The sequence below is a fragment of the Balaenoptera ricei genome, chromosome 8 (assembly GCF_028023285.1).
Source record: "Balaenoptera ricei isolate mBalRic1 chromosome 8, mBalRic1.hap2, whole genome shotgun sequence".
Taxonomy (NCBI): domain Eukaryota; kingdom Metazoa; phylum Chordata; class Mammalia; order Artiodactyla; family Balaenopteridae; genus Balaenoptera; species Balaenoptera ricei.
In genome coordinates, this window is record NC_082646.1 from 11,009,308 (window position 1) to 11,081,396 (window position 72,089).

The following is a 72,089-nucleotide window of genomic DNA, read 5'->3' on the forward strand; positions in this document are numbered from 1 at the left end:
ATCACTTTGTAAAGTCTGAGCGTGTTGGTAAAATAAGACAGGTATTTAATAAATCCATTGCTGGACATCTGCTTCACCAAAAAGATGTCTTTTGGGGTCCTGGATGTAGTAGAAACAAGAACTATGGAGAGATGTCAAGGCGGGAGACTACCAGTGATGAGTGGGGACAGGATTGACATCCTTTGTTCTCAGTTTGGAAGAGATTCACAAAATAATCCTACATGCCTGAAGGCCATAGGGATTTGAAGAAATTAAGTGCTACAATCTCTCTGCAACTGACACAGCAGGTTGAGGACAGCAGAACATCAGAGAAGTGAAGCATGGTACCACCTCCTGGGAGTCAGCAGGAAGATATGGCCAAGTCTTACAAGACATCACCAATGACTAGGAAGGAGTTCCTCAACAGTAAGGCAAGTGAGAGCAACCAACCATGTACTTAGAGTTCACAGGCAAAGAGCTACAGCAGCCATCAGACCACCCAAGGGCAAGACTGCAACATTGCCCAGTCAAAAAGGAAAGTTGTCTTCTTTTTCTCTTTCTCCTATCCCAACACCTGAGAAACTATTGCCAGGAGGAGGGAGAGGGTAGAGCTACCTGAGAGCCAGGCCACACAACCCTCACCCTCACTCCAAGACAGTGAAGTCCCAGCACTGGGCGGAGGGGAAAAGACCACTTTGGAGAGAATATGAGATGGAAGTTTTAAGATGAAAGTACTGGGTCTCAGAAACAGATATCAAACCATTTAAACAGTCAAAAGCAGAAAAGGTTATAGAAGGGCCAAGATAATATTAAGTGGGTTACTACCCAGGATGAAAAGAAAATTCAACATTATACAGAGGCCATTTATAGAAAAATCAAACCCTTTTAAATGTACATCTCCAACAAAATGCAATCCATCAATAAATTATATACATTAATGTATTATATATGAATGTAACCCTAAAATATTGTTAGTTTTAACCTTCCCTAGCCTCTCTCCATCTACCTGGTTCTTAAGTAAAAATTGACCAGGGGGGGGAAAAAAAATCTGGTCTCTCAAATACTTTCATTGATCCCAGCCTCAGCTATGACTAGTCTCACTTTTCATCTGGCTTCAAATCGTGCAAGTTTTATGCCTTTGACTCACCTTTCCATTTACAACTTCATTTAGCCCTTAGACCCAACATTTGGCACCACTTCCCTGGATATGACCTTTTGGTTTTTTTCTTCAACTATGATTCATATTTTCCCTCCAGTTGCAGAGCCATCAGTTACCCTGGGTCAGCACCTCACCTGACTTGGCTTGACATCTGGCCTTTCAGGCTACAGTGCAACTTGTTTGCCAAAGCTCCCATTAGTTTTATCTAGTCCAGATCTAAGGAGTCACACCATGCCAGAACATAAAGAGGGCTCCTTCACCAGAGAGACATGTTTCTTGTTGTTTTTATTTTTAGATATTTACTGTTTCATACTCTCTCCAGCGTTCAGATATTCCTGTACCTAAGGGGTCATTAGTCAGAAGGTATCACACAGGTTTAGCCTCATTAGGACCAAGCTCTGTCCAACATTGGTAGCTAACAGAAACACACTCCAATAGAAACCCTTAGTTTCATAGTTAATCAGAAAAGTCATTCAAGTTGAGGATTTATAGAGACTTATCAAAAAGTACCATAAACATTAAGTCTAACTAAAAGCAAATAGAAATGTAAATTTATTTACCCATCTTATAATATAGGAGCACAACTTTTTCTTTGAGTATAGATCTGCTGATGAATGTTCTGCCTAGTTTTTACTGCATAAATAACACACCATGCATGTGGTGGGGGAGGGCGTATATAAGAACCTTCCCCTCAATTTTGCTGTGACCTTTAAACTGCTCTTTAAAAATAAAGTCTTAATTTTTAAAGTGTATTATTTATGCAATAAATAGTTGGAATCATACAGTATTTAACCTTTTCGATTGGCTTCTTTCACTTTGTAATATGCAGTTAGAGTTCCTCCATGTCTTTTCATGGCTTGAGAGCTCATTTTCTTTTTAGTGCTGAATAATATTCCATTGTTAGGGAGTAACACATTTATTTACCTTCTCACCTACTGAAGAACATCTTAGTTACTTCCAAGTTTTGGCAATTACAAATCAAGTTGCAATAAACATCCATGTGCAGGTTTTTGTGTGGACACAAAGTTCTCAATTCCTTTGGGTAAGTACCAAGGAGCTCAGTTATTAGATTGTATGGTAGGAGTATGTTTAGTTTTATAAAACAAACAAAAAACTGCTATACCATTTGGTATTCCCACCAGCAACGTATGAGAGTTCCTTTTGCTCCACATTTTGACTACCATTTAGTGTTGTCAGTGTTCTGGATTTTGGCCATCCAAACAGGTGTGTAGTGGTGTCTTGTTATTATTTTAATTTGCATTTCCATGATGATATATGATGTGGAGCATCTTTTCATATGGTTATCTGCATCTGCCATCTGTATATCTTCTTTGGTGAGGTGTCTAGTAAGGTCTTTGATCCAGTTTTTAATCAGGTTTTTGGTTTTCTTTTTGTTGAGTTTTTGTATATTTTGGGTAATAGGCCTTTATCATACATGTCTTTTGAAAAAACTTTCTTTCAGTCTGTGCCTTGTCTTCTCATTCTCTTGACATTGTCTTTCACAGAGCAGATGTTTTTAATTTTAATAAAGCCCAGATTATTGATTTTTTCTTTCACGGATTGTGCCTTTGGTGTTGTATCTAAAAAATCATTTACATACCCAAGGTCAGGTAGGTTTTCACCTGTGTTATCTTCCATGAGTTTTATAGTTTTCATTTTACATTTAGGTCTGTGATCCATTTTAATTTTTGTGAATGGTATCAGGTCTGTGTCTAGATTTGTTTTTTCCATGTGAATGCCCGTTTGTTCCAGATCCCTTTTGTTGAAAAGACTATCTTTGCTCCTTTGTATCACCTTTGCTTCTTTGTCAAAATTCAGTTGACTATATTTACATGGGTCTGTTTGGAGGCTCTCAGTTCTATTTCACTGATCTATTTATCTATTCTTTCCTCAATACCACACTGTCTTGATTACTGTAGCTTTCTAGTATGTCTTGAAGTCTGGTAGTGTCAGTCCTCCAACTTTGTTCTTCTCCTTCGGTATTGTGTTTGCTTTTCTGGGTTTTGTGTCTCTCTAAATGTACATTGTTGATATTCACAGCATAACTTGCTGGGATTTTGATTGGGATTGCATTGAATCTATAGATCAAGTTGGGAAAAACTGACATCTTGAGAATTAGTTGATTTCAAATGTTGAGCCAGTCTTGAATACCTGGGATAAATTCCACTTGTTCATGATATATATATCTTTCAATACATTGTTAGATTTGATTTGCTAATGTTTTGCTGAGAATTTTTGCACCTATGTTCATGAAAGCTATTAGTCTATAGTTTTTTGTTTTCTTGTTATGTCTTTGGTTTTGTTGCTAAGGTAATGCTGGCCTCATAGAGTGAGTTAGGAAATATTTCCTCTACTTTGATCCTCTGAAAGAGGTTTTAGAGAAGTTGTATCATTTCTTCTTTAAATGTTTGGTAGAATTCACCAGTGAACCCATCTGGGCCTGGGCTTTCTGTTTTGGAAGGTTGCTAAGCATTAATTTAATTTTTTTTGATATAAGCTTATGCAGATTTTCTATTTCTTCTTATATGAGTTCTGGCAAATTGTGTTTTTCAAGAACTTGGTCCATTTCATCTAGGTTAGCAAATTTGTGAGATTTATGAGCATAGAGTTGTTCATAGTATTTTTTTATTATTCATTTAATTTCCATAGGATCTTTAGTAATGTTCCTCTTTCATTTCTGATATTATTAAGTTGTGTCCTGTTTTTTCTTAGTTAGCCTGGCTAGAGGCTTACTAATTTTATTGATCTTTCCAAAAAAGCAGCTTTTGGTTTTGTTGAATTTATCTATTGATTTCTTGTTTTCAATTTGATTGCTGCTCTAATTCTTATTATTTCCTTTCTTTTCCTTACTTTGGATTTAATTTGCTCTTCTTTTTCTAGTCTTAAGGTGGAAACTTAGATTATTGATTTTAGATTTTACTTCTTTTCTAAATATATACGTTCACATATTAGAATGCTATCACTTTCCCTCTAAATACTGCTGTCACTGCATCCTTATCAAAACACATTTGATAAGTAGTATTTTTATTTTCACTTAGTTCAAAATATGTTAAAATTTCTCTTGAGATTTCTTCTTTGATCCATGTGTTGTTTAATCTCCACATATTTGGGTATTTTCCAGTTATCTTTCTGTTTCTAGTTTAATTCCATTGTGGTCTGAGAGCAGACATTGTACTGGGTTGGCCAAAAAGTTTGTTCCGGTTTTTCTGTAATATGAAAAACCCGAACGCACTTTTTGGCCAATCCAATATGATTTCTATTCTTTTAAATTTATTAAGGTGCATTTTATGGCTCAGGATGTAGTCTATCTTGGCAAATGTTCCATGTGAATGTGAGAAGGATGTGTAATCTGCTGTTGCTGGTTGAAAAACAATAGACTTTTAAAGCATCATCCACAATCTCATTTTTATATCTTTAAAGTGAAAGCTAACTTAAAGTTGTTTGTAAAGAAAGCTAAGTGCAGAATTCTAGATTTTTTATCAAAATTGTTATAGTTGTCTCACCCATATGTAATCAATAGAAATCATTTAAAATAATCTGTCTTTATTGAGTCTTTTGAAAATATTTCAATTCTGCTTTCAGATAAACAATACTTTTTCACATTCATAGTCCATTGCTTTGTATAATATCAAATTAAATTTTATAATTATAACTCCAAGTACAACTGGAATAAATAGGTTTGGGAATAAATTCAACTGTCTCTTACAAACAATAAATGCTGGAGAGGGTGTGGAGAAAAGGGAATCCTCCTTCACTGTTGGTGGGTATGTAAATTGGTACAACCACTATGGAGAATAGCATGGAGGCTCCTTAAAAAACTAAAAATACTTTAGAGAAATGCAAATCAAAACTACAATGAGGTATCACCTCACACCAGTCAGAATGGCCATCATCAAAAAATCTACAAACAATAAATGCTGGAGAGGGTGTGGAGAAAAGGGAACCCTCTTGCACTGTTGGTGGGAATGTAAATTGATACAGCCACTATGGAGAACGGTATGGAGGTTCCTTAAAAAACTAAAAATAGAACTACCATATGACCCAGCAATCCCACTCCTGGGCATATACCCTGAGAAAACCATAATTCAAAAAGAGTCATGTACCACAATGTTCATTGCAGCTCTATTTACAATAGCCAGGACATGGAAGCAACCTAAGCATCCATTGACAGAGGAATGGATAAAGAAGATGTGGCACATATATACAATGGAATATTACTCAGCCATAAAAAGAAACTAAAGTGAGTTATTTGTAGTGAGGTGGATGGACCTAGAGTCTGTCATACAGAGTGAAGTAAGTCAGAAAGAGAAAAACAAATACCGTATGCTAACACATACATATGGAGTCTAAAAAAAAAAAAAAAGGTTCTGAAGAACCTAGAGGCAGGACAGGAATAAACATGCAGATGTAGAGAATGAACCTGAGGACACAGGGAGGGGGAAGGGTAAGCTGGCATGAAGTAAGAGAGTGGCATGGACTTATATATACTACCAAACGTAAAATAGATAGCTAGTGGGAAGCAGCCGCATAGCACAGGGAGATCAGCTCGGTGCTTTGTGACCACCTAGAGGGGTGGGATAGGGAGGGTGGGAGGGAGATGCAAGAGGGAGGAGATACAGGGATATATGTTTATGCATAGCTGATTCACTTTGTTATAAAGCAGAAACTAACACACAATTGTAAAGCAATTATACTCCAATAAAGATGTTAAAAAAAAAAACAACTAAAAATAGAACTACTATAGGATACAGCAATCCCACTCCTGGGCATATATCTGGAGAAAACCATAATGTGAAAAGATACATGCACCGCAATGTTCACTGCAGCACTATTTATAATAGTCAAGACATAGAAACAACCTAAATGTCCATCGACAGAGGAATGGATAAAAAAGATGTGGGACATATACACAGTAGAATATTACTCAGCCATAAAAAAGAAGGAAATATTGCCATTTGCAGCAACATGGATGGACCTAGAGATTATCATACTAAGTGAAGTCAGACACAGAAAGACAAATATCATATGATATCACTCATATGTGGAATCCAGTTTTTTAAAAAAGATGCAAATGAACTTATTTACAAAACAGAAACAGACTTACAGATATTGAAAACAAACATATGGTTACCAAAGGGGAAACGTTGTGGAGGGAGGGATAAATCAGGAGCTTGGGATGAACATACACACACTACTATATATAAGATTGATAACCACCAAGGACCTACTGTATAGCGCAAGGAAATCTACTCAATATTCTGTGATAACCCATATGAGAAAAGAATCTAAAACAGAATGAATATATGTATATGTATAACTGAATTACTTTGCTGTACACCTGAAACTAACAAATGTAAATCAACTATATTCCAATAAAATTAAAATATTTTTAAAAATAAATAAATTCAACTAACTCTTAGTGAACACATGATTTTTCTGAGCAAAACTGCATAGGCTTACTAGAAAGTAGACTACCAGTTACAAGTATTCACTGTGCTTTGGGCATCAGTTAGAATGTCTTACAGAGAGAATGAAGAACGTTCATTAACCCAACAAGTCAATTAAGTAAAAGAGCTCTTACTATACACAGTAACATTAATAGTGATACTTTATAAAATTCTTTATGCTAAATGATATGCTATCATATGCATTACCAGACACACACATATAACACTCTTGGCATATCCTTTTTTCTCAAATGTTTACTCAGTGTAACAAACAACACTCAAACCAGATCGTGAATGGTTGTTTTTAGAGTTATTTCTATTCTTTTTACTTCACTTTAAATTTATTAGGATTAGGGTGTCTTTATAGTTTTGATCTTTCTCAAAACAATTTCCTGGAACTATGCCTCACTTCAAAAAGTGAGACAATTTAAGGTTTCTACTAATTATAAGGAAATAAGAACTGATATGGCAAAAAAAAAAGATAGTGTATTAAGAATAAAGATATGTTTAAGGAATTGTACATTTAACTTCTTAAAATCAGGGACGTCTTCATGGAAGATGAGTGAGCCCTCTATATTAAACTTTGAGTAAAATAATAGTCATTTATGATTTCAATAACAAGGGGGAAGGTGAGAAGAAAAGGCAGTTCCTCCAAAATGAATGGTCTAAATAGAATATAGGAAAGTATTAGAATGTTTTAAAATAGAGGGTTTGTGGAAAGGCAAAGAGGTTAGGAAACTCAGGAGATGGTTTAGAATCGTGCTGTAGAGCAAAACTCCAACAGTCCAGGAGGAAAATAGGGAGAACCCAAAGGCCCATTCCTGAGAGACAGATAAGTAACTCTCTCCAGAAGCCACCAACGTGGATTTTATTGGGTTTAGATTTTCTGAAGCAAACTGAGAAAGATTTATCTTTTCTGAGTCTAGTGGTTTTACGTTTTTGAAACCAAAGCCTCAAAGACAGAAAAACAGAATCGTCAGGCAGTTGGGGCCACCCAAGCAAAGGCGTGATGCCTCCAGGCCATTTATTCTGGTCATGTTTTGGGGTGTAAGACAATTGTTTGGAATGAAAACTTGGGATTCCACACCAAATGTAATGTAATATAGATATTATTGTTAAGGAAATTTTGTTTTTATAGTGATCAAGGTCTCCAATCATTAAAAGGGTGATCAGGTGATATTATTTAGGGATTCTTTTGGCGTAATTTCTCAGTGGACTATGCGGATGAACTATCCTTCTCTTCACAGGATATTTTAGAATTTAGTTTACTATAAAATATGAACTCTAAAGTTAATAAACAGGGTGGCATGTGGTGCCATGGATTAAATATTTACCGGTAAAATATACAGTGATGATAAGGATTTTCAAACAGGCCATAAATCAAACGGTCTGAGCTCTGTATTAAATATTATTTTTACCAGGGAAAAAAATAAAACTTAGCCCAGGGAAAAATGTTAACCCATTGTTGTAGCTTCCTGGGGCTGAACTTGTGAGGATCACCAGATATTCGTTTTCAAAACAAGGCAAATGGCAGAGAGATTTTATGAAATGATTCACTTATTTGGTGAAATGAAGAATGCCAACCTCCCATCCTTCACTCAACCATAGTTGGTTCTTTCACAGGCCTCTTCCGTCTAGCCTCTCCTATTCCACCCACCTTGTTTACCATCAGGAGTTCTGTTGCACAGTGGTTAAGAGCACGTGCCCTGCAGCTGATCTGTCTAGGTTCAAATTCTGACTCTGAGAGTTCCTAGCTGTGTTACTTAAACTCTCTGTTCTTCAATGTACTCATCCACAAAATGAATATATTAATAGTACAACATCATAGGTTTCCACATAGATTAAATGAATTAATACACATGTATATATACAGCACTTAAAATACGGTCTAGAAAATAGTGGATTCTCCATATTGTCCTTCATACTCTTTAATTAACCAAATATTACCCATCTTTCAAAATCCAGCTTAATTCTTTAATGAGCTTTTTTAAAAAAAATCAATGCAAACCTTCCCTAAGTGTGTATAGCCTCTTAGGCTTTTACCTCTTTTAATATCTAATTGCTTATTATGCACTATTTCAAACTGGTTCAATCTCCTAGAGAGAGAGAGACTAACTTTTTTTCAAACTGCTTTCAGCTAGATATGCCTCCGGAAAACGCAATATATCCATAGTACGTGCCCACAAATTTTGCATTTATGGGGAGCCTTGTATGTGCATTCCACTGAAAACGGAACACAGCTTCCATTCTCTGGCTTCCGTGGGGAGGGAGGGAGGTGCAAAGTGTAGAGCATGTTCCCTGTGTGTTGGCTAACCCTTGGGTCTGAATAGATCTGCTCTTGATAAACTTTTATGTGAGATGGATGGATGAATAAATGGACGGATCAACATGAGAGCTGAGTGGGGGGAAAAGTCCTGCAGAACAAAAGAGAAGAGTTTGCCTCTGGAAATGATTTATTACACAAAGCAGAAGTAACTTTGGGAAGATATCTGCTTCACATTATGTGTAGGGCATAGGAAAAGACTATAAAACAAGGAGTGGAGATGAAAATCTAACGGGCAAGATGCTGGTTAAGAATATTAAGTCAAGGGAATCATTGTGGTAAGGAAGTGAGGAGAGGGAGGGAGAGAGAGAGAGAGAGAGAGGAGAGAGAAGGAGATGGAGAAACGGATACTGTGATACCACTCTGCATTTTAATTCTATTTCCTTTAAGCTGAGTGCTCATGGAGAGCGGCTAAGCGATTTTCTGCAGCCTGAGACTTATGTTCCTAATTAGACTCATTTACGCAACAGCATTAAGAACATGCAACCAGTGGAGGCAAGAGAAAGAAATGGGGAGCAGTCGAAGGTCAATGCTTTGCCTGGGTAAATAAAGATAATAAGAATGGCTGCATGTGACGCTCTCCTGTTTCCTTTATCATTGTGGAGACAAGAAACCCTACACAACGGAATCTCAGGATCATAGATCTTGATCAAGAATGTTTTAGACATGCTCCTGCTTCAGGATAGGGAAGACTTCTTTTAAGTCGTATCCAAAAGATAATTTTCCTTCTAGGTCTCCAGAGAGGGAGATTCTGGTTTTATAAACAGGTTCTGCAAATGGAACTATTCTGCCAATCATATTTCTACCTGAAATCCTATATTCCGCAAAGAGGTTTTCCCAAGAAGTGAAAACAGGGTACAGACTGGTGGCAAGATCTCTTATAAAAATCACTGGATAGAAAGTCATAAGACCTGAATTGTACTTCCATTCTTTTCTGTTAATTTTTTCAGGGATTCTGTCCATATCACCAAACTTCTGAGGCTTGGTTTCCAGAGCCTGAAAAGGACAAGTATAAACCTTCTCACCCAAAACAAAAGTGGGAACCACGAACCAGTCACCAGGACTTTATAAGGCACAAAGCACTTTAGGTGTATATATAATTTCTTCTAAAGATGATAGATTTGAATGGTAAATACTAAAAAGATAAGTTTCAGTATTAACAGTGGAAGTTCAAGTGAGGATAGAAATTATGCAAATATGCTAGTTTGTTTCCCTCTTCAGTGCCACTTCCCACATTCTCATCCAGTGCCTCTTGCAAATTAAACTCCTATAAATGTTCAACCTTCTAACTTAATTTCAGAGTTTCCTGGATTCTTTTATGCATTCTGCATATATATCTACATGTTTCTGTTTAAACATATTAATACACATTCCAAAGAGTTTTCCCCAGGGGGTGTAGCCCATGGTCCTGTAATGACAACAGAAGTCCACAGAACCATAGCTGAAAATGATGACCTCGATGATGAAAATGGTAACACTTTACTGAAGATGGTAACACAGAGAGATGGAATCCTGTCATTTATTTCCAAAGGGAGGTAGCTCTCCAGCAGCCTTCGTGACCTGATTTTCCAAATCTGCCATGAGGTTCCACTTAAACACACAACAGACACACACAAAGCCTCGGCGATTGCCAAATTATATTATTTTAACTGGCAAACGAAATCTGAAAGCCTTAGGCAAGAGTTTTCACAAAGCGCATTGGGGGAAACGCCAGCTTCGATGATGGTAGAAGTTTTGATTAAGGGTTTGCCCACATCTTAAATAGTCACCCTCCTTACCACCCAGAATGTTTTTTCCTTGGATGGAATTCTTACTCAATGGAAAGACAAACACTGAAATTCGGAGAAGTTTTCTATGCATTGATATTAAACCGTAAGAAATAAACCAAGAAAATGAAGAGGGAGGGGAAGCGGCTCCTTGCCTGCGGCTTCTCCTCGGTTCTACTTGGTGCCATTTTATGCGCTCTCCCCTCGGCTTGGGGGAAGACTCCCTACCATCACTCTGACTCCTGGTAAGTTCCTCATCCATTTTCACATATCTCTTCTCCATGAAGTCTGTTCCAGCTTCCTCACCACGGTCCTTTCACCGTAGCCTGCATGTCTAACCCTATAGCGTATCACTGTTCATCTCACGAGGCAAGAGCACGAGCCCTGCAGTTAAGATCCCAGGCTTCAAATCCAGGCTTACCTGGGAAGGTTACTTAACCTCGTGCCTCATCTGTAAATTGGGAAATTAACAACTGCCTCCTTGGGGTGTGTTGAACAATAAAAAGACAATCTATGTCCAGGGCTTTGTGCAGTGTGTGGGACAAAATAACCAGGCAATACAGCGCTTACTTTCACCACACTTGTTTTTTATCTGGGTATATTTTGTTTGCCTTTGTATCCCCAGCACCTAACACGGTACCTAGCAGAGCATGGGCACTTAAAATATTTTTTTCTTTCTTTTAACAAATGAATGAATATGTACAGCGCTTCACACTTTAAAAAGAATTTTCGCATATGTGGTCTCACTGGGACCTCCCACTAACCCTCAGAGAGAAGCAAGACAGGCACAGGACCTCTCCTTGGGAGAAACACTTTTCTCTGTCTCCATGTACAACTGCCAATCATGGGGCACCTTGTGAGCTCAAGGATGATCACAGGACCAGACTGGACCAAATAAATCATTGCTGGTGATGTTGCCGTTTGAAGAAAACACAGGGAGCGGAAAACAGGTGGAATGATTCCAGTCAATGTAATTACTGTGGGAAAATTTACCCACACCTGGAATTGACATTCCAGAAGCTGCCCTTATCCAGTCTTTCCTTCTCTTGAGTTTCAGTTCTTTCTAACCAATGTTATTGAGTCAAAGGATATAGGAGATAGAGCACTGAACTGGGTATCACTAGCCCTGAGTTCTAGGTCTGTCTCTGCCATTAGTAATGGTGGGCAAATCGCTTCATCTCTTTTAGTCTGGGTTTCAAAATCAATTAAATGGGAACAACACTCCCTGTTCTGCTTATGTCATTGGGTTGTTGAAGGCACCAATGAGAGGATTTGGGCTATGAGATTTTGAAAACTGCAAAGCAAATACAAAGCATTAGTATTCTCCATTTCCAGAGCAGTAGACCATTTCCTTGGTATAGAAGATAAAAAAATTAGGTTGGACCCAGCACACTTTTTCAGGAAGGGGGACCCCTTCCAGGGACCGAGAGTGGGCTCTTGTCTAACACTTGGAAATGAATTGTCCAAGGAGACACACATGCTGACAAGACAAAAGGCTTTATTGGGAAGGGGTGCCCGGATGGAAAATAGCAGAGTAAGGGAACCCAGGAGACCTGCTCTGCCACGTGGCTCACAGTCTCAGGTTTTATGGTAATGGGGTTCGTTTTCGGGTTGTCTCTGGCCAGTCCTCTTGTTTGGCTCATATTTGGTCTGACTCAGGGTCCTTCCTGATGTTGCGTGCGTCTCTCAGCCAAGATGGATTCCAATGCGAAGGATTCTGGGAGGTTGGCGAGACATATTATGGGCTGGCATCTCCTCCCTCCCCTTTTGGCCCCTCCCAAATTATTCCGGCTGGCAGTAGCTTGTTAGTTCCATGTTCCTTATCAGGACCTCCTGTTGTGAGATAACTCATGCAAGCGGTCATTATCATGCCTGGCCCGGACGGGTGATTTTGGTCATTGGGTCCCTAACTCTTCCATATGCCCAATACCTAATAAGTACAGATTCTCTCTCACTCTTTCCATATTCTCACCTTGTTTCCTGAACCTTTTTGCCTTTGACCCACCTCACAGTCTCCTTCCTGACCTATTGCTGATCTCCTTGGCCCCTAACCCCTAAGCACACTTCCTGTCTGTAGCCTGAAATGCTCCCCGCACCTTGGCTGACATTTGATACTGCTCCTCCATCACTGCTGGCTTTGAGCCATGAGAGTGTCAGGATCTTTGGCTTTTCTGGGTACTTTGTATGTGGCAAGTGTGGGTATACAGACCCAAGGCTCAAGCCAGGTCATAAGGTCAATGCGGAGCTGCTTCTTTGGTCATTTTGTGACCTCTTCATCTTCCTTGCTCAGAACATATTTTTTAAAAGCATTTTCTGTTACCCAATGATAAGTCTCAATGACGAAGTTCAAAAGCCAAGCTTGGGGATAATTTGTGCTGGGAAGGCTTATTACCTTTCTCTAGCTATAGTAGTTTTTGTACTGATGAGGAAACTCCCTTGAGGTCAAATCGATGGGCTATGTTCCCAGAGCTCAAACCACTCATTTTCCTCTAGAAAAACTGAATGGAGAGAAAACAAATGTAGATTCCCTTCTCGTGCCTGGGGGCAAATATTTCACTGGCCATGGGGGGAGTGCTTCCTATACCCGCTGCCAAACATTCTTTTAGAACCTTCTTTGGCTTCAAGGGGTTTTGCCCCATTTCTGTTGGAGCCCACAAAAGGCATCTTCTAGGTCTTGAGAGACACAACTTGCGAGTCAGAGGGAGTCCAACGGTGAGGTGGTCTCAGGAGGATAAAATCACAATACTCAACACAGGAAATTATGAAAATGTAGAATGAGGGCTGAGGGAACCCTGCTCTGGTTCCCAGGTGATTTGGTTCTGTAAGTTCTACTGATGGGTTCGGTTCCCTCAGGTAAATGAGGAAGGCGGCAGAAGCCCAGGACAAGCCAATGCAAGAAGCAGCCCCTCCCTGCCCACAAGCCTTCCCTCCTGTGGCCTCAGGCCTGCAAGCCAGAGTTCGCTTCTCCAGCCCTCCAGCTGTCTGCAGCTGCGTGCCTTCCAGCAACTCACAGCTGGCTTTGCAAAGAGAAACGGCCTCTCTCTAAGGCAGTTTACCAGAAGAGATTGCTTCAGATGTGCCATGTGTTAAAACACGATTCTAAAAGCACCATTAAATGCAATGAATTGTGATTTTACATAGAAGAGGTGCACTCTGACCAGTGCCTCACCCATAGTAGGTGCTGGCTCAGTAAGTGGCAGATTTTTCCTTCATTTCTTTTTTTAAATTCTTTTTATTTTTATTTTAACTATTTATTTATTTATTTTGGCTGTGCTGCGCGGCTTGCAGGATCTGAGTTCCCCAACCAGGGATTGAACCCTGGACCCTCGGCAGTGAAAGTGCAGAATTCCAACTACTGGACTGCCAGGGAATTCCTTTCCTTCATTTCTTTGTCTCTTCTCCTTTTTCAGTCATGCTGAGATGCAGAAGAGTTGGAAATACCATAAAAGCATCTTCCCTGGTGGGGGGTGTGTGTGTGGGTATCCCATGCGCTCATTTGTGCTTGTGTGGTGTGTACACACGTGGGGGCCTGAGTGTGTGGACACTCAGGGGCACAGTGCCACTGCAGTTCTGTGTGCGCAGGCGTAAAGCACACCTTAGTTTCCTAATGTTGATCAGATCTATTCTACACTTGGAGGTCAAGACCCCGTAGGAGAAGAAAGGGTTTAGGGACTTTTCCTCCTGAAAGCAGCCTGAAGTTGAGTTTTAAGCTTCTATGAGGTAGACTGGGTTGGGTTCAAGATAATAACCCAGTTAGAAGTCCTGGTGCAAACAATAGTTCACTCTGTATTCTCTTTTCATTTAAATCAGAAGCTTTGCTTTCATGGCTGTTCTTATTGATATACTTTTCAACTCTTGACTTCTGGTTGCTTTGAGTATGAAGCTCACACACCGAGGGGAATCTCACTGCATAAACAACAGGGCTTCTTGTTGTTGTTGTTTAAAATGCTTTAAAGGCTATAAACTTCCAATCTGCCTGTCTGGGAAGGTTAAGTTCATGTCTATGTGAGGCTGTTTGTTCAGTGCTCCATAATTCTAACAGACAGTGGTGTGAAATTTTGAAACATGCATTTATATTATATTAGTTCCTCCTACTCCCTTCCCCCATTTACTCATCGTCCTGGGACCTCAAGCTATGGTTCTTTACCCTTTCTTTCTCTCTGTCCCTTCCCTCCTTCCTTCCTCTTTCCCTTCTTCCTTCCTTTTCCCCTTCCTTCTTTCCTTCCTTTCTCCCTCCCTTTCTTCTCTTCCCTTCCTTCCTCCTCTTTCTTACTCTCCTCTCTCTATTTCCTGAGCACTGGCTTCTGTCTCTAGGCACAGCTTCCCTTCGGCCAGGTTACAAAACCACCAGGCAGGCTGCGCTCTGTCCCTGCATGAAACACCGTCTTCCAAACTGTGTTTTCCCTCGGATTTAACTCTTCAAAAGTCGCAGGGCTTAGGGGGACTGGGAGACCCAGGCATGAGGGAAGATTGAGACAAAAGAGCTCGTTCGCTGAGTCACAGGTATCCCAACAGTAAATCTCCCCAAAGCCCTTTTCAAATCTGGAATGATTTTCGTGCAGCTGAAGAAGGCCGGGCTGTTGAGCCGCTCCTTCCGCCTTCCTTGATGCTCTCCCCCCTCCCCGCTCCTGCCCCAACCTCTCTTCCCCGCAGAGCAGAGAAACGGAGCACACAGTCACTTAAGAGAAGGAAATGGATAAAGAAAGGAGTTGAAAACCTAAGGGAAAAACAATACAACATCTTGCCATTTGGGAGTCGGGTACAGAACCCAGAAGCAATATGGTTAATATTCTCCCCGCCTTGCAAACCCTTAGTCTTTCTGAGCCCCTGGGCGCTGGCCCACTCTCCACTCGGGCTGGGAATTCTGTTATCCCTGGTCGATCCCCAGCGCAGGCGGATTTCACCTACATTCCTTTATTGCCCTGGTGGGGAGGGGGAGTCACGGGGACTCAGGGCAGACCCTGGGGACTGTCAGACACACAACACCGCTCTCTGTACCACAGCTAGGATGTTAGCCCCTTCATTCTGAAGTCTGCCCAAAGTCGCAGAGTTGAAATGTCTGAATTTAACACCACTTCCCTCACCACTCTCTCAGCCAAATGTCCTTGGCTTTTCAATAGGCCTAACCTCTCGGCACTATTGAATCTTGATGTTTTGCATTCTTTTTCTCTTACATATTTAACCCTCAACTTGCCCTTCTCTGACTAAAGCTTCAATTACACAAATGCCTTACTTCCTGGGAAGAGAGCCTCCCTTCCTTCCTTCCTTCTTTCTTCCCTCTCTTCCATCACCTTTTCTTTTTACTTATTTCAGTTTTTCAGGAGGAGGGAGGGAAAGCAATGGAGGAGCCCTTGGAAACTCTGCCCAGGGACGTGGCATTCCAGGAGTGTTTCCAATGTGGGTGGTGGGATGTGGGGAGGTGGCACAGGGGATGGCTTAGCCCCTCTGTCCAGAGAACAGAATTCTCTTTCCCTACAACGCCCCAATTCCTTTTTGCCGTATATGTTGAAGTAGCCTCAGAAAGCTACGATCTGATCCTTGTCCCCAGGCATGTCCCAGGCTCTGGCACTGAACACAGTCTTCAAGTGTTGCCCCTTGAGTAGCAAAATGGGCTTATTGTCGAGTTGGCCCCTTGTGCCCTTATAAATGACCTTCTGGAGACCTTCCCTTGGCCAGTGTCTACCATGGCCAAGTCGCTTCGTTTACTGCCAGCTAGGACTGGTGTTAATTTTTTAAAGTTTAGATGCTTTTCATAGCTTTGCCAGCCTGGGTCTCTTTCCCCTAGGAAGTCCAATGGACTTGCCAAAGGGCACAGTCTTAGTGAAGAGCAGAACAGCAGTAAAGACTGACACATGCACCACTGTTGTTTGCACACACAGGCTGTGTCTCAATGAAGACAGCAAATCAATAACTAAGTGAACCAGCAAATATGACATATCTAGGTATCTTTCCCAGAACCAGCCTTTTGTGAAATCATAGAATTGATCCAATCATTTTTTTGGGTTTTTTGGTTTGTCTGTTTTTGTTTTGTCATTATAAAGCTGAGTTTACTCTTAAACCGCAAGCTGATCTTTCTCGACCTCCATGTTTCTTGAGCAAGAAGCCCTTTCATGGGGTTTCTCTGTAATGAGTGTGTTACATTCCATCCTCTATGCATACTATCAACAGTGATTATTCCTGCACTTATTAAGAACTTTCTATGCATCATGCCAGGTACTGAGGGCTTTACATACATTAGCTTATTTAATCTCCAAATAATCCTATGAAGTGGGTACTCTACTACTTAATTTTTCAGATGTGGAAAGTGAGGCCCAAGTAGGTTATGTCATTTACCTAATGGCTATACTTGTTCACCTGTGACTTCAAGCACCTTGTGGGAAGCACAACATTCTCTTCTTTAACTTTCCATCCACCACAAAGTATATGTCATCAGCTCTGCATATGATAGGTGCCAGGTTAATACCTATGAATGTCCACTTCCCAAGAGGAAAAATTTTAAACCAAAGATCAGGAGATAATCAAGGCAGGTTGTACTATGGTTCCTTCCAAACTGACTGTGTTTAGATCCCCACAAACCACTCCCAGACTTGAACAGAGTTGCAGTGATTCTGTAAGTAGCTGACAGTGAACTCTGTGGTGTCTCACCCTTCAGATCTCAGTGCCACAATTGGGGATTCCAAACCCATGGCTATGTACTATAAATACAGACATTTATATCCTCTGTCAGCTAAAAATGTCACCTTTCTCATGACTGAAATTATGAACCTCTTGAGTCTGTGAGGAAGAAGTATCTGAATAGGGTTAGTATATCTGCAGTAGCCTTCAAGTCAAGCAAATTCTTAGTGTTTACTTTGTTCCAGGTCCCAGCACACCAATTCCATGTTAGATTGCTTCTTATGTTTAGAAACCCAGATTTCATTGGCATTAAGTCTATCTGTATTCTTGAAGTTTCTCTCTCTTTCCATCCCCCACTTCATTGGTTAGAACAATATGACCAAAAAAGAAAATTACAGGCCAATATCACTGATGAACATAGACACAAAAATACCCAACAAAATACTAGCAAACCAAATCCAACAGTACATTAAAAGGCTCATATACCATGATCAAGTGGAATTTATCCCAGGGATACAAGGATTCTTCAATATCCGCAAATCAATCAGTGTGATATGCCACATTAACTGAAGAATAAAAACCATATGATCATCTCATTCGATGCAGAAAAAGCTTTTGACGAAATTCAACACCCTTTATGATAAAAACTCTCTAAGAAGTGGGCATAAAGGGAACTTACCTCAAAATAATAAAAGCCATATATGACAAACCCACAGCTAAGATCATATTCAACAGTGAAAAGCTGAAAGCATTTCCTCCAAGGTCAGGAACAAGACAAGGATGTCCACTCTTACCACTTTTATGCAATATAGTTTTGGAAGTCCTAGCCATGGCAATAAAAGAAGAAAAAGAAATAAAAAGAATCCAAATTGGAAAAGAAGAAATAAAACTGTCACTGTTTGCAGATGACATGATACTATACATAGAAAATTATAAAGATGCTATCAGAAAACTACTAGAGCCCATCACTGAATTCAGTAAAGTTGCAGGATACAAAATTAATGTACAGAAATCTCTTGCATTCTTATAGACTAACAACGAAAGATCAGAAAGAGAAATTACGAAAACAATCCCATTTACCATCACATCAAAAAGAAAAAAATACCTAGGAATAAACCTACCTGAGGTAAAAACCTGTACTCTGAAAACTGTAAAACACTGATGAAAGAAATCAAAGATGACACAAAGGGATGGAAAGATATACCACGTTCTTGGATTAGAAGAATCAATAGTGTCAAAATAACTATACTACCCAAGTCAATCTACAGATTCAGTGCAATCCCTATCAAATTACCAATGGCATTTTTCACAGAACTAGAGCAAAAAAAAATTTACATTTGTATAGAAAGACAAAAGACCTCAAATAGCCAAAGCAATCCTAAGAAAAACGGAGCTGGTGAAATCAGGCTCCCTGACTTCTATACTACAAAGCTACCATAATCAAAACAGTATGGTACTGGCACGAAAACAGTAATATAGATCAATGGAACAGGATAGAAAGCCCAGAAATAAACCCACACACCTATGGTCAATTAATCTATGACAAAGGAGGCAAGAATATACAATTGAGAAAAGACAGTATCTTTAATAAGTGGTGCTGAGAAAACTGGAAGCTACATGTAAAAAAATGAAATCAGAACACTCTCTAACACCATACAGAAAAGTAAACTCATAATGGATCAAAGACCTAAACATAAAGCTGAATAATATAAAACTCTTAGAGGAAAACATAGGCAGAACACTCTTTGATATAATCACAGTAAGATCTGTTTTGATCCACCTCCTAGAGTAATGAAAATAAAACCAAAAATAAACAAATGGGACCTAATTAAACTTAAAAGCTTTTGCACAGCAAAGGAAATCATAAAATGAGAAGACAACCCACAGAATGGGAGAAAATATTTTCAAACGAAGCAAACGACAAAGGATTAATCTCCAAAATATACGAATGGCTCAAGCAGCTCTGTCAAAAAACAACAACAAAAACAAAACCAAACAACCCAGTCAAAAAAATGGGCAGAAGATCTAAATAGACATTTCTTCAAAGAAGACATACAGATGGCCAAAAGCACATAAAAAGATGCTCAACATCACTAATTATCAGAGAAATGCAAATCAAAACTACAGTGGGGTATCACCTCACACCAGTCAGAATGGCCATCATTAAAAAGCATACAAACAATAAATGCTTGAGAAGGTGTGGAGAAAAGGGAACCCTCCTTCACTGTAGGCGAGAATGTAAATTGGTACAACCACTATTGATAATAGTATGGAGGTTCCTTAAAAACCTAAGAATAGGGCTTCCCTGGTGGCGCAGTGGTTGAGAATCTGCCTGCCAATGCAGGGGACACGGGTTTGAGCCCTGGTCTGGGAAGATCCCACATGCCGCGGAGCAACTAGGCCCGTGAGCCACAACTACTGAGCCTGCACATCTGGAGCTTGTGCTCTGCAACAAGAGAGACCGCGACAGTGAGAGGCCCGCGCACCGCGATGAAGAGTGGCCCCCGCTCGCCGCAACTAGAGGAAGCCCTTGCACAGAAACAAAGACCCAACACAGCCAAAATAAATAAATAAATAAATAGCGTTCCCTTTAAAAAAAAAAACAACAACAAAAAAACTAAGAATAGAGCTACCACATGATCCAGGAATCCCACTCTTGGGCATACATCTGGAGAAAACCATAATTTGAAAAGATACATGCATCCCAATGTTCATTGCAGCACTATTTACCAGTACAATAGCCAAGCGATGGATACAGCCTAAATGTCCATTGACAGAGGAATAGATAAAGATGTGGTGCACATATACAATGGAATATTAATCAGCCATAACGAAGTAGGAAATATTGCCATTTGCAGCAACATGGATGGACCTAGAGATTATCATACTAAGTGAAGTCAGAGAAAGACAAATATCATATGATATCACTCATATGTGGAATCTAATTTTTAAAAAATGATACAAATGAACTTATTTACAAAAAAAAATAGACTCACAGATTTGGAAAACAAACTTATGGTTACCAAAGGGGATACTTGTTGGGGGTATAAATTAGGAGCTTGGGATTAACATATACACACTACTATATGTAAAATAGATAACCAACAAGGACCTACTCTATAGCACAGGGAACTCTACTCAATATTTTGTAATAACCTATATGGGTAAAAAAAAAATCTGAAAAAGAATGAATATATGTACATGTATAACTGAGTCACTTTGCTGTACACCTGAAACTAACAACATTGTAAATCAACTGTACTCCAATTAAAAAAAAAAAAAGAATAATATGACCAAAGAAAACACAGGGTCTAGCCAATACTCAGTGCTTCAGAGTTAAGTGGAGATCATGCTATTTTGGTCCCTGTTTTACCAGTTTGTTGGAAATTGTTAGTATATTCCTGAATTATGTCTCAGATGTCTGTTGTTGGCTACATTTCCAGCTCAGGCTCAAAGGCAGTCCCACGCCTAGTTCTCTAGATCAGGTGAAGGTACTTGCTGCAACCCACGGTGACAGTGGTTTTACCCCTAGATATAGAGTTTATCGCAAGCTGAATAACTCTGGTGCAATCTATTGTCAGTGTCTACCAACTGCCAGGGTTGGGTGCTAAGAACCCGAAAGGGCAGAGGAAAGAGGAAAGGCCTCTCTGGCAACACTCAGTTATTCCAAGAGAGACTCTTCTAAGAAACAGTCAATACCAAGAGTGCCCTTTACTGGAACGAGAACCAGAAGACACAGAGGAAAGAAGAGACAAGGTGTCCTAACACACAGGAAGCTTCAAGACTAAGATGGTGGCCTGAGAAATAGGATGCACCTCCATAAAAAGACATAGGACACAAAGAAAACGAATTTGAATAAATAAATTGCAAATTATATGCATAAGTTGTCTCTCCTCTGCTCCCAGAGATGAAATCAGACCATGAGCTCAAGTGTGGAGCCAGAGAGGTGGATGGACCAAGCACATCATTTCATCACGTTGGCAAACCGTGTGGACTCTTCAGTTTGAACAACTCATATGAATTTACAACAGGGAAGAAAACAAACAAAATATTTCCTTCAAAGCAGTGACTATAATTTCACTGTCCTCCAGAGCATTCTTCTAATAAGGTCACAGTGCTACGATGCTTCATTCTCTGACCTCACCTATCCAGACTCCAGGGCTTTTTTCCATATTCACATGGAACCTCTCGGTCATCCTTCCTTTCAACTGCTATTTATTCTGAACCTCTGGACTCCAGAAAGCTGCCATTTGGGATGCAGAGTGATCTAGACCTTCATGAGTGGTTGGTTCCCATTCAATCCCAATTGAAATGTGACTTGTGCCTGCTCTCATCCTTATTGGTGGCCTGCTTCCCTGCTCACCCAACCAATGGCAAAGAGGGAGACACAATAAGTAGGTAGTAAAATGGAATCTCAAGGGAAAGATGCAATGACCTTGAAGAAGAGGCCACACAAATAAGAAAAGAAACTGAAACAGCTGTGATACCAACCTACCAAAAATGATATCAAAGGAGAGGCTGATGAAAGAGCAATCCAAGGGCTCTGAGATAAAGATGCGGCAGGGAGCATTAAAATCCCTTCTCCAACCATGCTGGTGGATTTTACTTCCACTGAAGCACAAAGAAGACCTTTTAAAAGACCAAAACTGGAGCATGAGAACCCTGGGTAGGAGGTCAGACTCTGCCCGATTCCCAGTACTGCCTGTCACCATCTCGGTGACCTTATAATTTGTTGAATTACAGGTTCCTGTCTGTAAAATGGGGATAATCCCACCAACCTCACAGGAACATTTCCAGGTTTAAATGAGATCGTAACATGAGCACTTCTGCAGCACCTACTATATGCCAGACATCAACAAACACGATATTTATTAAGTAACTTGCCCAAGGTCACACAGCTAGGAAGTGGCCAAGTGGTGACTGGAACCCAGGAAGGCTGGTTCCAGTCTGTGTTATCTACCACACCTCTCAATACAATGCCCATAAATCACTCAGCCTAGTGCCTGGGATGTGATAATCACGTTGTACATGTCAGCTATCATTTTATTATTATTTTTCTTGGCATAAGAAAAAAATTCTTATCAATAGAGACTGAGGGAGGAAAGAGGCTCTGGAATGCAATACCTGGAGCTCTGCATGCCAGAAGAGCTGTTTGGGGAGAATTCAGAAAGGACTCAAAGAAATGTGATGTAGCTGCTTCCTGGAGCTGCGTCTAGCTCACACAAGTGTTCTTGGTTTAGCACCACCGTCTTTTCTGTTTTCTAAGACTGACAAAGAGCTAAGTCTCAATGGAGAATTGTACATGACCCTCACCCTCTCATTTTATACACGAGTAAATTGAAATCCAGGTTATATCATTTGATTACAGAAGCTTTGTAAATTAGCAACAAAACTAATACTTGAATGAAAGTCTCCTGATGCCCAGATAATGCCCTGTCTCCCAAACCTAGAGCCAATACATATACCAGCTTCTCTAGATTTCAAAATGCCTTGCACATTGTGTGCATAAGTGCAGTCCTCTTGGCTAAATAAGCGATTTAATTATTGATTTGGTAAATACAATTATGACAATGATTCATCCCAGGGAAGACAGTTACACAACATCTCTCTCCATTTCCTTCTAATGGCCTACAGGGGTGGAGGCGTGGCGCTTAAATCAGAAGGTCCCTCATTACCTACCGCAATCCTCTTGGTCTTCAATGGTCCTGAGGTTTGAGGACCTGTGTGCCAGTGCTGAGACCCAAAAGCTCACATTGAATTAGGTCGTTCAAGTGCTCCAGAGGGGACATGAAACACTGAAATTAGGGACCTCCTTCCACTCCCCGCAAAAGATCCTTTGCCTTTAAGGACTCCTTTTAAAAGCCAGCAAGTGTTCTCTGATCCTTCTTAATAAAGTGCCCCAGCAGCAGCGTGCCCCTTCCTTGAGATCTGTGCAGTCTCATTAAATTGGATGTGTCACAGAGGGCTTGGTTACGTGAAAGGGAGGCTATGGGAGAAGCGGAGGCTGCCAGCTTTCCTAAGGAAACGTAATTCATTACGGCTTCTCAAAATGGACGCCCCTCTGGCTTCCTGCTCCATTGATTTTTTCCCCCTTTGCAAGTAACAGGTGAAGGGCCAGCTCAGCCTGCAGATTTAACCCTTATTAACAGCCGTTTAAATTAGAGATGTGGTTTGATGGAGAGACAGGAGCCTTCGTAGATCTTCACTCAAAGGAAACCGAGAAGAGATGATTAAGGATGAAAGCACACTAGGCTGGTGATGTGGCATCTACCCCCACCTGAGGAGGGTCTAGCACCGCTATTAAGTACTTTACCCAAATAATGTGTGCCTACTTTTCCCTGATTCAATATTCATGACCCACTCCTTCCTCCTCCGCCCCTTTTGAAAGCGTAATGGAGGAAGGAGGACTTGGTGCTGTACACGAAGTGATGAACAGGAGGACAATGGCAGACCACCAGCCTGCTTGACCACTGCCTCCTCAGCAGGACTGATCCAGAACATCTAGGGTGATGACCTACCTGGCTGCAGGCTTCCCTGAGACCTCGGAGTGAAAAGACAGATGCTCTGGTGCTCCTGCACGGCCGAACCTGAAGGAGACCCACCTGGTCTGGGAACAGATCCTGCAGAACAGAGACCAGATTCCTCATGCAAATGCCAGCTTCCTCATGCAAATGCCAGCTTCACCTCAGTCTGTGGGGACCAGTGTGTGCAGGGGCCACACAAGCTAACCAGGGAGCAAAACTGCAAGGGCGAGGGCAGCGCTTGGATAAAGAGAGGGTGAAGACATCTAGGATGAGGCTGCCCATCCCAGCCTCTCTTCCTGTTTTACGTGCAGCCTCGTAATGCCTCAGATTCCTTAGACCCCTAACCCTACGTGGTCTTAGGGGTGCCATCGTCATTGTTCCTCTGAATTTGTCCCTTAAGAGAAGAACATGGGGCATCACACCAGGTACAGCGGACAAAGCAAGACCTACCTGCCCATTGGGAAAATGAGCCATGGAAAAAGACCATCTTAGGGAAGGATGGGGACAATGTGTCCCTCAAGCAGTAAAGCCCACTTTGTTCAGATTTCTGCTCCCCACTTCTGCTAACAACCCTCATCTTCACTCTAAACATAAAGAAAATAATCCCCAGAATCAGGGTCATATCCTTCGGAAAGTGCACATACACCAACACTGCTGTAAAAATGAAAAGCATCAAGGTGCCTCTCTCATGTTCATACTCTATAAACTTATTTTTCTGACTTGCAGCATCTAACTCAAGGAATCTAAAGAGAAACATTCTATGACAGAAACAAAATAAGACAGGCCCAAATAAGTCCCGGGCTGACAGCACTGACATTTACGTATTAAGTGAATGAGGAAAGCAAAATAAGAATAAAGTGAGCTGACATCAACTGAAGTGCGTAGAAGATTTTTCTGGAGTCTAAGTTTTATCAGAGCAACTCACAGTGCAGAAACTTTAGTACACCCTAGTTTTGACTCTACAAAGAGTAATTCTTCCCCCCCATCCCGCCCCCCAAGTCCCGAAATAGGACAGAAATATATAGAACACATGGCGGTGCCCTTCCACATCCTCCTCCATTCACCTTGGTGACTTTTAGGCAAGTTTTTCTGGGAGACTCGAAGTGTACACAGAGTTAGTTATAAATAGGGTTTTCTTCAAACTGTTTTGAAACAAAGTTTCAAAGTATTCACAGTGTCAGAGAGAGTTATTGCCAGCTTGCGCTCACCATGGCGTGGGGAACATCAGAAATATAGGCTTTCCACGTTTTTTACTAATTGACACCATCAGGGAAGTGCACCAAGATGAAGCATTGGGAAAATAAACTATAAATTTCCAACGTATGTCCAGTCCAGGGCCAGATGAAGGGAGGTGCATGCTGTATGAGCTGCCAAGAACTTTCAGGTTCAGAACAAGGGTCCAAGCAAGACGCAGTCTTGGCAAAAGCTTCTTCCTCTTAATTTCAAATTCGCGAGTATGTGCAGGGAAATGTAATCCCTGTTTTTTTTTTCTGAGACACTTTCCCTTTCTAGAACATCCAAGCCCTGCTTTACAGGCACGTACCACATGAAAAAGGAGCTAATCACGTGGAGGAAACTTTCCTGCCAAGCAAGGAAGTTACACAGCAGTAAGAAGTTGTGTATTGTGAGGTGGGTACTTCAAGAGGTCTTTTGCTCATCTACATCCTGCAGTCCCACAGTGAAATACTTCTCTGGCCCCTAAAAATGTACAGAATGATAAAGATAAAAGTAGGGACTAGGGAAGGAAGAAAAAAACCGGACACTGCTGAGCACTTAGTATGACCCAGAACGTGCTTAAGAAATTTACATGTGTTGTTCATTTCATTTTTGCAACAACTGCTATGAGGTCAATTATCTTTTTCACTTAAAGATGAAGACCCTGAGGACCAGACGGGTTGGGTAGACTTCTCCAAGGTGGAAGGGGCTGAGGGAGGATTAGGATCACAATGTATCTAATTTTGAAGCCACTCTGTTTCCACTCTACAATACTGTCGCCAATGGCAAGGGTCTTTAGAAACCACAGAACCAAACACCATGGAAGTCACAAAACAGTGGAAACAAGAATCTTGATTCTTAGCTCAGTCTTATTTCCCATGATAGCAGAGTGTGTTTGCTTCAAAATGTTTGTTTGCTCCATGAAACTTCTAAAATGAGTCTAGCATTCTCCTGTTAACAACACTTAACTCAATGCCACATGCCAGACACAAGCCATACTATATACTATACAACAGTGATGGCAGTAAAGGGGATCAGTTATATGGACCATATACATATTTACATATTTACTTGTGCCCAGTATACTATAAAGATCCTAGGGTTAAAAAAAAAAAAAAAATCCATACAGGCAATAGCCTCAGCCTGGCCTCCTAACCCTACTCACAATACCCTCCGCCTACCTTCTACCCAATAACACTATTATCATTAGAAACTAAGAAGACACTGTCAAGGCAGAAACAGACATAAACAGATATTCACGTAACACAACAGAGAAGTGGTCTGAATTCCCACAGTGAAGGTAGAACGCTTCGTCGGCAGCCTCCTTCCCTGATCACTAACACAAGTGCAAAACCTTTCCCTGGCCCCAAACTCGGTCTAACTTGTCTCCCTACTTCTAGTCTAAGCACAGAGCCCACCAACCTTGTTCCCTTCCCCTGCTTTTCCTTTTAGTCACCCCCACCTACAGCTAAATCACTTTTTCATCCACACCACATATTCCATACCATCTTTTCAACACGTCCCTTCTTTGGCGTCCTGTGGAATCCTGCTTAATGAGCAAACTCCCACATGGCTGCAAATCCTTACGCCAGCATTCTTTCCACCTCACTGTCAAATGGAAATGTGGCTTTCTCTTAACTGTAACTAGCTCTTAAACCCCTTTCCCGAAGCTGCTTTCTCTTCCCTGACCGCAGCTCAAAAAAGGTCACACTTGTTTTCAACCTACCTTGCAGAGCGTTGTCCTGCCGCCATCGCTGGAGAGCCCTTCTCCTTTGCAAGTCTTTTCCCTCACTCCTTAATGTACCCTTCTGACCTTTAATCTGGAACACGTGCTCACCCGAGACTCCATGAGCACACATGAGCTTTTATTGATGACTGATGACCTAAGCCTCTCAGCATCTCAACCTCCTCAACATCAATGACCTTCACCTCCTTTCTGTTTCTCACAACAAAGCAGTGGCTCTCAAAGCATGGTTCTTGGACCGCTACCATCAGCATCACCTGGAACGTGTTAGAAATGCAAATCTCAGGCCCTGCCTAGACCTGTAGAATCAGAGTTTTTAGGGGTGGGGCCGGCAATCTGTGCTTTAACAAGCCCTCCAGGTGATTCTGATACACAAAAGTTTGAGAACCACTAATGCAGAGGATGGCCCCACCGTGGATCATGTATCAATCAGAGATTTTCAACTCTAAGACCTCCGCTTCGCGAACTTGTCCTCATGTTTCCTATTCTCTCAGCCTTGTTAATCTAATATTTGCCATGGTCTGAAGATCTAAAGCCTCTTCTGGCCTCACCTTCACCCAGTCTGGGCCCTGGTCAGCATTTCCATGATGCCGCTAAGCTTGCAATTGCTACTTAACTGGTTTCCCATAAATTTGGACGTTTGGCACAAGCTATGAAATTGTGCTGATTGAATCCAAGCTAGCTCTCTTATCTGGACCATCGATGCTGGTTGATAACCACAGTATTCATTTCTTTAGCATTGGTTAATTTGTTCTTTACAGTATTTCTAAAATTTATCCACTTTCTTCAATACTGACATTTCCACCTTGTCTTCCACACTTTCAGCCACTTGGCTTGACTCTTACTTTACTTAAAAACAGAGGCACCTAATCAAGTTCCCTCCATTTCCACCCACTGCTCTCCAAATCCTCTCGAGAGCTGCTTCTCCCAAAGTAGAAGCATCCTACTCTCTTACGCTCTGAATCTTCTCCCTCATGACTCCACCAGAACCTCGCTCCTCAGGAATGCCAGTGGAATGTAGGGCCTCTAAGAAGGAAAGTTCAAGACCATGTCTTGCCAGAGGGCAGAGGAGGTTGTCAGTGATTAATAGTGTCATATGCCAGAAATAGATCCAAGATAATGAAACTGAGGAAAGGTTGTTTTGTTTGGGCCATTACTAGATAACTGGTTTCAAAATTGCTGTTTTAGTAGAGAGGTGAGGACAGAAGACAGATTGCAGGAGGTTAAGAGAATGAAGTGAGGATGTAAGGGTGTGTATGGCCCACTATTAAGAGAAATTTAGCCATGCAGCAAAAAAATGAGAGTAGAAATGTAGCTAAAGAGACTGAGGACTCAATGGACAGTCTTCTCTCCACCATTAGTGAGATCTGTGTTTGTTTTATGCAAAGGGAAAGCAGCCAGTAGAGAGGGACAGAATAAAGACACTGGAAGATGGGTTAATTAAAGGAGAAAAGTCCTGCAAGGGACACAAAAACACGGAGTAGACAGCAAAATTGGAGGGGTCTATTCATCAGGACTCTTGACTGCAAATGACAGTATATCTTCATCAACTAACTTAGGCTAAAACAGAAATAGACTGGCTCACATGACCAGCAAGAGGAGTGTTAACAGGATATAACTGTACCCAGAGATTTGATGTTTCTGGGGCCACTGTCTCATCTCTGCTGCACTGTATGTATCTTCCATACCCTCTCCCATGAAGACAAGCACAGACTACACCCATTCCACAGGCTGCTCCTGGTGTATATGTTTCCAACTTTTCCACCAGAAAATAGAGCATTTCTCCTCAGCTCTAGTCAAATGCCATCAAGACTGATTGGGCCCATCTGAGTTTCATGCCCAGTTCTATAGTCAGGGAAAGAGGAAGAAGCCAGAGTATTAGGATTCATTGTCCTCATTGGAAACATATGCATGGAAGAAGAGGAACTCTTCACTCTCCCACAGAAGGTATGATGCCTTGACCAACAGACTGGGAAGAAATGAAGTACAGGAGAGACAGTGTCAATTAGCCAGGGTCAGCCCCAGATAGGAACAAAGGCATCTCTCTGACACTAGGTTGGGTGTGAAGGTCTATATATGTGTGTGTGTATGTATATTATATATAATATATACATGTATAATGTATGTACATATATAATGCACATATGGGTGTATTTGTATATTTACATATACACATGCATACATATGTATAGTCATACAGTTGCAGAGGCATGTCACAGGCCAGGTGCTCTGAAAGCAGATGCTGAGACAGTTCGGTTTGCAAGCTGTTTATTGGGGATCCACACCTGTGCAAGGAAGGAAGCAGCTGTATCTGTCAGAGGACAAAGTAAAACTGTAATGCAGACCTCCTTCCACCCAGAGGGGCGCTCTGGAGTGAGTGTTGCTAGTCAGAGTTGTCTCACATCGATTAGAAATAGCTGGGCCAGGGGACTTCCTTGGTGGTCCAGTGGTTGAGAATCCACCTTCCAATGCAGGGGACGTGGGTTCGATCACTGGTCGGGGAACTAAGATCCCACATACTGTGGGGCAGCTAAGCCTGTGCACCACAACTACTGAGCCCTCGCACTCTAGAGCCCACAGGCCACAACTAGAGAGCCCTCGTGCTGCAACTACTGAGCCCACGCACTCTGGAGCCCACGCACCACAACTAGAGAGAAGCCTGTGCGCCGCAATTAGAGAAGGCCGTGCGCCACAACAAAAGATCCCACATGCCACAATGAAGATCCCGCGTGCCGCAACTAGGACCTGACACAGCCAAATAAATTTAATTAATTAATTAATTAATTAAAAAAAAAAAAAAGAAATACCTGGACCAAAGTGCCAGGACCTTTATACACCTGTGTCACTCAGTCACTGGAGGTGGGCTGTCCCAGGGAAGGTATGATCTCAGGGGAGGTCACGCTCTCTATAGCTGAGGCAGAGTCAGAAGATGCCGACAGCTGAAAACTGCTCTCTGTATTCCCCAGAACAGGGCAGCGAGCCCTTCTTTAAAGAGGGATCTCGATGGTGCATCTCCATGTGTACCGTGCAAGAGTGGAAGAATAGAGGAGCTTTAGGGCAGCGAAACTACTCTGTATGATACTGCAGTGGAGGGTAGATTTCATTATACATTTCTTCAAACACATAGAATGTACAACACCAAGAGTGAACCCTAATGGTAACTATGGACTTTGCTTTTTTGTTTTTGTTTTTATTTAGTTTTATTTATTTATTTTTATACAGCAGGTTCTTATTAGTTATCTATTTTATACATATTAGTGTATATATGTCAACCCCAATCTCCCAATTCATCCCACCACCACCCCCGCCCTGCTTTCCCCCCTTGGTGTCCATAGGTTTGTTCTCTACATCTGTGTTTCTATTTCTGCCTTGCAAACTGGTTCATCTGTACCATTTTTCTAGATTCCACATATATGCATTAATATACAATATTGGTTTTTCTCTTTCTGACTTACTTCACTCTGTATGACAGTCTCTAGGTCCATCTACATCTCTGCAAATGACCCAATTTCATTCCTTTTTATGGCTGAGTAATACTCCATTGTGTATATATACCACATCTTCTTTATCCATTCGTCTGTCAATGGGCATTTAGGTTGCTTCCATGACCTGGCTATTGTAAATAGTGCTGCAATTAACATTGAAGTGCATGTGTCTTTAGATTTATGGTCTTCTCAGGGTATATGCCCAGTAGTGGGATTGCTGGGTCATATGGTAATTCTATTTTTAGTTTTTTAAGGAACCTCCATACTGTTCTCCATAGTGGCTGTATCAATTTACATTCCCACCAACCGGGAAAGAGGGTTCCCTTTTCTCCACACCCTCTCCAGCATTTGCTGTTTGTAGATTTTTTGACTATGCCCATTCTAACTGATGTGAGGTGATACCTCATTATAACTCTTAGAGGAAAACATAAGAACGCTCTTTGACATAAATCACAGCAAGATCTCTTTTGACCCACCTCCTAGAGTAATGGAAATAAAAACAAAAATAAACAAATAGGACCTAATGAAACTTAAAAGCTTTTGCACAGCAAAGGAAACTATAAACAAGACAAAAAGACAACCCTCAGAATGGGAGAAAATATTTGCAAATGAATCAACGGACAACGGATTAATCTCCAAAATATAAAAACAGTTTATGCAGCTCAATATTAAAGAAACAAACAACCCAATCAAAAAATGGGCAGAAGACCTAAGTAGACATTTCTCCAAAGAAGACATATAGATGGCCAAGAGGCACATGAAAAGCTGCTCAACATCACTAATTATTAGAGAGATGCAAATCAAAACTACAAAGAGGTATCACCTCACACCGGTCAGAATGGCCATCATCAAAAAATCTACAAACAATAAACGCTGGAGAAGGTGTGGAGAAAAGGGAACCCTCTTGCACTGTTGGTGGGAATGTAAATTGATACAGCCACTATGGAGAACAGTATGGAGGTTCCTTAAAACAACTACCTTATGATCCAGCAATCCCACCCCTGGGCATATATCCAGAGAAAACCATACTTCAAAAAAGATACATGCACCACAATGTTCATTGCAGCACTATTTACAATAGCCAGGACATGGGAGCAACCTAAATGTCCATCAACAGAGGAATGGGTAAAGAAGACGTGGTACAATGGAATATTAGCCTTAAAAAAGAATGAAATAATGCCATGTGCAGCAACATGGATAGACCTAGAGATTGTCATACTGAGTGAAGTAAATCAGACAGAGAAAGACAAATATCATATGATATCGCTTATATGCGGAATCTAAAAAAAAGGGTACAAATGAACTTATCTACAAAACAGAAATAGAGTCACAGAGGTAGAAAACAAACTTATGGTTACCAGGAGGTAAGGGTGGGTGGGGGAGGGATAAATTAGGAGATTGGGATTGAAATATACACACTACTATATATAAAATAGATAACTAATAAGGACCTACTGTACAGCACAGGGAACTCTACTCAGTACTTGGTAATGACCTACATGGGAAAAGAATGTAAAGAAGAGTGGATATATGTATGTGTATAACTGGTTCACTTTGCTGTAAACCTGAAACTAACACTACATTGTAAATCAACTATACTCCAAAAAAAATTAAAAAAAAAAAAAAGCTGCTCGGTGGCTCTGCCTGAGAGTGAGCTAGAAAGAGAAAATGAAATTAACTAAGTTCACTTAAGAGAAGTTGAAACTTTGGGACAATATGCTCTGCTGCATCATCCATGGGATTGAATTATGTGTCCATTGCCATTAAGAATGAAGGGTTTATCATTTCCTAATTACTTAAACACATTATAAAAAAATGTGTGTAAGGACCCTGTTTGATTCCAAGTATAGACAGGCCTCTGAAATATACCATGTTCAGAAGAATTTTAAATAATTTTTTAATGGTCCAGGCCCTATACAGATCATGTAGAAAACCTGACCTCTGACCACTGTTGTAAATCAAGAATGATTAATTTAATGTTTCTGTCCTTCTATGTAATGATCCATGGCAGATATGGTTCTGACCACTCCTGTTCTGAGCACTTGTTAGTTCTACTCAGTCAGTAAACATTTACTGAATACCCCACTATGTGCTAGATGTTAGGCTGGGCCCAGGAGAAACAATGGTTATTAACACAATGTTGCTTATCTTCAAGAAAACCTCGGTTTAGTATGTGAGATAGGCCCATAATCGGTAACCACAATACAGTGTGCCAAATATTAGGATTATGAAGGCATACTGTTCGTAGTATGTGTTCAACTAGTCAGTCATATCATACTACTATAGTAGGAGAGATGGAAGAGAAGGTACATTAATTGAATGTCTACTGTTTGCTCTATATTTTATATAGGTCATCTCATTTACTCTTCACAAGAGTTCTACACAGTAGATATCACTTGCCCCAGGCTCTGTGGCTCAAGGAAGAAAGTCACTTACCCAGGGGTAGGTGTTTAAAAAGTCTGGACTAGGATCTCTCTCTCCAAAGCCCAGCTATTTTCCAAATACCCTGAAGCCTCCTGGGGTGCTACATTTATTTGTATATGTCTGTCTCTTAGAATGGGTTGTATTCATTTTAGGGTGAGAATCTTGCCTACCTCATTATTTTCCTCCTATGCCAAAGTATACTGATTAGTTGGTCAACAAATATGCATTTCATAACCAAAATGTAGTACAAGTTTCACAAAAAGATGTTCCCTAGAAGAACATAATTGGCATTGAGTTATTATTTGTAAGAAAATTAAAATGAATGAAAGAGAGACTGTATCAATGAATCAATGAATGCATGAATGAAGGCTGAACTTGCTTTTGGCTCAGGGCACTTGCGTTTGCAGGTCCCTGGTTGGGGATTGTCTTCCCCCACATTTTTACATGACTTGCTTCCTCAACACTCTCTTCAGTTCCCAGCTCAAGTGTCACCTTATCAGCACCACCTTCACTGGCCACCCTATGTAAATAGCAACTACCCCTCCAGCTGTCACCTCCACCTCCTGACCTGCTCCAGTTTTTTTTCACAGCACTTTACCACCCCTGACATACAGTATATTTGCCAGTTCATTCATCCTGTCCCTCCACAGGAGCCCACACCCCACGTGAGCAGAAGCCTTTTCTGCCCTGTGTGCTGCTGCAGCCCCGGTGTTGTAAGTGCTCAATTAATATCTCTTCCAGGAATGAACTTGACTGTTAAACACAGTCATAGAGATCAAATTCCTTCCTTACCTTTTCTCTTGTTTTGCCTGGAAAAATTAAATAATTTTATCAACGCTTTAAACAGTGCTGTGTTCCAAAAGTATATCATCTTTCTGTGAAAAACCTATGAGGTTATCTTTTCTTTTATGTCTTTGTCATGTGCACAGAGGATGGGGTTTTGTTGGGATATGTCACTGCTTTTTCCCATCTGCAGAAGTTGGAGATAAAACAGCATGTCCAATCTCTCCTCAGTGAGTTGAAAGGTTAAAAGAAGTGCTTTCTACCCCCTAAGAGGAAGGTGTTTTGACACTCTCCACTTCTACTTTCCTCCTCATGACTCGATTTTGGTGGTGGTTTGGAAGTTAAGTGAAAGATTGTTTTAGCCACTATAATATTGGAAGAGCGAAAAGAAACTCTGAAGGTTAATATTTACTAGCAGGACAAAAGAGTTGCAAACAGCTCAATTGGAGTTTTCCCTGTCTCCTGCAGATAACTCACAATCAAAATTCTTTCACTGTAAAGGAGGGCCCTTCACTATCTCATGCAGGCTCTTTTTTTGTCTTAGATAATTAGAGAAAGTACTCGTTTCAAGATAGCATTGAAACATAATACCATAATAATATTCATTGCAATGGAATTTTACCTTTATGATAATATTATCTAGTGTGGCAACCAATCTCATTCCCCAATTCTCTGTGTCTCTAATTACTTGGAGAAACATTCTAACATTGTGATATTTAAGGGTAGGTCCTATGTGACTAGGGTGTTAACAGACTTTAATGCAGAACCTTTGGGATTAAAATAAACGATGAGCTACTAAGTGCACACTCAAAGCTGAAATAGTAATAATACTTTATCTGACACTCCACTTTTCTCACTTTTTCGTCACCACCCTCTCTGCAGTAGAAAAAAGTCAGAATTGGAAATTTTCCCCAAATTACAGGAGAGATTCCAAGATCAATAACATCTTACAGTCACACAGCTAGAGAAGATACGGCCAAAACTCGAGCCCGGGTCTTTGGGCTCCGATGACCTCCTCAACTTGCTCTCAACAGCCCAGAAAAATGGAAACTGTGCCATGCTCTATAGGCTCTCCCCTTCAGGATCTAATTGCTGGATCTCCAAGTCAATAACATATCACAGTTTGGACCATATTGAAAAAAGGAAGAATTTGTGGAGACAATTCAAGATGAGAGCAAAACTGGCAATTGTGACCCAGCCCAGGCCTGTGACTTCTGGGGAGAAAGCCCTGAATCACATACTGAACAGAGGGAAGCAGAAGTCCCCAAATGAGCTAGCTGCCAGAGCAGGCTGATTTGGGGTCCGGCCAAGCATTTACTCTGAAACCCTCATGGATTCAGCAGTAAATCATTGTTTCTCTTCTTAAATTCTTTCTCCGCAAAGAGGAGTTATTTCCTTTATGATTAATAGTTCCCCGAAACTATTCATGTGGGTGCATTTCTTTATCGCCTCTCTCTCCTCTCTCTCTCTCTCCCTCCCCACCTCCTCCCCCCTTTCCACATCCCACCTCCCTCTTTTCCCCTATTTTGCTCTTTTTATCACAGCTTTTAAATCCTCATTCTTGCTTGGGATATTACTTTTTATTACTGCGTTAAAAATTACCACAAAGTTGGCATCTTAAAGCAACACAAATTTATCATCTCGAGGTTTCTACATGTCTGAAGACTGGGCAGAGCATGAATTCTCTGCGTAGGGTCTCACTGGGCTGAAATCAAGGTGCCAGCTGGGGCTGCAGTTCTCATCTGGGTCCTCTTCCAAGATCACTGGTTGTTGGAAGAATCCGTGTCCTTGAGGCCATTGGACGGAGATGCCCCTTTTCCTGCTACCTGTCAGCCCAGAACTGCTTTCCCTGGCAGTTCCTTGTCATCTGCCCCCACTGTCCATTCACAACACGGTGTTTGCTTCCTTCCAGAGCAGCTGGAGTCTGTCTTTCTAACCTCCTCTTGTACAACCAGTTGGAGAAAGCTCTTTGCTTTTAAAGGACCAATGTGATTAGGTCAGGTCATCCACTGTGCCATGTAGCATAACCTAGTCACTGGAGTAAAGCCATCATAGTTCCAGCCCCAGCGCTGACGCAGGGCATGCGTACAAGGAGCATGGGAAATCTTGGGGGCCATCTTGGAATTCTGCCCACCATATTCAGCTTCGTACTCCATTTCTGTAGCAGGTTGTACACATCAAAGTTTTTTCTTTTTCTTTCCAGGACACGATTCTGCCCTCCTATTTGAACCACTCTTCGTTTGTCCTCTGAGAAGCCAGTTTCTTGAATCTCCCCTTTCTCCTTCCACACTTCCCGAACTTAGAGGGTATGATATTGTATTACTTATATTACTTATCTCTCCTCCATAGGACTTAGTACCGTGTCTTACCAGCGAAGATGTTCATTATATATTTGTGGGATGAGATTGGATTGGTTCGAATCATTGCATGTCTTTGAGAAATTAGGCATTTAGCTAGCAGACTTTTTTTTTTAAACATCTTTATTGGCGTATAATTGCTTTACAATGGTGTGTTAGTTTCTGCTGTATAACAAAGTGAATCAGCTATACATATACATATATCCCCATATAGACTGCTTTATTGCACTTCCAGGCCTCAAGGACTGAGCAACAGTCATCTGAACCTCTGGCAGGCAGCTCGCTGGACTGACACTGCAGTTACCTGTCTAGGTTGCTAGGAGAGAGCTCCCAACCAACTGACGATTCTATGATTTCATCGAATGCAAGGGGCGGTCAAGAAGGATCAGGGGGGAAAAGGCCTCTTTATAAAGAGTGCATTAAACTCTCTACCTCTTTTCCATTTCATGCTCACTCATTGCATTTTTTTTTAATGTACTTTAAAAATCTTTTTGAAAGCAACGTCTTTTCTATTCAAGTGGAATAATATGATTCACCCTGCACTGCCCATGGTCCCTACTGTGTGTGCTTCCAGGGGATATAGCAAAGGGCTACTTTCCCTTACAGCCTTTGATCTGTTCCTTCTACATCCTATAATTTCCATCCACACCCAAGAGCCAAGTGCTGTGTGGGGCTAATTAAACACTATAATTATCCATGAGTTATGGCCCAGAAGCAGAGAGAAAATCTAACACATGTCTGATTGTAATATCAGGTAAATACTCAAGATATGTGACTGGTGAAATGCAAAATATTCTGTTCATTTAATATTCATGATGAATAGTGAATTAGTCTAATCACATTAGCTATTCTATTCATTTATTAGGTGAGAGTGATTAGATGTGAATAGCTGTGGAAAAAACCCTCTCAAGTTGCAAAAATTAGACTTCTATAGTTTTATTATGTTTATTTTCAACTGAGGATAATTGTCTGTAGATTTCTCTGAGACTAGTCTACACCCCTCCCTTATCTTTGCCCCTTGAAAAACTGAGTGCAGATTACAAGGGTAGAGAGAGCAGATGAGACAATGCAGATCTGGCATACAAATGCTCATATAGATTGTACAAACATGTGAAAATATTGCATACCAACAATGTACTTCCAAGGATATAACCATACTATTTTTTCTTTTATTTTTTTATTGAGGTATAATTTACATACAATAAAATGCATAAATCTTGCCACTATGGAAAACAGTACGGAGGTTCCTCAAACAGCAAAAAATAGAACCACCATGTGATCCAGCAATCCCACTCCTGGGTGTGTGTGTGTGTGTGTATATATATATATATATGTATATATATATATATATATATCCAAATAAAATGAAAACACTAATTCAAAAAGATATGTGCACCCCAGTGTCCACAGCAGCATTATTTATAAGAGCTAAGATACGGAAGCAACTTGAGTGTCCTCAACAGATGAATGGATAAAGAAGATGTAAAAAAAAAAAAAATGAGAAGAAAATCCAAAAAAGAGGGGATATATGTATACATATAGCTGATTCACTTTGCTGTACAGTATAAACGAACACACTATTGTAAAGCAACTATACCCCAATACAAATTAAAAAAAAATAAAAGAAACTAGAAAAAAATACACACACACACACACACACTGGAATGTTACTCAGCCATTAAAAAAATGAAATTCTGCCATTTGCAACAATCTGGATGGACTTAGAGGGTATTGAGCTGAGTGAAATAAGTCAGACAGAGAAAGACAAATAGTGTCTGTTATCACTTATATGTGGAATCTAAAAAATAAGACAAACAAATATAACAAGACAGAAACAGACTCACAGTTACAGAAAACAAACTAGTGGTTACCAGTGGGGAGAGGGAAGGGGGAGGGACAAGATAGGGGCGGGAATTAAGAGATGCAAGCTACTATGTATAAAATAAATAAGCAACAAGGATATATTGTACAGCACAGGGAAATATAGACTTTTTTTTTTTTATTCTCAAGAAGAAAAAAAACCACCATATTTATTTAGTTTAACATTTACCCAGATCTAAAGAAAAAGATGTCAAAAGATAACCTAGGACATATACCTACGCATGCACCCCCTGACCCAGATAACCTAAAAGAAAAAAATAAGGGCAAAGTTCTGTCCAACAGATAAATTTATCTTCGCTTCTGGAAGATGTTTCCACGTCCTCTCCCTCTTGCGGCCTCTTGGGCCTTCAGACTAGCAGCCTTTCCCCGACCGGCCCTGAGGCTTGAGTTTATTTTTCGTGCTCTTTAACATGGGTGCGTTTTTCAGCACGTCAGGCAAAATCAGAAAGCGGATCTTGCTGCCATGGATGTACACCTGCTCCAGCTGTGCCACTCGGCCATCTCTGTACGTGACTGTGATGTTGGACATCTGGCAGTTCATGTTGTCCTCGGCTTTAATGAGCTTCCCTCGATACACCTCACCAGTGTTCATCTCCCATGTCACGATGTGACCCTCAGCCTCATGTAGGACTTGAATCGCATGCCAATAGACATCTCGGCAGGTAGAGAGTTCGGCTCTGGTCTCCTCTTCCTTTCTGGTGCGGAGGTGACTCTTGCGACTGTGAAGGCGTGAGGCGAGTGAATGGCGGGTCCTGCCTAGACATTATTTTGCACTAACTTTAAACGGAGTATAATCTATAAAAATATTGAATCACTGTGTTGTACACCTGAAACTAATATGATATTATAAATCAACTATATTCAATAAAAAAATAAAACTTAAGTGTACAGCTCAATGAATTTTTACCTAAATAGATGCCCACATAAGATATAGTTCAAGATCCACATTTCCTAGAAATGTTCCCTTGTTCCCCTTCTCAGTCAATACCCACTGCCTCCCCAGAGGTAACCACTATTCTAACTTCCATCTCCATACACTGGCTTAGCCAGTTCCTAACTTCATCCAAATGGAATCATACAGTCCCATAATACTTTTTAAAGAACTGAATGTATAAAGTCAATTTAATAGAGAAAAGCAAAACAAAGGGGAAAATCTATTATCCCACCACCACCACCACCAAAAATGAAAAAAAGAAAACCTTCAACATTAAAACAATTGATATATACATATCATTAAATATTTCAGACACGACAGAAAAGTATTTGGGAAAGCCCTCACTTCTCAAGAGTTGTTTATTACTAAGCAAACCCTGCTGGATCTTCCCCATTGGTTCCTTCAGATCCCCCCTCCATCCCTCTGCAGCCTTCTCTGGGCCCCTGGAGGCTGGCCTTTGTGGACTACATCAATGGCTCCTGGCTACCTTGTGTCTACTTGGGAACTGAAAAGGACAGCACTAGCCATAGATGGGAGGGCAGCAGTGAGTTAGGTGGGCATGTCCATTCCCCTGACTCTCCCTGCTTCACCTCAGGCAGCCTCTCCTAAAGCTAGCTGCTCTCCCCAAGAGTAGGAATGGCCTTTCCCCTTGACTCTTAGGCCAGGCTGGTTACACTTCCCAGCTTGGGCTTGCCCCTGATTGCTTCAGCACCTCTGGCTGGCTTTCCTTCATCCTTCCCACACCTTTGTAAATAACCCCTTCATTAAACTCTACTCCATTTGAATGTGCTGTCTTCTGCCACTGACTACCATCCACATTAAGTTTTAAATAGGGTTTTTAGGAAATACTTTTGCATCCATCATGTGCATAGGCTATACAGTGCTTCATGGGTGATAAACTGTTTCTACAGGTTCGCTTTATTAGCTACCTCCTTCTAATCAAAGGACACTTACATCATTCACATCCCTAATTCATCCAATCTTTAAGCAGAACAAGGAGACTTGTCTTCAGGCATGAGCAGGTAGAACCAACATCACTACAGTGGAACTGAAGCCCAAGGCAGATGAGAAAATAGTCAGAAAACAACTAACTTATTTTAAGTGTCCAGATCCCTAAATCCAGACAAACTGCATCCTGGAGTGTGAAGATACTCAGAGGTGCTGTCAGAGCCACCATCTTTTTTAAAGAACTGTGGAAAGAACCAGAGATGTTTACTGTGAAGTAGCAAAGACCTGAGAGGAGGGGACAGGATAGCTCTCTAGGGATGAGACCATCTCTGAGGCTCCAGAGGATGGGTTCACAGCCAGGGGGTGGAGGTTACAGTGAATGTGGCTCATGGCCTGTCAATTTCAATTCATTCATTCACTTATTCAACAAATAATTACTGAGAATCTACCACCTGCTGGGCACTGTACTCAGTGCCAGTATAATAAATATAACAGTAAACAGAGATAAAGCTCCTGATGCCATAGCTTGTTTTTATGGGAATAGGCAATTAGTAAATAAAGGAATATATCATACATCAAGATTGATAAGTGCCGTAAAAAAGTAAATCCAGGTAAAGAGGGTATAAGGAGGTGAAGGAGGGCGCTCCCTTTTATATAGTGTGGTCAGGTTCAGATGTCTGAGAAGGTTTCTTCTCTGAATGATCCACTTAGATACCTGGGTGGTGGGGTGGAGGTAGGAATTCATGTGGATACACAGGAGAAAAATGGTCCAAGTGGAGAGAACAGAATCTACAAAGGTCCTGAGGCTGGCGCATATTTCACCATGTTTGGGGAATAGCAAGGAGATGATGACTGAAGTCAGACCATCATACCCAGCGGTGAATAAGGAAATTGGTAGAAACTAAGCTTCCACCTTAATCTGCTGGAGACAGATTGTGTAGGGTCTTGGGCCCTTAATAGTACTTTGCCTTTTACTTTGAGTGAGATAGGAAGCTATTGGAAGATACTGAGCAGAAGAGAGATATGACTGTTTTAAAAGGATCACTCTGGATCTTGTGTAGAATAAACTATAGTTGAGTGGAGGAGGAAGTACGGAGACAGTTAGGAGGCTGTTAACCCCCATGAGAGAGGATGGTGAGCTGTACTAAACTCAGGGTGTCAATAGAATGGTGAGAAGTGGTTGTTAGATTGGATATATTTTTGAAAGTAAAGTCGATAGCATTTGCCATTGAATTGGAGGTAGGATGTGATAACAAATGATGTGTCAAAGATGATCTCAAGGTTTTAGAGAAGAGAAAATTGTAGCATGTAATTGTCATTTATTGAAATAGGAAAAACTTCACAAGAGCAGATTTCAGGGGAAAATAAGAAGTTTGGTTTGGGATGTGATAAATTAGAGACTTCAGTTAGATATCCAAGCAGAGTTGTTAGGGAAGCAATTGGCTATATGAGTCTGGCTTTCAGGAGAGAGGGCCAAAATGGATATAGAAACTGGGGAGTTATCAGTATATGAATGGTATTTAAAATCATGGGATTAGATGAATCCCTCTTTCCCACCCCTAAATTTGTGTAAACTGAGAACTGAGCCCTGTGGCACTCAAAGATTTTGAGGTCATGAGGAGGAGAAGGAACCATACCAAAAAAAAAAAAAAAAAGATTGAGGAGGAACTGCCGGTGAAGTGGGGAGAACCCAGAGGGAGTGGTACCCCAGGGACTAGTGAAGAAAGTGCTTCAAGTGATCAACTGTAGCTAAGGTTGCTTACAGTAGACCAAGAAAGATGGTGCCTGAGACATATATCCAGGGTAAACTCTAGTTCAAAAAGATACATGCACCGCAATGTTCATAGCAGTGCTATTTATAATAGCCAAAACATGAAAGCAACCTAAATGTCCATCGACAGATGAATGGATAAAAAAGATGTGGTGTGTATATACACACATATATATATGTGTGTGTGTGTGTATGTGTGTGTGTATATACACACATATCACTCAGCCATAAAAAAGAATGAAATAATGCCATTTGCAGCAACATGGATGAACCTAGAGATTATTATACTAAGTGAAGTAAGTCAGACAAATACCATTTGATATCACTTATATGCGGAATCTAAAAAAATGATACAAATGAACTTAATTACAAAACAGAAACAGACTCACAGACATAGAAAACAAACTTATGGTTACCAAAGGGGAAATGGGGGGATGAATTGGGAATATGGGATGAACAGATACACACTACTATATGTAAAATAAACAACAAGGACCTACTGTATATCACAGGGAACTATATTCAATATCTTGTAAAAACCTACAATGGAAAAGAATCTGAAAAAGAATGTGTATATATATATATATATATATATATATATATATATATATATGACTGAATCAGTTTGCTATACACATAAAACACTGTAAATCAACTACACTTCAATTAAAAAAAATAAATTTTTAAATTTTTAAAAAGAAATTTCAACATACCTTAAAAAAAAAAGATAGTGCCTGAGAATCATCTGTAACTTCTGGCAACGTGAAGTTCTTTTGTGACCGTGACTAGAGCCATAGAGGAGTCATGGGAACAAAGACCCACCTGGAGGGAGTTCAAGAAAGAGCTGGAGGGGAAATGATGAGGCAAGAATGTATAGACAACTCTGTCAGTGGGTTTTGCTGTAGTGAAGAAGACAGGAATGGGGTAGTAACTATAAGGGGTGTGGGGTGAAGGAAGATGCTTTGGGTTGGTGGTTTGGCTCAAAGATGGGGACTATTCCACCATGTTTTCAGGTGGCAGGAATGATCCAGTAGAGCAGTGTTACATGTTGATATGGGGGACAGAGGGGAAACTGCTCAGGGCACATCCTTGGATAGGGGAGAGGATAGGAGTCCTAGTGCACAAGTAGGAAGGGTTCTGTAGAGCCAACCAAAGTCATTCTTAGCTTATCTGCTTTATCTTTTGCAGTTCCACAGAGACTTTGACCAGTGGAAACATGAGTCTTTAACTACTGATGTAAAAAAAAAAAAAATTGATAACTATTTGCTTTATTTATCCCTCACATGTTTTTCTGAGCCATTTTACCCCCATCTTTCTAATAAGGAAGGCTCATAAAAGTTATATGACTTGGGATTAACATATACACACTACTGTATATAAAATAGATGATCAAAAAGGACCTACTGTATAGTACAGGGAACTCTACTCAATATTCTGTAATAACCTATATGGGAAAAGAAGCTAAAAAAGAACGGATATATGTATATGTAGAACTGAATCACTTTGGTGTACACATGAAACTAACACAACATTGTTAATCAACTATACCCCAATTAAATAAAAATTAAATTAAAAAAAATAAAAATAACAACAACAACAACAAAAGTTATGTGATTTCATCAAGTTCTCAAAGCTTTTATGAAAACCAGGTCTCAAACTAGTTCTGGCTGATTCCAAAGACCATAAATGTTCCACGACATCGGAGCCTAGAATTCCCCCAGAAGGTCCACCAGCTAACGAGAAAGGGACAAGATCATCTTAAGATGCCAGGCAAAGAAAAGCACAACTATGTAAACCTAGAGAATCCCACACACAAGCATTGATGAAGCAAGAGTAAGTTACAAGCCTGGCCCCTATGCAGTGAAGCCTTTGGGGAAGATGTGGTTCACTTGATGGATGGTAAAGGCAGAGAGTGATGGAGGCATCAGTATTTGACAACATTATAGGAAGATCCTGAGAGGAGCTGGTCTCCAAAGTAGGGCTGATGAGTCCCGTGTGGATGGGAGGGAGCAAATGTTTCCACTTGAAAGTGGGGCGGTGGAAGTTGAGAAAAGCATCATGGGGCTTCTTTGGGTTTCCAGTCACTTCAGTGAACACTTATTAAGCCCCTACTATGTACACAGCACAGGATTTCATGTTCAGGAAATGAAGAAGAGCAGTCCTCCTTCCAGAAGTTACACAATGAACAACTCGAATTCACATAAGATTTCTAAATACCTGTATCAGTCAGTGTTCTCCAGAGAAGCAGAATCAATAATACATAAATAGAGATATAGATGATATATATAGATATAGATCAGATACATTTATTTCAAGGAATTTTAGGGCAGGCCAACAGTCTAGAAACTCGGGCAGAAGTTGATGCTGCAGTCTTGAGGCAGAATTTGTTTTCTTCTCCGGGAAACCTCAGTTTTTTTTCTTAAGACCTTCAGCTGATTGGATGAGGCCCACCCACGTTATCCACGGCAATCTAGTTAATCAACTGTAGCTGGTAACCACCTTTACAAAATACCCATCGGGTCAACACCTGGATCAGTGCTTGATTAAATATCTGGGTACTCTAGCCCAGCCAAGCTGTTACACAATACTAAGCATCACAGTATCCTATCAGTTCCCAGTTTATTCCATAGAAGCCAAAAGCAGGTACTTTATCTTAGAGACTTTCGCCTTTTAGAATTTCGCTGTTGCCTGATCAGGTGTTGAGCTGTAGACCAGTGAGGGGCCGGAGGAGGGGCTGTCTCCAAGCCTTGGTACTGTTAAGGGTGGTTTATAAAGGTTCTAATTCATTGTAATTAATTTTTATTGTGCAGAGGCAGAAGGCTGGCGGAATGAAAGGGGGTAATTTCACAAGTCAAAATAACAGATAAGTAAATACAAATAGTCCCCAACTTCCCAGGAGCATATCACCATCGCCAGGTCTCGCCACCCGGAATGGAACACAGCCCCGAGCCCCTGTTGCTCCTCACCCGGCACGCACGCGCACGCGCACACACACACACACACACACACGAGATTCACCACGGGGTAAGTCTCATTTCAAAGCCGCTGAGCCGATGGCGCAACCTGACGGGGGTGACGTGGGAGCGGCTGCGTGCTGGGAGTGGCAGGCTGGGGTCCGCTTTGAGCGTCCGCGTGGAGGGACAGGAGATGCAGAGGAGGACGAGGCTCTGGGCTGTGGGGTATTTTCTTTTTCGGAGGGTGAGGCAGGAAAGGAGGACCTGACTGTCTCCGGCCTGAAATCCTGTGTTGGGGTTTCAGGAGTCTTGAGTAATGACTGGTGTAGGTTTCTCATGGAGGACTCATTTATCTAGGTGCCAGTGGGTGAGCCTGGCTTCCCAAGCTTGAAAATTTAGATTTATTGGGTGCCAGAAATTGGACTGGACACCATTTAATAGGCCCATGCACCATGAAGGTGAGGGTGGGAGCATAAGTGTCAAGAGGGCCGAATGGTTGGGGAAGGGGCTCAGTGTGAAGAAAAACAGCAAAATCTGATTAGCGCGGCGTAGAATGCTGGCCGCAGCGGGCAGGAAATACAAGACTCTGGAGAAACCGGTGGTTTCTGAACAGAGCCGAAATCAGATAAGCCTTCGGGAAGAGAGAGATGGAGGACAGGAAACAATTAGTCTCTCGGAACTTAAGGAAGGGACTTGTTGGAGGGGGAGAGAGAGAGGGAGGGATGGAGAGACAGACTCCTGAAATCTACAGAAGGCAGAACTGCCTTCAGAAGAGGCGGATCGATAAGAAAGCCATTTGCTGGTTACAAAAAAAAAAAATGCATATATCTTGTTCAGCCTCTTGCTCTGAAATAGAAGAAAAGCTTTGGGATTTATGGAATGTGGATTTACATAGAGAGGCCCTGGAATATATAAATACTCGGCTGACTTCTAATGTCAGCGAGAGAAAGGCCGAGGGAGGCACGTTTGCAGGAGGGAAAGCGCAGAGGGAAGTGAAATCCAAACCCTGGACTCCGTGCCTCATTCCCCAAGTGAACATGGGGAATTCATATCCCTTCTCCGCGTGCTTCAATTTCTTCATTATTTTTATCTGTTTTCTCCCTGGGGCTGGGGAAGCAGTGTAAAAATGACTTCTCGGGCTTTGAGACATTTAAACAAAAAACTGTGTAATGCAACGCAGCTGATCTGAATCTCTCTGCTCACAAACATAGATGTTCATTCAATATTTATTGTGTTTCTTCTCAGTGCAAGGCACTGAATTAGATTCATGGGTGGAGATGTGCATGGTAAGTACTTCATTCATTCAACAAATATCTGGGAGGAAAATCTTCCCGCAAAGCGCTCCCATCTTTGTAGGGATAGGTGGGCAGGTAAATTCACATGCACGGCATGCCGGAGACTTGAAGGAGGGCCAACTGAATCAGACAGAAGAATCACAGACACCTTCCTGGAAGAGGTGACTTACACACAGGCTGTGGGCCCCTGGCACTCAGTAGTCTGCTGAAAATCACATTTCTCAGTCAACAACCCAGATGTTTGGGCTACATGTCAGCACACATCTAGGCATTTGGAAATGCTTGGATTTCTGGTGATTAGATCCAAATGCCCACCAGCACTTGTAGAAAGGAGAGTATGCATGTACCTTGTATATAATGCAAGCATGGATCGTGTAATAATTGTTTTTATGAGCCATTCTTCTTCCACCAGGACACAGATCATCAAAATTCTTCACTATTTATTATACATTAGTTTATCACTTGCCCTCAATTACATGGTGAAATTTATATGTTTGCACATGACCAAGGTGGTAGGCCCCGTGGCCCAAGCCAATTAGATAAGGCCTTAAAGAAATCAGACTGTGAACAAGGCAGAAGTTTAATAAAATTTGAAACCCACAGCTGTCAAGCTACATGCAGCCCTGTGTTCACAAATATCAGGCAAACATCATTACAGAATTGGTCAGGGTAAGAAGCACTTTGCATCCCATTTTGGTGACAGATTTAAAGACTCTGTCGGTGCGTGTGTGTGCACGCGCATGCACATGTGTACATATACATACATACGTGGGTATATCAGCATGCCTGCATATGTATATGGTGTATTTACATTGACGTAGGGATGTGCTAGAGGGAGGAAAGTGAAACTGCGTAGGCAATGCTTCTTTTCAGCTGTCCCCAGTCACTTGGTCTCTTCTTTTTTCCCTCTCCCTAATCACCGTCTTATCCCACACAAACCCCCAGACAGCTCAGAGCTCATGCCCCTCACCTCAGTATTCCCCCTCCAGCTCCAGAGAAGCCTACGCTCTGATCCCTAATTCACATAAATGTCCTTCCCATGAAATATTTTAATTTAAACCACTAATACAGCCAAAAGATAAAGTCCAGATGATGGTAGAACTTTAGGAATGAATTGGCAACAAATCAAGGGTGGATGTGGGGGTGAGAGGAACAGGAGAGACTTTTCTGATGAGGGGAAATGTACAAGAAAGAAATGATGATTCTGAACACCTGGAGAGGAGCCTTAGCGCTAATCCCTGCTACATCCGGCAAAGCACTTGCATCCTCTTGGAGTCAGTCTCTTTTCTGTCTCCCAGAGCCTTTTGCAATCACCTAAATAGATACTTATCAGATTGCATAGTCACTTATTAGTTACTTGTTTCCGGCCATCTCCCCCTCTAGACAGTGAGCTCTTCAAGCGAGGCGACCATGTCTTCCCAGGTTCTAGCACGATGCCTGGCTTGTAGTAAATGCCCCATTTTGAAAACCTTCCAATGAATTTAACTATTCTGAGTCAGTTTCTCACCTGCAAAATGCAAGTTTCTCCCCTCATCCATCCATTTATTTACTTGCCATTTGCTGGACAACCTGCTAGGTTAAGTGCTATAGGAAGCATACAAATGCATAATCTAGTAACTTATCTAAAATAACATTCCCTGCCTACCTCCCAGTACCATAAGGAAGAACAAAGAGACCGTGTGTATGAATGAGCTTTGGAAACTGTACACGCTACCTGAGGTAAGGGGTGATCTTTATTCTTACTCATTACATGTGTCGTGCTGATGCTCTGGGCCTTCCTGGCCCTGCAAGGGTTATTTTTGCAGATTCCCCCTGTCTCCCCTCTCTGTAGCTCCCAGCAGATGTATTAAGTGTAATCTTGGAACTGTTCCAGGTTCCCTCTTTAAGACTCAGAATGTTCAATATTTCCTGTGCGCAGCAGGCGCTCTGGGCTGGCGTGATGCCAGATGCTGTGAAGGGCTCACTCCCCAAGCATCCCTGGTGTCTGGGTCCCAGCCCCAACTTGTCCAGGCTATTCCATTGAGCCTGCTTGGGAAGCAGGGACAAAACCCCAGCAGAAGCTGCTGCTGCAGCCCCACCAGCTTGTATCCAAGACAACCTGCTGTCCTACTCCCTCTGAGGCACCAGCTGAGGGGGAAGGTCCCACTGCCCACAGCCCCTCTGCTTCCTGACTCAGCCTGAGCCCTGCAGGAAGCAAGTGGGGCATTTGGGCTGTCCCAAGGCTCTGGCTTGTTTGATGGTGGAATTAGTACTTTTGAGAGGTCCACAGGAAAATAGGTGAACAGTAGCAAATTGAGTCCCCCAGATGCTTGCTGAGCTAATATCATGGGACTTAACCCCACCTCACCATGTCGCTGACAAGCCCCCATCTGGTTCTGCAGTGAAAACTGCCTTCTTGTGACTGCTCAGGGCTAATGCCTCGTCTTTCTTATGGCAGCAGCACAAATGGAGCCCATATCCTTCTCCAAAACTGATGGGGAGGGAGGGGTTCTAAGGGATCTTGGGGAGCACGTCCATGTGGATGCATGATCCCCACCCCTCCTCTTTCCTCCCTCTTTTTAATTAATTTGCATAATCACTTGCACCGGTTGAACACATGTGACACACTCAGGACTCATGTTTGCATCTAAACGGGAACCAGTTTTGTGCTTTTAAATGTAATCTTTTCCTGACTCTTTCCCCACCCTTTGTCTTTCTTTTCATTTGGTCTCCCATCCCCTCCTTCTATTTCTTTTTTCTCCAACCCTCCCACACTCGGTGAATGCCATGGTCACTGTGACCTCCCTCCATCAAATACCCACCCTCTTCCCCGACCACATCAATTCAATCGAACAAGTAGATTCCGCAGTAGAGAGGAAGGAAACTAAGATTCGTTGAGCTCCTCTGAGGCACCAGGCAGTGTGTCAAAACGCAGAATACAGACAGACAAGCTCCCTTGCACACGCAGAGCTCACCTGTAGCCTAGGGCCCAAGCTGATGCTACAGCACCTACCTAATGCCCAGACCTACTAAGGCAGGGAAGGCATATCCCAAAAATACAGGGTAAGAGCTACAGAGGCCCTTAAAGGGCATGAGATCCAGAGACCAGCCAGGAGGAGATTCTCCCACTGAAGGTCACTGAGAAATGGTTACCTTTCCTTGTGGAAAGAATTGCAGTCCCAAGTTCAAGTTCAAGCTCTGCCTTTAACTGACCTTTGTTAAGCTGTAACCTCTTCTGCCCCTCAGTTTCCACATTTATAAACTAGGACAAATGAACCAAATAACCTGTTATATCTCCAGTTCTGAAATGCTTTGAATCTGTGAATCCTTTTCTGATCTTTGCTTTGTGACCCAGAAAACTGTTAAACTGATAAAACTGTATTAAAATGGACTGTGAGAACAGGTAGATGTCAGCTGTATTTTTGTCTGGAGACCAGATCTCTCAATTCTTGTCATAATGGTGTGTTTGAGGCTATAATGGTTTGTAATCATTCTTGGTACATAGCATGTGTCTGACTACTAAAATCAGTGCTTCTCTCAGTATTAGGGTCCATGTTATTCGGAAAAACAGACTTGTTATTCATTGTGTAGACATCCTTACTGGAATCCTTTTCAGACAGAGCTTGAGCTGCTTGAGCTAATGAGAGAGACCTTTTATCAAACTCTGGAGGTCAGCAGATGTGGGCTTTATGGGAAAAGTGAAAGAATGGGGGAAATTCCATCACGGTCATGCACAGGCACTTCCAGTAAATTCTTATCCATCAAGGGAGAGTAACAGGTTGTTCTGGTCGTGGCAAATAGAGAATCTTTATAGATGCTGCATGGATTATCAATTTTCAAAGGTTGAAAGAAACATGGAAATATACCAGAAAGTTGCTATGAGTAAGCTAATCCTGTCTGAGGATTCCAAAACCCTTTGTACAGGCATCACATAGCAAATGAGAAGTATCCGATTTAGAATATAATTGTTGCTATTCGTCACAAAAACAGTGGGGCTCCTGTTTATCAATCCTGTTACTTTGGGGGAAAAAATAATATTACCAAACACGATTTGGGTTTCCTCTCAATCCCCATTTCCAACGACTGCCCTGTTCTGCTCCATGCTCTAGCCACAGTTGGCCATGACCATTTCTAGAAAGAGACGGAGTTTCCCACTCACACACCTGTGCTCCTGTACATCTTCTCTCCTAGCTCTCACTGCCCTACTTCCCTACCTGCCATCTCAGCTGTGGTCTCCTTCATAAACCATCCATAATATCCCCCCAAAATATGGGATTGTTCCCATTTCCCAACTCTCACAGCTCTTTGTTTTCAACTCTCTTAAGGTATTTATCAATGCTGTGCTCTCTGGACCACATGAATCTATCTAGTTCTGGCACTGTCCTTTAGAGGAAGTTTGACATATAATCTGCCTGAGGGCATAAATGTTCTCGTTTGGCTTACACCTCTGGATAGGAATAGACACATGGTACTATTCATCAGGATTTAAAATTTTGAAAGCATAGCTGATGCTCTGTATTCCTTATCCTTATATGGCTGTGAGCACCTTGCGGGCAGCACCAAGTATAAGCAAACTGCATTTCTGTCTCCAGCACAGAGCCTGGCATGTGGGCGGGAGCAATAAATGTTTGCTGAATTAAACTGAACATAATAAAAGGACACCTTGGTGCATTCACACATTAGCGGAACGCTAGAGAGGCAAATGTTCACCAAACTTAACATCTCTTAATTTCAACTGAAAAATAAAAACACATTTTACATTGGAAAGAGAAGCAATGGCAGATGCAATCTCATTTGGAAGTTCAGATGATTTACTTTGATAAAGAACCATCATGAGCTATAATCTTTCAGGATATTGTTGACAAAGGCCATGCTATCAGGTTGGCTCTTTACAGTCATAGGTATCGATTCATTCCTCAAATATTACTGAGCATAACTATGAGCTAGAAGTCGTTAAAGTTTTAGGGTTGCGGCAGAGGAACAAGGCAAGATTCTTAAACTCATGGAGGTTATATTCTAGAAGAGGAAACAGGATAAGAAAGTAAACAAATAAGAAATATGGTTGAGTGATACAAAGAAAATACATCAGGGTGACAATAACAAAAGTGATGGTGAGATTAGTATTCTAGGAAAGATGGATGGTCAGGGAAGGTTGTTTGGAGATGACTATTTGACTTGAAGGAGATAATTAAGTGATCCATGCAAGTATGTGAGGGGAAAGTATTCCGGGTGAAAGGAACAGCATGGACAAAGGCTCTGAGGCAGGAGAATACTTGGTTGCTTGAGGAAGAAAATAACAAGGAAGACAGGGTAGCAGAGAAGACTGAACAGGGATCAGGTTGGGACAAATGGCAAGAGATGAGCTCAGAGCAAGAGCAGTGTACCAGATGTAGGAAGTTAGGATACAGTAAGATTTGGATTTTACCCTAAGATGGATGCTTTTGGAGGAGGTGGAACTGAAGTGTGACATGATCTCACCTACATCTTAAAAGCATCACTCTAGCTTCTATGTGGAAACAGACTGTGAGATGGCAGGAGCATTAAGCAAGTTTGGAGACATTGGAGCCAGTTAGGAGGCTACTGCAATAATCCAGGATGCTGGTGGCTTGGGCTAAGTTTGTGAATGGTGAGGATGGTAAGAAGCGATTGGGTCCTGGATATATATTTGAAGGTAAAGCTACAGGCTTTGCTGAAGTACTGGATATGAAGTCTGAGAGAAAAACTCCAAGGATCTTAGCCTCATCAATTGGAAGAAGAGAGTTGCCATTTACTGAGATGGAGTAGATTGTGAGAGTAGGTTTTGGAGTGAGGGAGTTCAGTTTGGTATATGTTAATTTGGGGATACCTATTAATCATCCAAGAGAGATGTTGAATAGGCAATTAGATATATAAGATTGGGGTTCAGGAAAGACGTTCAAGCTGGATATATAAACATACGAGTTGCCAGCAAATAGTATTTGTATTAGTTTGCTTGGGCTGCTATAATGAAATGCCACAAACTGGGTGGCTTAAACAACAGAAATTTATCTCTCTTAGTTCTGGAGGCTGGGAAGTCCAAGATCAAGGTGCCAGGCAATTCAGTTCCCTGGTTAGGGCTGTCTCCATGGCTTGTAGACATCACCTTATCTCTGTGTCCTCACTGGACAAGGGAGAGAGAAGAAACAAGTTCTCTGGTGTCTGTTCTTATAAGGGCACTAATTCCATCATGAGAGTCCCACCCTCATGACCCCTTCTAAACTTAATCACCTTCCAAAAGCCCCATCTCCAAATACCATCACATTAAAGGTTAGGCATTCAATATATAAATTTGAGGGGGACACAGTTCAGTCCATAGCAGTATTTAAAGCCATGTGCATAGAAGTACATAGAAGAGAAAAGAGGGGAGGGGAAGGAAAGGAAGGGAAAGAGGGAAAGGGAAGGGAGAGGAGGAGGGGTAGGATGAGAGGTTTAGAGAATGGAGCCCAGGAGTGGTAGGAGAAGATGAGGCAGGGCCAGCAGTGATCATAGAGAAGGTATGGCCTTGGGAGGGAGGAGGGAACCAAGAGAGTTTGGTGTCCTGAGAGCCAAGTGAAGAAAGAATTTCAAAGAAGATGGATGATCACCTGGGTTATGTGGGATACATCAAGTGGGATGGGGATGCAAATTGACTATGCATTTAGCAGCTGGTAGGTCACAGTGACCTTGGCAAGTGCAATTTTGTCAAGTGATGGGGATGAAACGCTGACTGCGGTACGTTCAAGAGAGAGTGGGTCAGAGGGAATGGGAGCAACAAGTATTGATCACTCTTTCAAGGCATTTCACTGTGAAAGGAGCAGAGAAAGGTATGATTGCTTGAAGAAAGCAAACACTTCTGCTTTAGCTGAAGAACCACCGGGAAAGAACTCACTGCCTTCTGAGGGCATGGTCTTTACTCACGTGGTGGGGAGATGCTCCGAAGGCCGGCTGAGCACACTCAGAGGACGTGCCTGTGGTTTAGAACCTCTACGAACTGCGACTCCATCTACTCACTAAAATCACAGAAGGCACAGCCTCTCTGCAAAGCCCCAAATCAGCAGCCCCTTATTATCTGGAATGACTAAGCTCCACATATCCCCTTCCCTCCTCTTCCTGCCTGGGTCTGCGTGCACAATTGGGTATGGCCACCAGCACAATGACAACTTCCTAATGTCAAGAACCCAAAGCCAATTGGAAAATTGTGTTGTGAGCAAATCTCTGGCAAGGAGGATGGAGAAAAGGAAGAAGGGGGACATGAAATGGACAGATAGGTGTAAACGCATCCCCAGCCCCCTGGATCCCATTGTGCTTGGGCACCTGGCAACCATCTTGGATAGTGTCAATCACCTCTTCTAAATCTGCATCAAGGGATACCGTGAACTTACATTCTTTGCTAACAGGTGTTTTCCCCGTTGAGCCTGGTGTGCTTAACAGCTACAACATGCTTTCTCTGCTTTTCAATTTGGCCTCTTTAACAGAGGCTTGAAAGTTGGTGAGAAGTGGCTCTTGTACCAAGGTGAAACTAGCTGTTTAGTTTAATTTCACCCAATTACTTTTTATTGAGCACCTGCTAGAGCTAGATCCTATGCTGATTTGTGCAAGGATACAACTTTAAAAAAAGAGTAGAATTTGCTTCCATGGAGCTCACAATCTAAGTCAGTGGTTCTCAATCTGGGGCCATTTTGCCCCCCAACGGGCATTTGGTGGTGCCCACAGACACTTTTTTTTTTTTTTTAATATGTATCTATAGGATTTTTTTTCTTGTGACTTTTTTTTTAAAGTATTTATTTATTTATTTATGGCTGTGTTGGGTCTTCGTTTCTGTGCGAGGGCTTTCTCTAGTTGTGGCAAGCAGGGGCCACTCTTTATCGCGGTGCGCGGGCCTCTCACTATCGCGGCCTCTCTTGTTGCGGAGCACAGGCTCCAGACGCGCAGGCTCAGTAATTGTGGCTCACGGGCCCAGCTGCTCCGCGGCACGTGGGATCCTCCCAGACCAGGGCTCGAACCCGTGTCCCCTGCATTGGCAGGCAGATTCTCAACCACTGCGCCACCAGGGAAGCCCCAGAGACACTTTTGATTGTCACTACCAAGGGAGGGTGTTACTGGCATCTAATATGTAGAGGCCAGAAATGCTGCTAAACGTCCTATAGCACACAGGACAGCCTCTAATCTAAAGAATTATCTAATCTAAAATGTTAATAGTGTCAAGACTGAGAAACTCTGATCTAAGGGATACGACAGCACACATATGAATAAAGAGAGACTGTGATAAGCAACGGTTGATGTTTCCAGAGATTCTTACCTTTGGAGAGAGACAGCATCTTAGATTCAGTAGCAAGATGCCTCTAGTGACCCTGGGAATTCCATCTAGGGAAAAGAGAACTCCAGCAAGTTCCTGCATGAGTATACGTATGTATCCATATGGCCTCTTAGAGGTAACAAGGCTCTTTTGTATACACGATCATGTTCCATCCTCACGACAATCCTTTTTAGGGGTCCTCCATCTATTCGAATCATTGTAACTGAAGAATAGTCCTCCGCTATTTGGAAAGGCCATTCTCTCCAACTGAGAGAGAGACAGGGACCTCAGCCCAGCCAAACAGCCAAATTGACCCTGGCAGTCACTGATGTCAGATGCCCCAGACAGATGTCCATCGTTCTTCAACAACTGTCTTAAGCAAACCGAGTCGGTATACGCACCTCCAGTTCAGCTTTGGAAACTGAAGTTTAGTGACATGACTAAGATCTCACTGTTCCTAACTTGCAGTGATTTGGCTCAAACCTTGCCCTTCTGAGGCCAGATGCAGAAATCTTTCTACCACGAGAAGCTGCCTCTTTCCAAAACAACAATAGGCATCAACACCACTATGGAGCTTAACAATTCACACAGTGATTTCCATGTCCGTCCTTTTTCTCCCCAGGTATTTCTGTAGGCAAATGCATGGGAAGGAGTGGAAAATACATTTTGCGTTTAGGCTGAAGGAGAGAAAGAGTCCTCACCTGTATTTTTATCAGCCACATCACATCTCTTTATGTTCATACATAAATCATGGAGGACGTGCAGCTATAGAGCCACCTGGCATCAAAATGGAATCAGACTAAAGGGTTTCTCCAGTAGCACCATGCACCGCATTTATGTACCCTTAAAAAAAACCAAAACACTCAGGGGAACTCAAGTATGCTAATGGCTTAAAATGACCAAGTTAAAACTGAGCCACATGATTTTATTTAAATACAGATGGTCAGGTTTTGTTTACATCTACAGAGCAAACAGCTGATACAAAGGGGTGCCCTATACATATAAACCAGCAAAGCCATTTTAGAACCCAGAGTTTGAAAGAGTCTATATAAATGTAAATTACCAACCAAAGGGAGCATAAAATCTATGGATGTGAAAATGAGACTACTATCTTCCCTCATCCAGCTCAGATTGGCCCATGTGGGTTCACATGGCTTTCTCTCATTTGAAGAGTCCCTGGAGCATGGATTTAGCTGAGCTTCTGTGTACCAGCATTTCGGCTGGCCACGATCCAGTGACCTGTGTTTCCTCTGCGGTAGTTTGTCAATGCCAGGGGGGTTTCCAGATCTTGCGGAGACACTGAGGCTTCATGCATCTGCTTTGTCGCCCCAGCATTACTTTGATCCCTTGGATTCTCCAACAGGAGTCTTCCAGGCAAATTCAGGGAGTGGGTTGACCCATTAATTCAGCCTAATAGCTAGTAAGCCAGCTTTGACCAGGGCCAAAACTGAGCTCTAGTTGGAAATGAAATGCTTCTGAGAGCTGACTTAACTCTGCTCCACCCTAACATTGTGTTTCCATAGGGACCCTGCAGTAGCCATTCCCTAAATGGGACTCTGGGGCATGGAAGAAGTTAAAGTTGAGCTTCTCCAAGCCTGTCCTTCCCAATAAGGGAGGATGGGGCCCACAAGGGGTAGAGGATTGATGGCATAAAAGAGAATGACCACAAACTGCTCACAGTTCCATGCAGGAAGAACCCAGAGAAAAACAATCTAGCTAAATGAAATTGTTTTCTTCCTTTCCAACCACAGTATATTAATTGGGCACAAATCGGTCCACTTAATGCCAATTGACATTAAGCAATTTACCATTTGATGGCAATTGAAAACCCATGCTTAGTGCTCCAAACTCCCTTGATTGTTCCGAACAGATTTCCCATCCTAAAGTGGAAATGGATTTAATTTGATCTCTTCAGTCTGTTCATCATTATGTATAAAACAGTAATACTGGTACCAGGAAACCAGCAGCTACCTGGGCAGTGGACTGTTCAAAACAGAGGCATTCAGTCATTGGAGAAAATTCCACAGAAAGAGTCACCATATAGTTGTAATGATGGCGACCGACCTGGGCAGCATGGTTGTTCTTTGTTGTTGTTGATGTCTCATTGTTCTGATTTCTTCTTTTTTTCCTTTTCTGTTTCCTTAACTCCAGAGGGGTTTAAAGTTGAGAAAAGTCCTAGAAAGCAATCTAATTCAGCTCTGTTGCTTCTCCAATGAGAAAACTGAGACCTAAGGAAGTTACATGACTTGCCCAGATACTTAAAAACAATAATCTGTTCTCTTTTCTTCATTCCTATGTCTTCTTTATTCTCTTACATGCCCACTCCTACCCCACCTCAGAGCTCTATGGGCAGAGAAGTAATGGAAAGAACATGTAATCTGGTAACAAAGGACTTGAGTTCAACTGATGTACCTCTGTCACTTAACTTCTCAGGACCTCAGGGTGTCAAAGAAAGAGGAATAAAGGTCCACACCTCCCAGTATTTTTGCAAGGAAATAACTTATGCAAAAGCACTTTAAAATCTGCAAAGGAACGTGACATGTAAGACATTGCCTGACCAAAACCCACCATGGAAGGGAGATCAGCCAAATGGGTCAAAGGTTGAAAGTCAGGCAAGGAACAAATTTTGAGCCGTTGGCAATAAGAGCCATAGCACCCCAGTTCTCTCCACTCATACCTGAAACTAAAGAAAGATCAGGGATTAGAAGCCTGAAAATATTTGCAGATGTTTGGCATGGCTGTGGTTAGCCTTTTGACTTTTGGAACAAGTAACATCTAGTGATATTTGTTCCACTTGTTTTTCTTTTAACTAAGTTGTCAGCGTATTGTTTGCAAACTTTTTAAATTCTAAAGATCTATTTTGCAGAAAGCTATCTAATCACTTATCTGAAAAAAGGCAAACATGGCCTTATGGACTTGCCCTGTAATTATACTTTAAAGTGAAATACACAGAGCCTTAACTTATATTCTGTTGGCAATGTACCCAAATCCTTTATTAAACTGTTTATAGAAATATGTGCCATTGGCACTTTCACAAGTAGAGGCATAAATGGAATAACATATAAGCAGATCATACTAGAAGCAGCCCTGGGCTAGGAGACACAAATTATTGCTTCTTATAGCTATGTGACTTGGAGCAAGTTACTTTACCTCTCTGAGTTTCCGAGAGGTAAATGGGGATGCAAAGTGGGGATAATGACCCCAGCAGTAAACGCGATCATATCATCCAGGTCTCAGCTCAAATGTTCCCTGACCAGAGGAGCAATAGTGGATGCTCAGATAACCCCCCTCTTTCAGGACTGATGCATCATCCCCCAACTGCTGAGAGAGTTGGCCACTGACCACTCACAGCTGGGCCCCTTCACAGATAAACCTCAGCAGTCCACCTCATCCAAGATCTCACTCTCCCCCATCCAAGGCAGCCCATGTACCATACTGGCCAATAAGAAGGGCTCAAGTCCATCCCTCCCCCAACTCAGAATACCCTGCAGGGCTATCCCAGCTCCAAAGTACCCTGTGGCTTTGGAGGTTGAGGCTTTGCTGTGACTACATAACGGCCCAACTTTTTTCTCTTCCCAGTCCTGCTTCCTATAATCCCCCATGGATACTGATCCCCAAAGAGCTCCACAGTAAACTCTCTGTATGCTCCTCACCACCTGAGCTGTCTTCCCAAAACACCTGACCTGCAACACGGGCCCTTCCTGGCCACATCTCCTCTGGTCATTCTCTATCTCATTGCTCTTGTCACTATCTGAAAAAATACCATTTATTTATTTGCATGTTGATTGTCTGCCTCCCCACTGCTAGAATATATGTTCCATGAGGGCAGGACCTCTTTGTGTGTCTTGCCCACTATTCTATCCCTAGGGCCTAGCACATAGGAGGCACTCACTAAATACTTGTTGAATAAAAGAATATCAGATATTAAGAGCTTCCAGTTTGGTAAATACAATGAGCTGTACAAATGTTAGTTTATATGTTTTTAAGAACTCAGTTTGTGCTTCAGAAAGGATAAATTAAAGATAGTTGATAAATATGCTGTAGGACTCACCCAGTGAATCACTTACCAACAAATTAATGGATCTTGCCCCAGTTGACATTTCTGTTTGCAAACTAATGGCATACTTATTCAACTGTCTCCATTATGAGCCCTCAATATATCCAAACAGTATGTTTAAACATGAAAAAAAGTAACTTAAAAAAAAGTTGGACACAATCACAGTGCATTTGTAGGCACCAGCAAATATCATTTGTATAAACTAACAGCTCATAACTAAGGAAACAGCCATCAATAAAATGAACAGATTACTAGTTCAGAACAAAAAGTTTTGTTATAGGCAAGAGCGATTCATGTGTTGATACTTGTAAGGCTCTGGATCATAAAGGCTTAAAGTCAGGAGATCTGGGCTCTTGCCTAAGCTCCACCTCTAACTAATCAAGTGACCTGGGTCAAGTCACTGCATCTTACTTACTGGTCCTGAATGTTCTTGTGGAATGAGAAAGATGCTTTTCTCATCCCTCTAACTTTGAAATTCTACGTGCCTATATTAGCTGACTGATGTATATCAATGATACATTGATGTCAAAGAAGACAACGTAGACTATACTATCAACTATATTTAGGATAAGGCTAGGAAGTCTCATAACCTATAGGATATTTGTGGTAAAAAGTAGATAACCTATGTTTGGCTGTCTGAGTTCAAGGTCATACTTAAACTGACTTTCCATGAGACTGGGTTAATAATTTCATGAGACTTAAAGGCAAATAAGCTGGAGGCCACTGGATGATAGAATGTGTGTGACTACCTTTGATCTAGAGGATGAGATCTACTTTTCTGGGCTTAGGGAAGCAGTGTTTTTAAGAATGTTTCCTCCAAAAATCTTTTGAGAAAGGCAATGGTCCCCTTGTCTCAAGTGTGTGAACTAAGTGAGGAGGTATAAGACTCCACCTGCTATTGCTTTTTATTTTGAGCCCTGGCTCAGAAAACTGCAACTTCACAGCTCCTCTCTCCCTTCCTCCCCCATCCTCTCACTGTGGTACCCTTCAAGGTGCCATCCTCTACCCTCTTCCCTGCATACTCATCTCAAATGATGATATCATCCACTTACATAGTTTATGTGCAAATGGCTCCCATGACAGTATCTCTAGCCACAACATCTCAATTTATAAAACTCCTAATTGCCTGCTGGATAGTGTCACTAGCTACCTCAATATCCCAAACTCATATCTAAATAGAACTTAACTTTTTCTTTATCATCGTGTTTACCTTAAACAGTTCTTGTTTCTCACTTTCGTCCTTGAGCTTGTGGTAGCACTCATTCAAGTTCTTGCTTCCTGAATCTAAATATTCACTAAATCCTTCCCTTTTTCCTTCTCACTAACTTCTGCATATGACTCATTTCCAGTGCTTCAACACTAATAGAGGTCTTGAAGAGGACTAATAGTCAGTAGCACTTATGTTACTATTCTAAAAGTTGAAATAGGCAGTCGCATGAAAAGAAGTATAGACCTAACTCACTTATAAACATAGATGAGGCAATATTAAACTATTAGCAAAGAAAATCAAGCAATGAATCAAAAGGACTTTGTGACAAATTGGGTTTATGCCAGGAATTCATATACGGCTTAACATTAGAAATTTGATTAATATAAATTTTACACTAACAGACTAAAAGAGAAAAATAATATGCTATTACCCATAGACCCACACGAAAAATATTAAAACTTGATAAAATTCAACACTCATTTGTAATTTAAAGAGGAAAATCTTAGCAAACTAAGAAGAGAACTTATTACATCTACCAAAAACTTCCCTCAAACATCATTTTTAACAATCAAATGTTAGAAGTTTCATAGGAAAGATGCTGAAATTCCCACTATTGACACTTATAAATTTATAATAGAGGTTCTAAGAAGGACAGTAAGAAAAGCCAAAGAAATAGCAGGGGGACTTCCCTGGTGGCGCAGTGGTTAAGAATCCGCCTGCCAATGCAGGGGACACGGGTTCGATCCCTGGTCCACGAAGATCCCACATGCCATGGAGCAAATAAGCCCATGCGCCACAACTACTGAAGCCCGTGCGCCACAACTACTGAAGCCTGCCCGCCTAGAGCCCATGCTCCGCAACAAGAGAAGCCACCGCAATGAGAAGCCCCTGCACTGCAACTAAGCGGAACCAGAGAAAGCCCAGCGATGAAGACTCAATGCAGCCAAAATTAAATAAATAAATAAAGTAAAAAAGAAAAAACACACCATTCAATCTCCACTACTTGTATCCTTTTGATTAAGTTCTGGCCAATATGATGAAGCAGATGTAAACTTTAAAATTAAAAAAAAAAAAAAAGAAATAGCAGGTATAAGAATTGAAAAGGAAAACAAAACTGCTCATACTTAGAGTTGATATGATTTCCTATATGGAACAATAAAACAAATGAATCTACAGAAAAAAATAGTAGATTTAATAAAAGCATTCAATAAGATTGTTGGATATAGTATAAATATACAAAAATTAATTGCATTCCCTTATAAATTAAACAAAAAATAATAATAAATGTAATTTTACAAGTACCATTTACGAGACCCAATATAAAGTACCAAATAATCTCACAGAAAATGTACAAAATCTTTAAGGATAAAATGATAAAATATTATTGAAAAAGTATTTAAAAGATCTAAACAAATAGAAAGATGTACCAAGTTCATGGATAAGACTACTCAATAACTTAAACATGCCTATTATTCCCAAATTAATCTATACATTCAAAAAATTCAATCAAAGTCCTAACAGAATGTTCATGGAACTTGAGAAGCCAAATTCTACAACTGTATGAAAGAGCAAAGGGCCAAGAAAAGCCTAAGACACTCTTGAAAAACACTTGCCCAGATTTCAAGACTAGCATTGTGGGATTGGAAAAGAGATGGACAAATTGAAAACAATAAAATAAAAACAGGTTTTAGTGTTCAAAAACAGATTTGTGTATATGAAGAAACTTCACATATAATAGAGAAAACAATGCCAATCAGTGGGGAGAGAATAGGCTATTCAATAAATGGTGCTAGAATAACTATGACCTGTATGAAAAAAAAAAGAATTTCTACCCTGTTCCACACCCATTAAAAGCCATTTAAAATGAAAACAAAAACATAAACATTAAACATTTTGGAAGAGTTGTAGAATATATTCATGACTTTGTGATGGGGAGGAATTCCTTAAATACTCGAAGTATAAAATCCATGAAAGAAGAGATTGATTAATCTGACTATATTACAATTAAAGTGTTCTGTGCTTCGAAAGACATAATTGGAGGGATTTGGGGTTATGGCAGGATGAAGAAGTAGTTCTTCAAAAATAAGTATAACACTGGACAAAATTCTCAAAATCAATCACTTCAAGGCAGATAATGAATTGGAAAGCATTTCTTCTTGAAATCTGCTAGATCTTTGGGTGTGAAGAGCAGGGATGTGTGGTCTTCTCACTTGGAGCTGCTCCTACTTCTTACCAACCCAGCTTGGTCGGTGAGAATTTTAGTTTTTCCCGGGCTGGGCTAGCTGCAAAACCAGCAGCTTTGCTGCCAGAGGAAGGCAGCGGAATTCTGAGGGAAAAAATGGGGAAAACCCACAGCAGCTTGCTTGTCCAAGATTGCAACCTTAGTCGTGGTGAGGGATAGACCAGTCACAAACTTAATGGAGAGATCCGGAAATCAGAAAGCCATAGAAGAGCTGAAATGAACTTCCCACACATACCGGAGTGACTGCAAAACTATGACATGTTAGCAAGGGAGACCCAAGAAAGTCTGGAGATAAATGCCAAGGGAAACCTGAGAACTGGTCACAAGTGTAAATGATTTCTCAATTCACACACATATCAAACAGCACAGGGTAAAAGCCTTTCCCAATCAAGTATAATCCCTGGCCACCTATGGGCTGGCCACTAAGCTATGCAGACATAGGGGGGACCTCTAGGAAGCCCGGATAAAATTAAGAATAAAAAATTTTAGCAGATACCTTAATGACTACACATCTTAGGGGAAACAGTTTCTCCACATCCCCACCAATACTTGGCATTGTTAATCTTCTTGATTATAGCCATTCTAGTGGGTATTAGTGTGATGTCATTGTGCTTTTAATTTACATTTCCTTATTGACTAATAATGCTGGGCATCCTTTCATGTTTTTTTTAGTCATTTACATGTCTTCCTTAGCGCGGTGTCTATTCAAATCATTTGCCCGTTTAAAAAATACATACACTGCTGGCGAGGATGAAAAACAGTCTGAACATTTTGTAAAATAGTTTGTCAGTTTCTTAAAAAGTTAAACATAGAATTAACACACAAGTCAGCAATTCCACTCTGAATATCTACCCAAAAGACATCAAAATATATATTGACCCAAAAATTTGTACACAAATTTTCATAACATTATTCATAGTGAAAGCTGGGAACAATACAAATGATGGGTGGATAAACAAAATGTGGTATATCCATACAATGGAATATTATCCAGCAATAAAAAAAAAAACTACTGTTACATGCAACATCATGGGTGAACTTCTAAAACAGTATACTAGATGAAAAAAGCCAGACGCAAAAAAAACATATATCATATACTTCCATTTATATGACATCTTTAGAAAAAGCTAAACTAGTGACTCAATGCAAATCAGTGGTTGTCTGGAGCTGGGACTGGGAGGCAAGACTGACTGAAAATGGGCAAAAGGTAACTCTTGGGGGTGATGAAAATGCCTTAAAATTGGATTGTAGCAATAGTTGTCTAATCGTAAATTTACTAAAACACATCAATCTGTACATTTATGATGAGCAAACTTTGTGGTATACAAATTATACTTCAATAGAGCTTGTTTTTTTTAGGCCATCATTGAAAAAGTAAGAAGTCCAGTTACAGATTGGGAGAAGATATTTGAAATTTATATAATCATAGAAGGATTAGAATTAAGAATATATGTGTTTGTGACTAAGTATATATGTGAGTATATATAGACCCACAGACGTAGAAAACAAACTTATGGTTACCAAAGGGGAAAGGGAAGGTGAGAGGGATAAATTAGGAGTTTGGGATTAACATATACACACTACTATATATAAAATAGATAAACAACAAGGACCTACTGTATAGTATAGGGAACTCTACTCAATATTCTGTAATGACCTATAAGGGAAAAGAATCTGAAAAACAACATATATATATATGTAGAGAGAGAGAGAGAGAGAGAGAGAGAGAGAGAGAGAGAGATAGATATGGATATATGACTGAATCACTGTGCCTTACACCTGAAACTAATACAACATTGTAAATCAACTACATTTCAATAAAAAAAATTAAAATTAAAAAAAGAAAGTTGAAGATTAAGAACATATATGTTTGTGAGTGAGTATATATGTGTGGGTATATATGTATATGTATGCATATTTCATGATATATGTACATATATATGAATTCTTACAAATCAACTAGAAATAGAAAACACAATTTTGAAACAGAGGAGGTGAAAAAATTATCAACAGGTAGTTCACAAAGAAAACCTGAATAAGCAATAATAAACATCTAAAAGACAATCAATGTCATTGTAATCAAGAAAATATAAACTTAAAACTGCAATGAAGTACCAAGCGGTGCCAGAAAAAAAATTTTTAATTTTGATCACTCCAAATGTTGGCAAGAATATGGAGTAACAAGAATTCTTAAACACTGCCGGAGAGACTATAAATAAGTACAGTCACTATGCAGAGCAATTTGGAATGTCTCATGATGTTGAAGATGTACACTCTTCATGACCCAGCTGCTCCATTTCTACACACACACACACCATGAAATTTTCACACATATTCCATAAGAAAACATAAATAAGAACATTCATAATAATAGCTGTTTTCGGTGTCAGAGACCTGGATTAAATCTTACCTAAACCATTCATTCTCTGAGTAGCCTCAGGCAAAAGGTCTTTAAATCTCTCTTAGCTTTAATTTTTCCATTGTTAAAATGCAGGCAACCATACCTGCCCACCAGAAATATTGTGCAGATTGAAAGAAAAAAAAAAGGTTTATGAAGAATGTAGCACATGTAACACTTACTAAAACTTTAAGAACATTAGTTCCCATTTCTCCATGTACTAAATGGATGTTTATATCCTAAATTGACTGGAGGGAATTTCTTGATTTTAAGAGAGGCAGGATCCTACAGTGAAGGCAAGTGTGCTGTTTCAAAATGTTTAAACTCCATTTCCTCTCTTTAGTGCCTTCTGAAAAGTATACCATGCCACACATCCCAAAGGAAAAGAGTGTCATGGAAAGAGGGAGGCGGGGACACCGAAAACAGTTACAAGCTTAGGAAACCATTGATTACAGCCTTTCCACCACCTGGATCTCAGTATGAGTTAAATATAATTATGCTTGGCTTAAAGTAGTGTTTGTGTCATATTCAAATGGGTCCAGGTAGCTTCAAAGGGTAAATGTGCTTATATATGTTCAGTGGGATACACTGATGCCTGGTCCTTAAAAACTTGTAAGACCATCTCAGTTTATGTTGCTGGAAAAGACCACTTATGTTATGAGGGTCAGAGTAAATATCTTGGCCCTTTCTTTTTTAATTTTACAAGGAAGCTCATGGCAAATGAGGTTGAAATGTAGTTAATTTATGAGTACGATGGAACATCCCCCTATTACAATGGATGTCAGCCCAGAAATCTGGTTGGTCTGGGTAAGCCCTAATTTAAAAAGAATTGTCTAAATGGACTTTCTAGACTCACGTCAGAACTGGGATCTACACAGAGCCAGCAGGAACTTTGAGTGGAGTAGAAAGCCTGGATGGGAAGGGGAGAATCTCAGCTCTAATCCTGGCTTGGTTGCTAGCTTGCTGTGCTACCTGTGAAGCCGCCCCTTCACAGCTTTCAAGGTCTACACAGACTCAATGACCTGCCTGCTCAAGATCTAGGATTCTGAGGCTCATCACTTCTTTCTCAAACCCTGGTTATAGAAGTGATCTTCTTCTAGGTCTATTAACACGCCTTGAGAACAGAGAGACCTATACTGGACATAGAAGAAAGGACTGGGCAAAAATGAAGTATGGGAGACAGGGAATGAAAAGGGGAATTAGAAGATGCATACAAATTAGAAATGCATTTTAGAATGGCATTGAATTGGAGTGGATACATTAAATCAAAATAATGCCTTCACAAGTTCATGGAGACATGAATGGACCTAGAGATTGTCATACTGAGTGAAGGAAGTCAGACAGAGAAAGACAAATATCATATGATATCGCTTATATGTGGAATCGAAAATAATGGTGCAAATGAACCTATTTACAAAACAGAAATAGAGTCAGATGTATTAAACAAACTTACAGTTACCACGGGGGAAAGGGTGGGGGGAGGGATAAACTGGGAGAGTGGGATTGCCATATACACACTACTATATATAAAACAGATAACTAATAAGAACCTGCTGTATAGCACAGGGAACTCTACTCAATACCCTTTAATGAACTTTATGGGAATAGAATCTATAAAAAGAGTGGATATATGTATATGTATAACTGATTCACTTTGTTATACAGCAGAAACTAACACAACACTGTAAATCAACAATACTCCAATAAAAATTAATTTTAAAAATATGTTCATGGAGTTATAAGGTTGGATACCTGCTCTATAGTCAACTCTTGGACTAACTAGCTGTGTGACTTTGAATCAGTCAGTTCCCTTCTTAGTCTCCATTTTCCCTCCTATAAACCAAGGTGTTTGGGCCAGATGGTTTCCGAGCAAAATAATTTGATGAATCAAAGTAAGGGTGAATAGTACATAATGTATGTATAAACCTTGAGGGATCTGAGAGGAACAAAGCCATGGTTACAAGTGGGCAGGGGTTCCATCCTACAGCCTCCCTGTTCTCCAGAAACCATGCCCTCCCTGTCAGACTTCCCAGACTACGCTGGCATCGCCAAAAGGCTGCTGGGAATTTCTCTGCACAGCCCTGTTCCTAAATGAACTCCCAGGAGATTGGGGGATGGAGGAGGGTGCCAGTTTAAAACAGGTCTGATATGATCCAGGACCTGATAGGGTTTCAGCTGCCTGCTTCTCTGGCAATTTGCAGAGAAATTAAAGAGATTCTTGTGGAGGTTAAATGGCTCAAGTCCTAGGGAGGGGACTCTGTTGCTCAGAAAGAAACACAAAGACGAGATTCATCTTGCTCAAGAATTATAAATAGAACAGTCAGATTAGATTCAGCAGAGGAATGGGGGCACCACGAAGGAGCCAAGTTCTCTCCGAATAAAGAGGCAAGGCTCCAAAGACTCGCAAAGCAGGCTTTCAAAAGGGAAAAAAAGAAAAGATGGGAAGGAAGAAAACTTCAAAAAAAAAAAATGGGCCTTTTCTTTTAACCCGCAACTTCTTTCAGGCAAGAAGACAAAATCATCAGTTCCTGAAAGAGAGATTGAAAGTCAATTATCACCCCATAAGGAGTCGTTCACTGTAAAAGGAATGAAAATAGTTTACTGCTCTATGGAAAATGCAAGCTGCTTCCAAACTTTAGGTTAAAAACTTGGCAAAGGGTGCTTGGCCTCCCTGTGTATCTGTCTCGGAGATGTTTATCCAGCGGATGGAGATACTGACATGGGTCTGGTCTTCAGGTTTGTTTTTTGTTCCGCGTAAGGTTTCCATCAGATACAGTCTGCAAACTGGTGCAAGCCAGGAGGCTGCTGGAGGGAGGCCCTGATTTAACTGCAGCAGGCCCTGCCTACACCAGGACTCTGCTTTGTAAGAATAGAGCAGTAGTGCAGAGACCAAGCAGGAAGCAGCGCTGGGAGCTGGTGGAGTGCATACTTGCTCCCAACTCAAAAGACCTTCTTTCCAGGTCTGCTTCTAGCATTCAATGCCATATGGTCTTAGACAAGTCACTCGACCTCTCGGAGCTACAGATTCCCCATCTGTTCATCAGTGAGGCTGGCTTCCACCTACATCTCGAAGTTGTTTGAAGGAAGTAATGTAAAATACAAGTTCTGTAGAAATGCCATCAGTAGTCTACAAGAAAACAGATCCCTTCAAGGGGACCCTAAGTGCTTCCTACAAGACCACAGGTAATATGGGCTGCTCAATCACATTATAAATTTCCTGTTCTCCACCGGATGTAAACTAAATACTTCCAGTCTCTCCTCTTCTAAATGGAAGTACATAGAGGCAATGAAACACAGAGATTAAGAGCATGGGTTTTGCGTTAAGACAAACTAGAGTTTGAATCACTCTCGTCTCACTCATTAGGTACATAACATTGGAAAATTTTTCTTAAACTATCTGTATCTCAGTTTACTTCACTGGAAAATGGGAATAATGCTGGCCTCCCAGGTTTGCTGTGAGGATTCATAAAAAGCAAGAATGTGTGCAAACCACATAGCCTGTGCTCAAGAAAGTATGGTATGGCTTTTAATCATCGCCCAATATCATAGTTACCAATTTTACTGTCTTTGGATTAAATCAGGCAAGTACTCCTTGATTTACTCATATACCTCCAACTGCAATTTAAGTCTTATTTTGTTAAAAATATGTGTTTTATTCTTATTATAAAAATAATACAGGGGCTTCCCTGGTGGTGCAGTGGTTGAGAATCTGCCTGCTAATGCAGGGGACACGGGTTCGAGCCCTGGTCTGGGAAGATCCCACATGCCGCGGAGCAACTAGGCCTGTGAGCCACAACTACTGAGCCTGCGCGTCTGGAGCCTGTGCTCCGCAACAAGAGAGGCCACGATAGTGAGAGGCCCGCGCACCGCAATGAAGAGTGGCCCCCACTTGCCGCAACTAGAGAAAGCCCTCGCACAGAAATGAAGACCCAACACAGCCAAAAATAAATGAATAAATAAATAAATAAATAAATAAATAAAAATTAAAAAAAATAATAATACATGAATATACTTCCACTTCCAGGAGGATGGAGTAGGCATACATTTCCCTATTCCTCCACTAAGTACAACTGAAAAGTGTGGGATATTATATATAAAACAAAGGTATAGACTCTGAACGGTGGAGAGAAGATGGAAGAGTGTCCAGCGACCTCAGGACCTAAAAAACAATACAGCGCTGAGTTCCTAAGTTTTCTTTTTGCTTCATAGACTTGGAGCTGAAGAAGCCAGAGACTTAGAAATGGCAACAGGCACATTTTTTACTACCTGATACCTTCACTAGTGAATTCTACCAACCATTTAAAGAACACCAATCCTTCTCAAGCTTTTCCAAAAAATTGAAAAGGAGGGAACATTTCCTAACCCATTCTATGAGGGCAATGTTAGCATTGCCCTGATAACAGAGCCAGACGAAGACACTACAAAATTATAAACTAATATCCCTTTTGAACATTAATGCAAAATCCTCAAAAAAATACTAGCAAACTGAATTTAGCAGCATACTAAAAGGATTATATACTATGGCCAAGTTGGATTTATTTCTGGAATACGAGGACAGTTCAACATACAAAAATCTGTCAATGTAAAGCACCACATTAATGGAATGAAGGAAGAGAAATATGTGATCATCTCAATTGATGCAGAAAAAGCATCTGACAAAATTCAATACCCTTTCATGATAAAAACACTCAACAATTAAGGAATAGAAGGAAACTACCTCAACATACTAAAAGCTACATATGAAAAACCCACCATGAGTATCATACTCAATGATGAAAGACTGAAAGGTTTTCTTCTAAGATCAGGAATAAGACAAGAACGCCCACTTTACCACTTCTATTCAACATAGTACTGGAAGTTCCAGCCAGAGCAATTAGGCAAGAAAAAGAAATTAAAGACATCCAAATTGGAAAGAAAAAAAGGAAAGTTATCTCCATTCACAGATGCTATTTTATACATATAAAATCCTAAACATTCCACACCAAAATAAAACTGTTAGAATTAATAAATTAATTCAGCAAAGTAGTAGGATACAAAAGCAACATGCAAAAATCACTTGCATTTCTATACACGAACAATGATCAATCTGAAAAGGAAGTTAAGACAACAATTATATTTACTATAGCATCAAAAAGAATAAAATGTTTAGGAATTACCTAAGGATGTAAAAGACTTATACAATGAAAACTACAAAACATTGCCTAAAGAAATTAAAGAAGAGATAAATAAATGGAAAGATGTTCCATGTTCATGGGTTGGAAGACTTAATATTTTTAAGATGTCAATATTACCCAAAGCAATCTACAAATTCAATGCAATCTCTCTCAAAATCCCAACAATGTTTTTTGCAGAAATACAAAAACCCATCCTAAAATTCACATGAAATCTTAAGGGACTCCAAATAGTCAAAAACCTTGAAAAAGAAAAAGTTGGAAGACTCACATTTCCTGATTTCAAAACTTACTACATACAAATTTGACAACTTAGATGAAATGAATCAATTCGTTGAGAAACAGGAATGACCACAACTCATCTAATGTGAAATAGATAATTTGAATATCCCTATAATATTAAGGAAGTTGAATTTATAACCAAGAAACTCCCCCCAAATAAGTCTTTGGGCCCACGTAGTTTCACTAAAGAATTCTACCAAACAGTTAATGAAGAATTAACATCAATTCTACACAATCTCTTCCAGAAAATGTAAGAGGAGAGGACACTTCACAATTTATTTTGTGAAGCTAATATTACCCTGATCCCAAACTCAGCCAAAGACAGTACAAAAAACCAAAACTACAGTCCAATATTCATCAAGATATGAACACAAAAATTCTTAACAAAAAGTTATTAAATATAATTCAGAAATTATAAAAAGAATTAAACACCATGGCTAAATGGAATTTGTTCCAGATATGCAAGGCTGGTTCAATTTCCAAATTATCAATCCATGTTATTCATCATATTAATGGGGAAAAGCAGTAAAATCACATGATAATATCAATGCATAAAAAGCATTTGATAAAATTCAATATCCATTTATAATTTTTTTTTAACTCTCGGAATAAAATAGGGTTAGGGGAACTTTAGAAACTTGATAAAGACCATCTACAACAAACCTATAACTAACAATACATTTAATAGTGAAAGACAGTGCTTTTTTTCTAAGATCAGGAATAAGGTAAGGATATCTGCTCTCCAGTCTTAATCAATATAGTGCTGGAAGTTCTAAATAGTACAATAGGCAAGAAAAGGAAATAAAAGACATACAAATTGGAAAGGAAAAAGTAAAATTGTCCATATTTGTAGGTAGTAAAAGATATCATTTCTTCCCAAATTTATACATAGGTTCAGTGCTGTTCCTATCAAAACTGTAGAAAGCTTTTTTTTATAGATATAGACAAGATTATTCTAAAATTTATGTGGAAAGGCAAAGTAAACTAGCTAAACCCATTGTGAAAAATGGGACTGAAGTAAAAGGAATACAGTCTATCTGATTTCAAAACTTTTTATATAGCCACAGTAATCAAAACTGTGTGGTACTGGCAGAGGAATAGACACATAGATCAATGGAATAGATAAAGAAGCCAGAAATAGACTTACACGAGCATGCCCAGCTGATTTTTGACAAAGGCGCAATAGCAATTCAGTGGTGGAAAGACTGGCTTTTCAATAAACAGTGCTGAAACAATTAGATGTCTATAGGCAAGAAAGAGAAGGAGAAGAAGTAGAGGAGAAGAGGAGGAGGAGGTAAAGAAGGAGGAGAGCCTTGACCTAAGTCTCACTCCTTAAACAAAAATGAAGTCAAAATGGATCAAACATAAAAAACAAAACTATAACTTTTTTTAAAAATAGGAGAAAATCTTTGGGACCCAGGGCTAGGAAAACAGATCCCAAACTTGACACCAAAATCACAATCTGTGAAAGGCAAAATTGATAAATTCATAAATATTTACTGAAGCTTTATTAATAATAGTGTAAAACTGGAAACAACCCAGATATCCTTCAACAGTAAATGGTTAAACAACTTGTGGTACATCCATACTATGGAATACTACTCAACAACCTAAAAAAGAATGAATTACTGATACACACAAAAACATGAATCTCCAGAGCATTACCTATTGTAGGATTCTATGTATATAAATTCTGAATATGACAAAATTACAGAAATGGAGAACAGATCAGTGGTTACCAGTAAGGAGGGGTGGAAGTGGGAGGATAGTGAGTGTGGATATAAAAGGGCAGCATGAAGGATTCTTGGGGTGATGGAATCTTGGCTGTATCAACACTAGTATCCTGGTCATGATATTGCACTATAGCTTTGCAAGATGTTACCTTTGGGGGAAAATGGACCAAGGGTACGTGGGATCACTCTGTATTATTTCTTGCAACTGCATGTGAATCTACAATTATCTCAAAATTTAAAGTTTAATTTTTTCAAAGTAATAGTAATTTTAAAAAATCTGGACTACACACACACACAGAAAAATAATAAAAATCATGTATATCGTCCCCAGTAAGAGATAACCACTTTTTAATTCTTAAGCATATCTAACCAAAGTTTTAAAAATCTTTCTAGGCATGAATAATTTCAAAGAAAGATAACTCTTATTCAATGGAAGGATCCTATGCCCCACCTCTTCAGCATGAAAATTATTTTATTTCAGAAACTCCTTCTTCTACAACGGCCTGTATTAGTCAGGGTTCTCCAGAGAAACAGAACTAGTAGGTAGATAGATACAGGTGACCCTTGAATAACACGGTTGCAAAACCAAGGATACAGAGGGCCAGCTGCAAAGTTATAGGCAGATTTTCCATGCCCCTAACCCCTACGTTGTTCAAGGGTCAACTGTATATATAAAATAAGGCAATTCAAAAGGCAGCAGTTTCCAAACCCAAGAATAGCCAGTGTTTTGGTCTGAGCTCAAGTCCCAAGGCAGGAAAGGACCAATGCCCCAGCTCCAGGCAGTCGGGCAGAAGGAGTTCCCTCTTACTTGTGGGAGGGTCAGCCCTTTTGTTCTATTCAGGCCTTCAACTGTTTGGATGAGGCCCACCCACATTAGGAAGAGCAATTTGATTTACTTAGTCTAGTGATTCAAATGTTAATCTCATCCAGAAACACCCTCACAAACACACCCAGAATAATGTGTGACTTGGCCCAGTCAAGTTGACATATAAAATGGCCTGATGCTACTCTCTGTCACACTAGTGAACTGCCAACCCTGCTCTCCCAACTCTAGCTAATTTCCTGAGAGGTTTCTCATCTAAGTACAGACAAGACCCAATTCTGCTTTGTTTATAAGAAC

At 40.7% G+C, this 72,089-nt stretch overlaps 1 pseudogene; it reads right to left on the minus strand.

Annotated features, from left to right (window-relative positions):
* Positions 1-37,909: 37,909 nt before the first annotated feature.
* On the minus strand, positions 37,910-38,356 carry LOC132369587 (small nuclear ribonucleoprotein Sm D3-like; annotated as a pseudogene).
* Between the last annotated feature and the right edge of the window lie 33,733 nt (positions 38,357-72,089).